Source organism: Larus michahellis, chromosome 2, assembly GCF_964199755.1.
Source record: "Larus michahellis chromosome 2, bLarMic1.1, whole genome shotgun sequence".
NCBI lineage: Eukaryota > Metazoa > Chordata > Aves > Charadriiformes > Laridae > Larus > Larus michahellis.
Window position 1 is genome coordinate 77,745,715 of NC_133897.1, and position 61,189 is coordinate 77,806,903.

Consider the following 61,189-nt stretch of genomic DNA (forward strand, 5'->3'; position numbering starts at 1 on the left):
TGGAAGCAAGCAGTGATGATCATGGCACAGGTAAAGAAATAGCTCAGCCAGCAAGGAGCAAGCATCCCGGGTTGCTGGGCGCTGCGCTTTTTGGGGTGAGGCTGCGACAGCTTGTGGACAGCGTGCTCTGGTTTGCAAAAGTAAGCTTTTCTGGCAGCCATGGCTGGCACAGGGCTCTGGTCGTTGCCTGCTGTGGCAGGTGAGGATGCTCAGAAGTGTGTTGATTTTGGCCAGGGGAGCTCTCTGGCCCTGCCTGTGAAAGGTGCTTTAGGAAGCTGTTTGGTGCCGGGGACCCTCTCTGGTGGCAAATGTCCTCATGGAAGGAAAGCCCAATGGGGAAGTCACTGTATTTTATCCCTTTGCCTCCCACAGCACCCTCACCTACTGGTTTTTGGAGGAGCTGCTCACCAGGTCAGCGGTGCTTGTGCTATATTCAAAGCCATGTCTGCAGGTGCCCGTGAGCGGCCCCAGATGCCGTGTTTCTTTCTTTTGCCTTTAAGACGTGGTTCAGCAAGAGGAAAAAGGGTGGCGCAAAGCGGGTAACTAATGTCATGTGTTCTGGAGGAGAGGTGACTGTCCCCACGAATCCCTTCCCCCTAGCAGTCCTGGTGGTGCTGCAGCAGGCATGGCTGGCACGGGGGCACGAAATAAACTCACGATTCACTGGGAGGAAATCTCAGGAACGTCGAGTGTTTAAAACTAGCCTCATTAAAGCCTTATATTTTGTTGCTGCAGGTGCATGTTCGGATTACAGCAGGCCTAGTGGTGCGAGCGTAAGGCTGAAGAGGGAGATGCTGCAGCAGTGGACAGCTTTATGTCTGAGGGGGAAGTTAGATTTTTCATGGACAGTTCAGTGAGCTTGCAGCGGGAACAAGTGAGCGTTCCCACTGCAGCAGCAGCCAGTCAGAAACCACTAGACCTCATGTGGGTTAGTCACATCAAGTCACAAGATGTGACATTGACTGGTGACTCTAGCACACATATTGCTTATTTTCATATGCAGAAAGCAGAAATAAAAGCAATTAATTCCCCATTTCCCTTTTTCTTGGGATAATAAACAAATCAAAACTGTTTTGACTGGACAAAATACTTTGGCAGCATCCAAGTTTTGTTGAGGCATTTACATTTGTTCAAATCAATTTTTCCCTTTAAAAATTATATTTAGTCAGTTTTCAAAACAGAAAATAATGTATTTGAGGATGTCAAAATAATTGTTTTGGCTGTCCGCGTTTTTCTCCTTTTAACTTAAACTGTTCTACGATCTTGTTGCAAATTGGTAGGTCGCTTCCCCCTTCCACAAAACTTCATTTTTCAGTGAAGCTTTATATTATATAACATATTATAGTTATATACATACAAATATATATATATATTTATATAGAGAGAGGCTATGTTAGTCCCAAAGCGTGCCCAGATCCAGGTATGAACAAGCAGCATTGTCATTCCCCTGCCTTAGTCGCTCTTTCCTGAATAGGAATTCAGGTTCCTATACGTGCCTCCATGTGTAATTTGTCTTCACCAAAATCATCCACTCTGAAACTCCCAGGAACAACTGTCTTGCTTCTTAATTTTAAAAATTTGACACATTGCCTACAAGTGACCCGATTTCCAGTGTCCCAGGCCTTTTTTCTTCTCCATGAGGCATAGTAAATAAAGCTATTTCTAATGAACTTTGTGGGCTTGCACTGATACCGAATTTGGAACTATCTGCAAAATCTGTTTCAAAGGAAGTCCCTCAAAAGCAGAGTGACACCAGCTATTGTTCCTATGAAATTCATGTGAAACTACCTAGTTCTTACATGGGCTGAAGGTGCAGCCCGTATTTAAGACTATGGGTTGATGTTGGATCTGGACATTTTCAGTGGTGTTATGTGTTACAGCCTGGGGTTTTGTCTAAGAGCACTTTGAAGGAAGAGACATAACTATGGGGAAAAAAAGAAGCAAAGAATTATTTTGCATTTGAAGCCTGCCATCCAAAAGGAGCTGAATTTTGCCTTGAATGCGTACATTATTGGAGGAAACCTGCTTGGATTAAAGGAATAAAATGTCTTACGAAAACTGAAGAATATGTAGATGTTTCTTGTATACCACAGGGTGAAAGAGGAGGATGTAAGTTGAATAGTCCCTGTGTTTTCAGCCATGACCCTGACAGCTGAGAAAATAAATGGCTGATTTAGTGAAGCTGAGGTTGACTGCAGTGGGAGAATAATTGTAATTACCAGCGGAATACAGAGCTTCCACACAAGGCCAATTACAGATGTTCCATAACACCACGACTATTTTTAATTAGCTATGTGTGTGGGAGAGGAAAAAATCTTCTATTTAGGTACATACACAGCAAAAATTCAAGAAGCAATGGCCTTTAAGTCAGACGAGTGAGTTTTGCCTCTTTCTATCAGACAGTCGTAGGTGGCTATAATGTATATCCTCTGGTCTGAGTTTTTATTTAGTAAATGCATTATTGTTCTTTTTTTTTTTTTGTTAGCTATTGGTAGATTCAGTTTCATTCCAACAACTCCTTTAGACACCCTCTATATTCCTAGAGAGCCCATTTTTGCCTCCTACGGATGATGTGCGGCATCTGGTTGAACCTGGAGGTTGGACAACCAGCTCAGATATCTCAGCCCTAAGATTCTTCTCTCTAATGGCAATGCCCATGTGAGAACCCAAGAAAATCTGTGGGAAATGGCTCAGATGTATTTTTGGTTTTTGCTTGTTTCATTGGTTCATGCTGCTTCTGCAGTCTGTTCCCAGGGACATTCAGAGGACGATTTTACTGCCCTGTGTGCCCATGCTGCAATGCTGTCAGCAGACACAGTCTGGGCCATGAGTTAAAATAACAGAGGAACGTGGGTGCCCCAAGATCTTTGCCTGAAATAGTGGCCATTTAATGGTCTAGATGAAGATCCATCTACAACTTTTCATCTTTCTTGACCAGCATGAGTTCTATGAGCAAGAATTCGTATATGCATCCATTTTGAGCAGGTACATGAATGTAAAGAAACAGTTAAGTGTGTTTGAGGTCTTGTTATGGGACGATTCCCAGGAAGTGAGAAGATGAATGCAATAAAATAATACTCTATGAAATACTTTCAAAGTATTTCATAGACATCAGCTTGTTCTCAAAACACTTCCGTGAATTAGAGAAACTTCATCCACAGTTTACAAAAGAGGGATCTGAAAGGCAATGAGCTGGAAATTTCAGTGAAGCTCCTGACTCCCACATACTTTCCTTGGCTCAGTACAACTTCCGGGCACCAAAATATTCAGTGCTTCCTATAAAAACTACACTGTAGGCCTTCTGAACCTACAAAACTCGTGTCCCCAGTGCAGCCTTGATTATTATAATAATACTGACCTTTTATCAGGTGCTTGGCAGCTGCGTAAGTAGTTTTCTTCACAAGATGGTGGTGGTAGACTGATGCTCTCTGCAAAGAAGGAATCTGGCATCTTTGTCATTCTGAAGCTTTCCCAGAACCTTTTTGCCAGCTGCAGAAATAACCTCCACATGGGCAGAGGCATCCTAGGTTATCTCTGTCCCTTCTTGCCCAGCAGCAGGTTGCTCACAATTCCCACCGTGGATCTGACATTCCCCTGCATGCACTGGTCCACACAGTCACTGGTCCCCTTCAGCCTCTAGCCAGAAGACCACCGTTTAGAGAAAAAGCATTTGATTCAAGTTACTGACACGTTTGGAGTTGGATCTAAGTTGCGGGGCAGTCTTATCTGACCCCGAGAAATGCGTGGGGTCTGCAAATGAAGCAAACTGCGGGTGAAGGGTTTATGTGGGAAAGTCCACACCCAGATTAACTTTTCCAGGATTTGTTCAGGACCAGAGCAGAGGTGACTGATTATTTTGGTCTGGCCCATGTGCCACATGGAAAACAGCGGTTGTGGGGCTGCAAAAATACATGGAACCTTCTAAGCATTCATGAAAAGTTCCTTTCCCAGGGAAATAAATTATATTCTGGCAGTCTCTGATTTTATGGGTATTGTTTGGCTTTTGCTGTCTATTTCCTGATAAAATTATTCCTTTCTAAGGCATATGGTACCTCTTCCTCGTGTCGCTGCCATTACCAGGGTCTGCATCATTGCCTCAAATGGCCTTTAATCGCGATTTTGGACATGTGCTTAAAGTAACAGGATGCCGTGAAAAGGACCTGGGCCTTTATACAAAAGCCTAGCTGTATCATCCACAGTAGAAAAGTCATGAAATTGTGACTCTCCTGAAAGCAGTGCCCCTGAAAATCAGGGCCAAATACCTCCACAGAGGTAGCAAGTTTTCTGCAGTCTCAGCTTTTCAGAGAGATGCTTTCTCAAAACAGTTTTGAGATTCTTTTCCTACAAATCACATACTTTGGCCATATGTTGATGTTCCTTGGAGTATTTCTTTTTTCCTACAACCATTTTCTTAATAGACTTGTTCTTTCTTTATGCCGCAGAGCTCTCCTGATGTTACTTCATGTTCTGTTCCAGACTTCACGTTCTGTTGAACAATCTGATCACCTGAGTGATTGTTATTTCTCATGTGCCCCTTTTTTCCTTTGATCCAGACACATAAAGGAATGCTCTTGAAGGGGTCTTTGGAGACAACAGGGGTATTTCAAATATTTAAATGATATATAAAGATAAATCAAATTTCCTTTCCAAATAGTTGTAGCTCCAAAGTAGCTAGTTTGTATTATTACTAGTTAGCTCGCTATTTGAAAAGACCACTCTGCCTTTGTGTTTTGAAACAAATTGGATCTGGTAGATCACCAGATAATTAGCAACAGTGTATCTGCACCCTCTAGCATGTTTATCACTTAATCAGTGCTTTGCTCCCTCTGCTATGGAAGAGTAAAGAGGTGCATCCCTTAGAAAATAAATAAAATGTAGATTGCTAAGTTTAATAGTGCTGTCAATGAATGGGGGGCCCAGGCTCGGATTTTACAGGTTATTGGGTGTCCTTCCACTTTTTGCATGGCCTATGTGGTGTGGATGCCTGGAGTTCACCTCAGGCTGTGACTCAACAGAAATCCCCTTGCATATCACTGAGACTTTGCTCCACAGGCCTAAGTTACTCTTGAAAATGACATTTAGGGCCCTTAATGCCATGGAAATATTACCTAATTACCTTTAAAAATTGAAGCTGTCATGCTTTCCTCTGCTTTTGTGCCCAGCCCTCCCTCCTGTAATTGGATCCACTAGAAGTTAATAAAGTTCTCTGTGTAAATTATGAAACTACCTCAAAGTTTGTATTAGGCTCACAAATAGCAGCAGGAGTAGGTAACACTTATTGATGGCTCCTCCTTTCTGCCAGAGGGGAAGATGTGTTTACTACAGGCTGGGAAGGCAGCTGAACCCCTCCAGGAGGTAATGTCACTCAGCACTGCTCACCAAACTTGGCTCTCCCACCTCTCCTGAGCCATTCCTGTGGTTACCTACGCAAGCTTCCTCACCGTGTGCTTGCTTTGATGCTAAGAGATGGTGATAATTGCAGCATTGTGAAATACTCGGAAGATTGGCTTGGCTGAAGGACATAAATCCAGGAGGGGAACTGCTGGGAGGATGAATGATTTCACAGACCAAAGGCTTCCCATGTTGACATGATAGCAATAAAACTTCTTAACTTGGAGCACTGCAACCTCAAGTGAAAGGAAACCCTGGCAGTCTTTAGCGAGTGATGCATTCAGACCTCGTTGTTTTCCCTTTGCTTTGCGGTCGGTGCAGAGGATGGGGCCTGGCACTAACCCTCTTCCACATGAATCAAAACAAGAGCTTGCGTGGCGGCTCTTGTTTTGCACATGGAGGGGTGCAGAAGCCGCTCTGGGTTATTATTTCATCAAGCTGGCAGATGCCAATAAGATCACACGATACAATTATTACAGCCTCCAGGTAAGAAGCAGACACTTTGACTCCCTGCTGTTGACTGCATAGCAAAAATACTCACTGGAGATGGTCTTTTCTGATTTCTTTTGTTCTTCTTTTTTTCCCCCTAAGAATTATGGTGTGAGTGCTGCATCCTGATGAACCTTCTAGACTAATTACTTGACAATGAGTTACTGCTGTCAATTGAAAACAGCAGGCAGAGAAAAATATTTAAGAACAGAAGATATTTTTCTTAACTTGACTGCTGTTTCCCAAAGACGAGTAGCATGGACATGATGTTTTCTGCTCACCTGCAAGCCTCAAGTGAGGTTTGGGATTCTTTGAAACTTATATGAAGTCCAGATGAGAGACACAGGAAGCACCAAAAAAATCACAGAGGAGGTTTGTAGTGATCAGGTTAAAAAGAAATTTTGCATTACATGGGTTTTCCAGCAGCTGTTAGCAGTGGTTTAGTTGAGTTCTGGGCAATGTGTAGAGAAATTAAAACAAAGTACATGTCAGAATTCTTTCTGCAGTGTCTTCCAAAGCCCTTATAAGCTGAAGAAATTCATCCTAGCTAATCCAGGGGTCTGTGCTGCCAGTTTTCATTATAGTTGTCCCTTATGACTCTTTGAATTACAGGATTGCTGCTGCTACTCTAGCATCATATTTATCAACATTGTAAGATGCTCCGTAGACAGTGCTCTAAATAATATAATGGTAGCCAGCAAACTCCTTTCCTTATAGATTAGTGTTTTTGAACAAACAAACAAATTAACTAAAGAAGTAAAAAATCAGCACATTAAAGGTTTGGTCAAGGCAACGGTCCCAAACATAGCCCTTACTCTCCCTTGCTGCAGTGCAAACAAGCAATTCACAGGTCTTCTGAGAAGACGCAGGCTGCAGTTAATCCTGTGTTTTGTGAAAGAGACAACAATTCATATCACAGTAGCGGCCGTGGGAACTCTTTCTAGTTCTGTGCCATTGCTCGTGTGCCTGGGTTATGAAGCTGTGGGTGGCAGAATGACAGATTTCTTTTAGATTTCATTTCTGCCTAGAAAAATTTTGGATGCTATTTGTTGCTTGGTATCCTTAAGTATTAATCAAAGTATTAATACAGACCACTATTTTCCTCCCTTGTGGAAATATTGTTCGGTCTGTGTTGGAAAAGCAATGTTCAGAGTCTTGCAAGCTATTCAGGAGCAAGGAATAGTTGTTGATTTTCCTGTGAAAAAAGCGTGGGATTTGGGGCTTGAATCTGGAGCGGAAGGCAAAGTGTCCTCAGAAGTTAAAGATGCTAAAAGGGGAGAAACAATAAAAATTGGGGGCTGTGACACCTCACTTTTCCCCCGTGCAGATCATACACTATGGAGAGGACAGTTCAAAAAACAGCGTGGCTGTACAGTGCCGTGACTACGAAACGCATCACTGCCAGCCTCTACCTTGTGGGGTTCATTTTGGGCTGTGTCATTACTGAAAATACAGTGGCCCTTTGCCAGCGGAAGCGCCTGCCTCCCCTGGCCCACACTGGCTCTGCAAAACAGAAAAACTCATGAGGCCGGAGGGCAGGAGTCAAGGGTGAGAATATTTCCATGAAAGAAGAAAGAGCTTTGAAACCATGCAGAACATGAGAGAAAGCAGAGAAGAACGCAAGGAAGGAACAAATAATAAAATTAAGGTCTCTCCAGAGTTTAATTCTCAGGTATCTGTTTCTCAGTTTTGTTTCACCAAAAATCTGAATGTTGCATAAACTTCTTTACGCAAGTTCATACTACCTGAATGTTAACTGTATTGATCTGAATGCGCTTATAAATGAATCATGAGGATGTCGACAGGCTGGTATCTGGTTCTCATGGAGGAGTCCACAAGACAGGAACCACCTCAGCAAGCCCAAAGCAAAGGATTTGAGAAGGGTATAATCTTGACTGCCCGATCAGAGGCTCATGACAGAGGGCATATGCCAAAGGCTGCTGGTTGCAAGACTGTCCACTATATGTTTCTTTTGGCTTTCTCTGCAGAACTTGCTGGAGAAGCATGTTGCAGCCCTTGACCCAAGGGGTGATAAACAGTGAAATTATACAAGAAGGCTGGCTGCAAGCCAGACGAGGAGGGGAAGGGAAAGAAGCCTGCAGTGGTGTAAAACCTGCAAAGAGGAAAAGCTAGTACAACAAAGACAAATGCTGGTGCAGTCACTGGTGCTGTTTCAGAGGCTCCAAACTAGGATCTCAAGAGAAACATGGAAGTTTCTCTTTCCTTTTCTACCTCAATGCAGGAAAGCTCCAGGGGAGCTATGCAGGAAATGGAGGTTTATTAAAGAGATTACATTGCTTGGGGAGGGCCATTTTAGACCATGGAGGACCAAAGTGGAATTGAGCCCAGAGACAGCGGGAAGGCTTCTTGTGGACTTCGCAGGTTGTCTTGAAAGGCAACCCTTTTGAGTTCTGCCCCTCCACTCCACTCTGATGAGACCCCACCTGGAGTATTGTGTCCAGCTTTGGAGTCCTCAGCACAGGAAGGACATGGACCTGTTGGAACGGGTCCAGAGGAGGGCCACGAAGATGATCAGAGGGCTGGAGCACCTCTGCTATGAAGACAGGCTGAGAGAGTTGGGGTTGTTCAGCCTGGAGAAGAGAAGGCTCCAGGGAGAAGAGAAGGCTCCAGGGAGACCTTATTGTGGCCTTTCAGTATGTAAAGGGGGCCTACAGAAAAGATGAGGAGGGACACTTTATGAGGGAGCGTAGTGATAGGAGAAGGGTAACGTTTTAAGCAGAAAGAGGGGAGATTTTGATTAGGTATCAGGAAGAAATTCTTTACTGTGAGGGTGATGAGACACTGGAACAGGTTGCTCAAGGAAGTTGTGGATGCCCCATCCCTGGAAGTGTTCAAGGCCAGGCTGGATGGGGCTTTGAGCAGCCTGGTCTAGTGGGAGGTGTCCCTGCCCATGGCAGGGGGGTTGGAACTAGATGGTCTTTAAGGTCCCTTCCAACCTAAAGCATTCTATGATTTTATGATTCTATATGAAGGTAGAACATAGTGGGTGACTTTCTCAAAAGAGAGCTCAGAAGAGAAATGGGTTACCTGCTGTGGCTGAAGAGGCACAGCACCAAAGAGGGTTTCAGAAGGGCAGTGGGACTATACCGGTGGATGCTGCTTCCTTTTCCACAAGATTCCTTTAGTCTGCAGTCACAGAAACAGAGCTGCATATTATAGATGCATGGAGTTGAGGCTTAAAATGGGCGTGGTTGTTTTTGTAGCACCATTGGGTTCTGTTTTGAGAACTTCCACATCATCTAAATGTAAATTTGTTATGGGTTTGGGAGAGATTAATGTCAGTGCCATATTCTGTAGCATTTAGTCATTCTAATTAGATGTTCTGCTTTCGTCTTCTGTCCTGGACTGTGGTGCAGCATAATGAATTTGACATAAGAGATGTTTGGAAATCAATCTTTAACAGACACCTGAGATTTCTAGATAATACATTGCAGCAGGAACAAACTCTATGAGGGACTGCCAACATGACCAAGACATCCACTGAAGTTACCAAGCCAAAGTTAACCCTGGTGCGAATACTGTTCCAGCAGATGCAGGGGAAGTTACACAAAGGCTGTGATTTACCCTGGCATATGCAAAGTATGTGCATATTTTGCACATTATACTTTATTCAGTAAACTTGAAAATGTCTCAAGGGAGGGAAAGAGAGGAAATTCCATGCTTTCCTTTGCAGGTCAAGGAAATTACCATAGCTTGCCTTAAAGAAACCTGCAGCAAAGGCTTGGCTGCACTGAAATCAGTGGCAAAACTCACATGATTTCATGAGCTGGCGCTTAGCATCTGGTGTTTTTCTTCTTGGCAGTTGACCTCTCTGACTTTTTCTGTCATGCCTCGAATCTTGCTCATGACTGCACTTATGTTCCCTCCAAACTGGGAAGTGCTGTTCATGGGCTGATACATTTATTGCAACCACCTCCTCCCTATTTTATATGGAATCTCTTATTGTTCTTGCCTCCTGCTATTTTGTTTTCCCCTGGAGAGAAATTCAAGTTGCACATTATACTTCTCCCCTGTTGCATATATGCATGTATTTTCCAGATGTCAATTCCCAGATGCAGATGGTGGTTCTAGGTAGGATCTGAAACTCTAAGAAATTGGCCCACCTCCTCTTGGAGTTGGAGCCTGACCTGAGAGGAGCCTTGACACAGCCCTGGACACAGCTGTTGCCACCTCGGAAGAGTTTTCTGAAAGTTTATGTGAAAACTGATCTAGAAACATATTCAGATTTAATCCTTGGTTTCCAGCTCTACAGTTCTGTGGCCTTTGTGAGATTAGATGGACTGCAGGAGCTTACCCTAAAAGCCTGTTAATCTAAACCTTATCTGAAATAAACGCATTATTTCAAAAAGGCTTGTCGTTTTATATCTGATCACTGGTGCTGGCTCTTCTTTTGCACACAACTGTCTCATCTTGTTATGCATGCGTACACACATCTAAGAGGTCACCTACTAAGAACCGGCATAACTTGGTTTTGCATGTGAACTACAAGGTTACACGCTTTGTTGCTCCCATAGGCTGTATTTCATGGCAGTTGGGAGGATTTTTGCATTGCAGTACTTTTTGTGACTACAAACTTTCCGTGTGTCTTACCATCCTCCTTTTCAGAGTGCGTGTCCCGCAGGTGCCTGGCAGGAGCTGTACAGCAGCCTCCTCTCTGCTCTCACTGTGGGGGAGCGTGTGTGTCTCTCACTGCTCCTTTCCTCCCTTCCCTGCTCCATCCTGCCAGGGGTTTCTGATGTGTCCCAAACTACCCAGTTCTCCCCTATGCCGTTTGGCCTTTCTGGGTGTCACCTTTTAAAGCATGCCAGGAGACAAGCAGAGCTAAGGTGAAGGAGGGAGCAGAGGCAGTTTGGAGTATTAATGCCTGACTTTGTGTGATCTGCACAGCTGCAGATGTGGCCCAGGCTGCCAACGAGGTACTAGCCATTCTTTATCTCCCCGTCTTGTTGGGGGGGGACCTTAAAGCCATTCCAATTCAGATCAATAGGTTTCTGCCCATAGATGTTTTCAACTTGTCTTACAGTGTTAGGACTGATGGCATTCAGCAGTGATGGAAGTTACAGCGTGCCCAAGAACATCAGCTTGAACATGAGAAGACCATTTCTGTGGGCCCTTCTGCATCAGTAGCTCTTCGTCCATCTCCATTACTTAAGGTATCCAGGGCCTTCATGGAGACCCTTTCGGTTTTAAAGCAGCAATAAGAACTTAATGCACAAGGACAATAGATCTCAAGAGGACATGCTGAGTGTATTAGAATAAATGCTGTGCTGTTAGTAAAGTTTTCAAAGAAGGCATTTCTATGGTCTTCCTCTTGTATCTTATATTTGTGTTTGCAATAAAAGTGTAGGTGAATGTTCACATACCAAAAATGCCCCTTCATCGGCTTGTGTTAACCTTCCACGTCTTGTGTTCTAGGACTCTCCTTTTTCCTACATTGTAAGATCTGATACCCCCTTGCATTACTAAGTTCTCCAAGTCCAGCTTTGCAGTTGATGGGGTTTGCAGTTCTGCGCTTTGCAGAACTCCCCAAAAGCAGTAGGCCAATATCCAGCAGTACAAGGAGATCTTTCTTCCTTGTTCTGACTCACAAATATATACACCAGCAAGCCCAGTGCACATTTTGTCCAGAATTTCCTATTAAAAAATAGCTTATACTGCAAATGGTCTTTACGTGATGGTATAGTGGTAGTGTCCTCTACCATTAGACTTAGACTTTCAGAAGAACTGACCTGAAAATAAGCTCTTTTTGGATCAAGTGTCCAGAGCTGAAAGCTAAGTCTGCCACTGTTGCAAGCCCCAGAGCACCAACTGTCTTTGGTGGCAGCAAGTTCGAGCTGAAATTGTAAAAGGTTGTTATTAAAAACTCCAAACTTTCCACATTATTTTATTTTTATGCTGTTTTAAATTGTATGGTATGTGATGGATGGCTAGGAATTATCTGAGTTGTGAGTATGAGTTTGTCAAAAAGCATCAATTTATCTTTTGCTAGGCAAGAAGGAAGTGACATAGCAGCCATCAAAAAAACACCCGAACCTGTCCTTGTGGAGTGTCCTTAAAAGAACCCTTTTCAAGTGATAAAAATCTGGTTTGTGTACGTGCAAAGGATTCCCTTTTCCTCTCCTCTTCACAGAGGCATCCATTATGTTTCAGTGTGCCCAGGCTGGTTCCGTGCTGGTGTACCCAAATACCTCTGTTGTCCTCAGTAAACAAGATTCAGCTTGAGAATAGTTTTATTGATGTGCATGGACCAAGTCCATCCAACATGGGATGTTAATGCAATTCCAGGGATACATGGCATTGCTCTGGATTTGCATCTCTGAAGTAAAGGCTGAGCCTGACTTTGAAGGTGTTCCAGGCTCCTTTCTGATGTCGGTAACTATCACGCTCGGCGAGGGTGGAGTTACCTCCTTGCTGCTGAAGGCAGAAATCACTCACTAGTCTTGGCTGAACACATACCAACCCTTGAAATTTCAACCCTTCAGATAATATTATGAAGAAAGAAGTAATGAGAAAAGTTGAATCTCTCATTCTTTATGGACCTGCTTACAGAGCAGGGTTGGGCCGTGCCTGGGAATGCCTTGTCTGACTCCCCTGAACAGGAGCAACTTCCGATAAGGTGTTCTGCCAAACGAGCTCTTAAAATGCTCGTGCTGTTATGGAGTGCCGACAGAAAATAGACCTCATTTTCTGCAAACATGAATAAAATCATGAAGGGAAATGAATAGGGTAGTAAAATGCTCTTAAATGTCCTAGATTTCTAATGGAGAAGATAAAAGAGTCAATGTATATATGTGTGTAGGGACACCATAATTTCCTCTTTTCTTTTATTTTTTTTTTAATTCCTGGTGGCGAGAGGAGTAGCTGGCATTGCTTTCTATTACTTTTTATGTTTTTTTCCTGGAAAACATTTTGGATATGTAATTGAGGAGAAAAAACAACCAAACAAACACAAAAACTTGTTTTTCTGCTCCTTTTTGTAATGCATCTCAAAATGAAAACATAGGCAAATGAAAGTGGGAAGAGTTTCAATGAAAACTCATTTTTAAACATTTTTCTTTGGGTCTACAAAGGGAGGGGAGGGCTACTTCTATGTGAGAAAAATACTGCTTTTATCCTCCTTACAGTTTTTGAAGGGGAAGGTCTTTGTAGCATTGACCACACAGGAGGGAGTTACTGCCCAGAGCTGAGAACAACTGAGAAAATAATTTTGTCCTGATATATAGAAGTAGTGTCTAGACAGAGAGCATTTGAAGTGCTCGAGGGGAAACTCAGAGTAGGAACCAGTTATGACAAACTGAGCTTTTGAAGTGACAAATAGAAGCAAACATGTATAAACTTAAGATCTGATAAAGTAAATGTGAGATTTGCTGCTGACTAAAATGAAACTAGAATACAGGACCGGCCCAATTTGAAATTGAGTGTGGTTTGTTTCTGCTGCCCTCCTCTTCAAAGCAGAAGCCAGAGCAATTGCTTGTGGGGCCATGCTACGCAACCAGAAAGGTGAAACCACCATTTATTTATTTAGTTATTTTTTACAAACCCAAGACTTTCTTCTTTTACTTGGTCCAGCCTGCAGTCTGGATTGGTCTCACAAGGATTTTGATCAGGACGACCTAGAGGTTAATGAACTGCTGTATGTGTGCAAGAAAGGACCATAATGTACTAAGCTGGGCTCTGTTCTGCAGGCACTTGAAGGGAACTGTATTCGTGGGTTCCTGAATATGCCGTTTTCTGGGGCATTTTGCCTTGGCAAAGCTAAATACATGCTTCATGGTGTTGTGGGTTTTAAAGACACTACGAGAAATGTTGCCTGCCTCTGGAGGAATTTAATTGAAGAGTGATTTCTGACTACCCATACTTCTGAAATGTTATAAGCGGAATTCTGTTACTGGGATGAGAATTTTGATTATGAAAGAGAATTATCAAAGGCAAAGTCATTTGCACCCCCACAAAATGTCCTGAAGTTTAGAAGATCACATTTGAATTCTTGATCTGTATCAAGGCATTCAGGATTGGTCTCTGCTAACCCAGTGAGGAGCCTATGGCACTGACACAAACTAAGGAAAGTTACTGAAATACTGAAATTTCTTTAACTAGAGAAAATAATTTCACAGATAATGCTGATTAGAAGTGACTCGTTAAAAGTTCCAGGAGAAAATTCTATTGCTTGAGAGAATTGGAGGCGGATCTCCTCGATCCTAGCTTGCTGTTTTATACTGAATTAACCTTTTAGAGTGTCTGTCCGTGTTATACTACTTAGCGAGTGGGAACACTTGTCACTGATAAAATACATTACTACATATGCTTTCCATGTATCTTCTATCATATTTAATCAGATGTGGTATGATTTCTTGAATGAAGGGTTTTACAAGTACATAGCATGATTATAGTTGGTATATGTGTAATTGTTAACTATTATTTATCTATTTCAATTTTCTTCTGTCTGAATCAATAACATAATGACGCTTTTATGAAATCACAAGCAATTACTGTGGAAGTGAGTCAGATCATAGAATACCAGGTTGGAAGGGACCTCAAGGATAATCTGGTCCAACCTGCCATCTTCCACTCCAGCATTTATGGCTGACTAAGCAAAGAAGGACAAATAAACTGACTAGACTCAGTACTTGGGGTGAAGAAAAGCTCCCCTATTCCCGTGATCTAAAAATACTGTTGTATTTGTAGGGGGCACACCACAGTGGAGGGCTTTGGGGCTCCAGAGCACCTTCAGCCTTGCTGTTCTCTCATTTTTTCTTGTTTCCTTAACTGCAAAATGCTGATGATCGTCTCGTGTTTTAGCCCTCCGTTTTGCCTTCTGAACTATTTAGACCCCAGTTAGGAAAGTGTTTCTTCAGGCGTGATTTAAAAAGCACATAAACCAAAATCCAGTGATGTCAGAAAGATGAGGAAAGAGCACGCCTAATCAGGGATTTTGTTTATGTTTAAGTAGGCACACCAAAATAGAACTTTATTTTCTTTCTTTCTTTAGACCCTGATGTTTTTATTATTTTTTTTCCTAGAATATCTAAACCTACAGTAAGACAAATAATAAATTCTCATGATCTTAATGAAAATGACAACATGGAGCATGCAGTAGGTACTGTTCTTCCCTATCTTCTTTTTGACCACATTTTTGTGCTGTTATGTGGTATACGGACTATTGAATTTTGAACTACAGTATATTATTGAAGTTCTCGAGTTCTGACCCTTTGTCAGGTATCAGCTTTAAGACTGATGTATTCTACATAGCAGAAGATCTTGCAGCCAAGTTTTTTGGTCCCTTTACTTCTGAGGGGACTGGAGCAGCAAAGGGAGAGGTCAGCATAGCATGGGTCTGGAAGGAGTAATTTGAATAATTTGATCTCTCTTTTTTGGGAAGAACAGATGTCAAGGAAAGGTCTTACTTCATTTATTAGTCCAGATGTCCCCAGAAGAGTTAACATAGTCCAAAACCAGGACTTCTTGCCACTTATATGACTACATTGTTACTAACAGTCAATGACCGTAAGATATGTGTGTCATTTAAAGCATAGTGATAGTTTAAGAGAACCTGTTTCCTTCTATACTGTCCCATTTTGGCTTTCAGGGGAATGACCCCACCATGTATCACAGGATAGGGAATGACCATAAACATGGCAGAAAAGAAGATGATAATATTACAGGCTTTAGCATTTCCGGTATGTTTAATTCTCTTTGAGTACAGCAAGGACATTTGAGGTTTAATCCCTGAAAACAGATTAAAATGAAGGTAAATTATGGGGCATGAGAACTACCCAAGCAGAACAACTTTGAGAATAAATCTAAGATTGAAATGTAATATCTTGCTGAGATTGACTCAAGGCACAATCAAACATAACAACATCCTATTGCCTGTTGCAAAAAGAGTATGTAAATTATATGCCAAGTGCAATGTACTATATTAACACGTGCTCTCAGGTTGTAGCTATAGTCCTGTACTAGATGTGATGAGAGATAAGGAATGACCTGAGAGACTTCTAAAAAACCCTTTCCAAAACTATATCATTTCTGGGCAGGTCTTGGTAACAATCCATGTCTCTCGGGTTGTAGCTATAGTCCTGTACCAGAAGTGATGAGAGATAAGAAGGAATGACCCGAGAGACTTCTAAAAAACCCTTTCCAAAACTATATCATTTCTGGGCAGGTCTTGGTAACAATCCACGGCGGGTGATCTGATCCAACCAGAATTACAGGGTTACGAGTATGACGCAAAACATAATTTGCAAGCAAGGTATGAACAATTAACAAAATGCATGTGATAAGACTAGAGAGCAGTAGCATTAAAATGTGCTTCCTTTTAAACCAAGTGGTAAATACTTACCATGTCTGACCTGTATCACTGATCTTTATAGTGTACCAGTGGGCATGCCTATACAGCATGACACATGATGCTCCATAGGCATGACAGTATGTTGTAATTAGGCACCGTTCATGAAAGTTTTCACTTCAAGTGTAGTGAAGGTGAAATTGCTCCTAAATGCAGTTGAGAGCTGCTATTACATCATGCTTCAGGATGGTATGCGAGGGGTTGCCAGGAAATTTTTCTTCAAGGTTTTCTTCAAGGTTGTCTTCTGCTTCCCACCATGACAAGGGAAACTGTTGCTTTCTCTTTTGACTTCCTTTGTCTTCCTTTGTGTGCAATATGTTTTCATTTTGCAGACAAGCAAAACTGAGCAATGGGATTTCCCTTTTTAAATGTTATTCTTTATTTTTCTTTCTATCACTGATTGTTAGTAGGAACCCCAAAAATTCACACTGGAAACGTTACAAAAAAGGGAAGAATTAAACCGTCTGAGTGCTAATAGTTCCTTTTAACTTTTACTAGGACGTATATACAATGTAAAAATAATACTTTTAATCTTTGTTTTACACAATCATTGGTGATCATTGGCGTTCTTCTCCATTATAAACACTAGATCTGTTTCTGGAACATCTTTCCCTCTCTAGAGGGCTACGTTGGAGACACACAGCACCCTCCTGAAAAAAATGCAGTACATACACACAATAAAATTCCTCATTAGCCCCATTTATAGCTTTGGTTACAGTGAACGATATCATATTTGCTCTGAAGGAAAAAGTTTAATTATACCTTGTGTTTTGCAAGGAAAAGCTTTGTAAAATTCTTTTAATTACAGGCTGCTAAATATTACCTAGAACTGAAATGTGTTCTTCTTGAACATACAAAAATTTATTTTCTGTTTGTTGAAAATTCACAGAATCACAGATTCCTTTATTATTGACTTAAATAAAGACTTGAATGCTCCTTTTTGTGTGGGAGAAACAGAGGAAAGGAAGAATTTTGCACCCAGAGTTTTTCCCTTTGAAATGTGGGAGTTGTGTGTCCTTGCGTGTCAACATTAAAACGAGACCTACACCAGCACAGGACCAGGTTCAAGCCCTTGGAGTGAAATCTTTTGGTAGAGCCTTTGTCAACTTCAGCAAAGCTGGAATTTTATCCTGAGGCTCTACCATCCCCTTCATGGTCATGATCATTACAGCTTTAAGGCTTGAGGAAGCATGTGCTTTTTATTCCCCCTTATTTTGAATGATGGAGTATAATTACAGTCCCTATGCTCCAGATTCAATTTTTTCTATTTTGCAAAAGTGCTAAGACTTCAAAGCAGAGAATTTTCATAGGCCGGGCTTGCTACCACAGAACTGCCAAAGAAAATGCCACTTTTTGAAAGGCTGGTTTCTGAAAAGGCATTATATGATTTTAATATTTTATTCTGCATGTTGTTGTTAAAGCTCTAATCCTCCTACAAATTCCCCAAAGCACTTTTCTTGGGGTGGAGGGGGTTCATTCTGGAAAGCTTTTTAAAATACAGATGTATATGAAGGAGTATTTAAACTTGCATTACCCAAGCAGGAATGGGAGTTAATTTGAAAACAGAGTGTAGCATTTCAAAGCATGGAATGAAGTAGGTTTTCAGCACAGAGCTTGCTCTTCACCCTATAAGTTGCCATATAGACGGTCTTTCCAGATCAAAAACCTATAATACACCCAGGATCTAGTTAAAAACTCTTCTTCGTGTGGAACCTGATCCTGCACATCTTTTTCAAGTTGGTCATTGCCAATCTAGGTCACTATGAAGAATTAAACCAAGCCCATGGTTTTCAATGTTAAAAGAGCTAATGCACCAGTATGAGCTGCAAGTGGTTTCTGACTCATTAATTTCTGTGAGAAGGTGGTACCCTGTCTGGCCCTTTGATGGGACACGCAATATGCACTCTGGACATTTCATGCATATCCCCGTACAGCTGAGAGGACTTTAGAAGTCCTTGTGCAGATGGTGGAGAGCAGCCTTCCCTGCTCAGGTCCCATGGGCCCCGTTGGCCAACTTACGTGGCGTGTAGGTTCAGGAGCCGAGAGTGTTACGCAGCTTCCTACCTGTGCCAGCAAAGAGCGATATGCACTAAATGCTTTCTTTTGATGCCTTTTCATTCTTCTTAAGCAATACCTAGCTTGATTGGGTTTTGTCTGGTGCAGTCGTTTATGCTGAGATTCAGCGGGGCGTGCATTTCTCAGTCCCCATGGTGTAGATCAAGAGGAATTTCTTTCCTGGGGAGTTGTTCAGACTCGGGCCAGCATAAACAGGATAAGAATCTCCCTGGATGACACTAGCGGATTTAGTCTGGTTTTATGTTTGTAGAGCAGGGGAGCAGGGATTGTCTTGGAAGAAACAGGCAAAAGTCCTATTTCAAAAGCTTCAACAGCAGTTAAGCTTTAATAATACACTCCCTACTTTACTTTGCTGTGAATTCCTGCCAGAAGAAAGGAAAGGATTTCTTTCTTCTGAATCCCAAACTCATTTATCTCTGAAGTGACTGGTCAGGACAAAGTATAAGTGTCAGATAATGATATCTGGAGTAGATTTTAGTATAATGGCTCAATAGTACATGTTGTTGAGGAAAAGGGGAGGTGTTTGGTTTTGATTTTATACATTGCATCTGAAAAATCTTGCTTCCTGAAACTTTGCAGTTCTACTGTGCCAAGGGGTGGATTTTTTTTACTTGAGTGTGTAGATATCTTGCAACTTTTATTGCTTTGTAATTTTTTATAGAATCATTTAGGTTAGAAGGGACCTCAGGAGGTCTGAAGTCCAACCTCCTGCCCAAAACCCTCCAACCTAGCGATGAGATCAGACGAGGTTGCTCAGGGCTTTATCCAGTCAGGTCCTGAAATCCTCAAAGGACAGAGGTTGCACAACCTCTCTCGGCAACCTGAGACACTGCCTGACTGTCCCGGTGGGGAGTTTTAGCCCTTCTATCCCTGTTTCAATTTGTGGCCATTGCCTCTCTGCTGCACACTTCCTTCCTTTTCTCTTCTCAAAGGTGATGGACATCTGCTGTCAGGTCCCCAAAGCCATCCCTTCTTGATGCTGAACAAGCCTTGGTCCCTCACGATCTCCTTACAGACCTGTGTGCCAGCCCTTGGCCCTCCCCTGGACTTGTTGTACGTGACTGTCCTCATTCTTGGCCTGAGGCCGGAACTGGACGTCACATTCTAGGTGCAGTCTCATGAATGCCAAATAAAAGAAAATAATCGCTGCCCTTGACCTGCTGCCCGTGATGCTGACGGTACAGCCTAGGATGCTGCTGGCCTTCCTGGCTGCCAGGCAGGCTGTGGCTGGTGCCCAGGTCACTGCTCACCACCCCCCCAAGTCCTCCCCAGCAGCGCTGCTCCCTGGCCAGGCAGCCCCTAGTTGGCACTGAAGCCAGGGGTTGTTCCTCAGAGTATTCCTCCCTGGCACACAAGGAAGCCCTTGAGCTTTCTGAAGACCATTTCTTTAAGGAGTTAATTGCTCGGTGATCCTTTCTGAGCACAAGAAACTTGTGGGCTAATAACTGTGACGAATTCCTTCCAGCAGTCTTTCCTCTCCTCGGGAACCGCAAGGTGGTGATGGAGCTTCTGTTAAACACGTGTGCCCCGGCAATGATCTCCATGGGAGACTGAGATGCACAACAGGGGTTTCTACTGCACACCGTGTTTCTTGAATCCTATTAGGGAAAGCAAAGCAAAGTGTTACTTCTATTTCTAAAATGATCATTAGTTGTTAAAGTCACCATTACTTTCCAGAAATACCATGGTGCTATTAATAAGGCAAAAAGTACGGCAAAAAAATGCACTTCTAATTACTTACATAGACATGAAGTCTTAATTCTGTAACTGGCATCTACACTTTATTTTGAAGGAGCGGGAGGGCTGCCTGGAAAGGAATGAAGAAGAACGTAAGTCTGAATTCTGACCTCGGTTATGCCAGCTAGTATGCAGGGCAGCTTGGATCCAAATCTATTTTAGGAAGGACTTTAAGATTTAGCTTGTTAAATCTGTACAAAATGAATTACTGTAACAAAGGAAGAAAGCAAGCCTTGTAGTGATAGGACAATAAGGGTTTTATTCCTGTTTTTTCACAGAATTTCCTTAGTGATCTTGACATTTTTAGGCTGTGTGACTTGGTCAAGATTGAGTGTTTGTGGCTAGGCATCAGACATTCATATGCGGAGATGCTTCTAGTAACCAGTCTGATTTTGAGACAGTTTGATCATCAAACCTCCCGGTTCTCAACAGGACAGAGGATGCTGTGCTCTGCTTGGCCTCTTAATTTATCTGACCGGTTCTCCCCGAGTAAGCCGCTGATGCTTATACAACCACATTTATGCTTTGTACTTTCTCACAGAAAGAAGGACTGATTCACTGTGCGGTTCTGCCTTAAAGCCAAACAAACAGGGTTTGGGCCTCCGGTCCTGTTCACTGTTTTCAGAATTGGTTTTTCAAGTTTCCGAATCAGTGGGAAGAGCTGATGTCTTGGATGATCCCAGTGCCGAGTGGGAGACTCAACTGAGTGTCTGCAATGCAAGAGAAAAAACAAGAGATAACACTTCACCTTCTTCTCAAAGAAGCCAGCCTCAAATCTACTGCTTGTTTTTTACATCCCCTGCTATCACAGGAAATCCGAGCAGGATTTGAAGAGGAAGAGCTTTATAAGGGAGATCTTATCACGTGTATTGAAGCAACCTGGAAATCATTACGTGTTTTTAATAGTTTTATGCTGACAATGGTGGGAAGAAGCAAGCTGGAGACAATGGCAACTTTATACAAGGACAGAGCTTGTTACGTACTCTGATATTTATTTCCTTCAGTCATGTGTTGGGGTGTCTTGTCTGGTAATGGCAACCAGATGAAGGGGTAGCTAATCAGGCTCTGTCTCCCATGCTGGACAACTTTGTCATTGCTCCAGGAGGCAAAGAGGAGATACTTTTTCTGGGAAAATTAGGCCAACTCATTTGAGTACCAAATATGGCTTTGGAAAACTACTATGGGATATATAGCTTTTAGGCTTACATTGAAAGAAGCTGCTTATCAGTTTTGAAGGTTGGGATATAGCATTGAGAAGGATATGGAGAATAATGACTCTAGGGCCACTGTTTCACCATCTCAGGTGCTATGGCATCACCAATTCTTGGAACTGAAATCAAGATGAAAAATGATGGCATTGGGAAAAATGAACTCTTCTGTTTTAAACCACACTGTGCCATGGTTTTGGGTTGTACTGTGGTAAATTTCTTTGTAGATATTTTTATTCCATCCATCTGGTTTTCTTTTTAAAGAGAGATAATTCTTGCTAGCAATCGTCAGAGAAGCTAAAAGATAAATTAGTTGGCAATTTTCAGCACTTAGAATTACTAATACTTTTCTGCTGTAAATGTTATGTGCTGCAATTATATACTGGCACTTCTCAGTAGAAGATAGCAATGCAAACATGTATTTTAACAAGCCTCTGCTGCAGCACCATTGATTGTAGCCAGCTATTGTTCTCCTGAGTCCTGCCTCAGACAGGGAGTGAGAAGTTTCCTGGGATTTAGGTCCAGACCTTTTTGACTGAAAGCCAGGGAACAATTAGGAGGCAGTTGAATCTCTACACACACACACACACGCGCGCGCACACACACACACACACTTCTTTAAAATTAAAACTGTGGAGAAGAGGAAGTCAAAAGAGTTTCCCTTGTTTTACTCAGCTGCTGCACAAGGGGCTGGCTATATATAAATTAGTTGTGTTCTTTACTTTGGAGACAGAGTTTTTTTGTGGTGTGCGGTGAAGTCAAGCCACTCTAAAGAGAGAAGTTGCTCAGCTTCTTGCTCGAAAGAAGGTGTCATTTGTGAGTCAAGGCAAGGCAGGAACAAAAGCTTGCTGCTGCCCCACCTGCCAGAAGGACGGGCTTGCGTCCGTCCATCACCTATAGGAAACCATGCGACTGGCAGCTCCCCCCAAGCAGATGGCTCATATTTATGCTGGTTTGCCTTTGTGTTTCTTATTTCCTTTCAGGATTGGAGGATACAAGGCCCTAGCATTGATTTTTCTGTGCAGCTTAAAAGACAAGAAAGCTGCTGCGCTTTTGAAGCTTTAGACTGTCAGTTTTCTTATTCCCTGTAGGTCTTCCATCTCTTTTTCATCTATGCAGATGCCTCTGTCTTCTCTAGATCCTTCCTGGTGACTCCTTTTAGGAAGGAAAAGAAAACTGAAATTCTGGTCCCATTGAAGCATCTTGCTATAAAGCTCCAATTCTATGCTTAATTCTGCATGGGTTTAATTGGCATCTGTGTTTAATTGTGCTCACACATAGTTGTACATGGGAGCAATCAGAGCTCCCTAGTGATTTGCACCGATGAAGCTGTGCTTGTGTAATTACGTCACTCCAAATGTTTAGAGGCAGAAAAAAATTCCAGTTCTTATGGGGAATATCTTTAGGGCTGAGGGAGAAGGCGTCCCCCATTGCCTTTAGTCCTCACAAAGACTGTTCCCACTCTATTCCCATCCAGTCCTGCAAGCTGAATTACTAGAAATTTCTTGCAGCAATAACAAATCTTGCTTTGCGTTTGGGATCCTGTGAGCAAACAGTATCCTTATAATATTAACAGTGCTTTTAATTCTATATCATTTTGTTCAGAAGGTTCACTGAACAAGCAGCATTATGGGGTTTTGATCACAAATGCCATGAGAAAGCAATTGAAATGCAAATAAAACAGATCCTCACAAAACCATTACCCTTTTTTTTTTTTTTTTGAAACAGAGCATGCACTGGGAATATACACCATGAAAAGGGTTTCTAAAAATAAATACAATTGAAAGAAAATTGCACATAATAGTGGAATGTACATCTCTTGTTTGGACAAGAAATACCTAGCTCACTGCATGTATCCCTCATTTAATCTTAACTTTTTCAGTAGGCCTAAGTGCAGTAGTTACCATGAGAAAATATAAGAACATAGGATATTCACTAAAGATTGGAGGAGAAAAAATATGAGTACTAGTTCAGCAGCTACAAGTAACTATTCTAGGCAGTTTTTGTCACCTCAGTTTGAATGGGAAATGAGACAACTGAGAAAGCTAAGCAGTGGGAGAGGAAAAACAAGCCTCAGTGTTTTGCAGGCAACAACTGAAGAGAAGCAGCTTGATCAACAAATTAGCCAGTAGATACAATTTTTACCATACTTAGATTAAGTTTGTGTTATCCTGTCTCTTTGCCTTATGTAATTAAATCATTTAATGTTAGTGATGACGCCGTTAGGGTCTGGCATAAGAGTCTGGGACCAAGACGGTGTTCCTGCAGCAATGAACCCCTGTTCGTGCAGAGGTTCCCATCTACAGAGGTTGTTAAAATCTCTTGGACAGTTAGTCTCTGAACTGAAGTTAAGTAAGGTTTTCAGCCCTTATGGGTAAATTCCCTACTAGAGTTTTCAGAACCCTTTTTCTTTTAGCTCTAGATATTTACGATTTCTTGTTATTTTTTGTTTTTTCTTAAAGAACATGCATTTTCCATAAGAAGTCTGTATTGCATCATTCTTTGCTTACTCATTGTATTGTATCTTTAATTTTTTAAGTCAAATTCTTTTTAACTATTGCCATTAAAACCTAGTCCTTCTAGGGGAGAGCTCCTTGAACTCTCTTAATTTCCAGTTGTTTTCTGGTCAATGATTGTGTGCACAACTGCCAACTTCTAATACAATTAATTTCTATTTGTATTAGTTTCACTGAAGCAACAGAAGAGACAGTCTTCAACTAAGGGCCCTTATAGTGATGACTAGGGGATAAAACTGTGCTGGGGAGGCCTAAAGAAAACATGCACTGCATTTACAGTGTTCTTGCAGTAGGATATTGCAGCAATTTCTGCTGCATAGCCTCCACTTGCAGCAGAATTAAGGATTTGTGCTTTTGACGTTGACCATAAAGATCCTCCCTCTCCCACAAGATGAGTTGGGTCGGTGCACCATGTTGCAGTGTTTGTTGGCTCTGGACGTGTGCTGAAACCAGATTTGTAGATTTTGTAGATTTGTAGATTTTTTAGCTGGTCTAATTCAGGCCTTACCTCACTTGAAACTTAAGTTGGTGTCCAGTGGGATTAGCAGTGGAATACCATGGGCTTTATGCCTGGATTGTATGGAAACAAGAACCAGACAACTCCCACTGGCTTCACATCCCATCTTCTCCCAAATAAAACAAACAAAGCATCGTTAATGCTGAAACCCGATGGATTTTTGTGCTTGGAGCGTCTATGCAATCAAGCCCAAAGATTTTTAACATGGGTAGACATTGTTTTTCTAGAAGTCTGTACTAAAACCACTGTATGTGTTTTGCTTCGTTCTTCATGTTCCTCTGAGGCTTCACAGTGTATTCAGTTGAGAGTCAACCCGTGGTTGAAGTAACTGACTTTATTTGTTTAAGGGAAAAACTATCACTGTCCTATGCAAACATGAAAAAATTTGTGGGTTCTTTGTTAACCTCCTTAGAGTTATAAGAGCTGTTCATCAGATCTTGTCCTTTATTTATAAGAAGAAGGTGCTATGTTACCTTTCACGACCTTTTTCAGTGTGTGTTAAGTGTACATGAACCAAACCGTATGTATGTTTAAGCTACTCTGGTCTTTATAATATGACAAATAAAAAAAAGGACTTTAGGGAAAATACTTATCATATGTCTGACTGGAAGGGAAAAAATACATAAGGCCAACACAGTAATTGACTTAGAACACTATAAAGGGAAATATCTTTTCTCTATGAGAAAAGAGCCTCGATTCATACATCAGCTGCGCCAAGTAGAACTGATGAATATAGCACAATAGGCCTAACAGATTCGCTACAAGCCCCATCCTGAATAAGGAGAAAAAGAAACAAAAAGGAAGGGGGCAGGGAAATTGTTTCCTTCTTGCTCTTGGGAAGAGTTAGAAAAATAGAGTGCTGAGCAATATAGGGGAAAAAAAAGGAAAAATAGTCACATATTATTCACGCTTCACTCGTGTTTGGTACATTCACACGGGCATATTAGGCATGAAAAGAACTCTGAAATGTAAATAGAGACATCCATTGTGTGGTTTTACTTTATTTTTAAGGAGGAAGGGAACAGAACGAATGGACTCCCCAATCCGCTGTTTCTCAGAAGGAATCCCTTCTGAAGCCATTCTGATGAAAGCATAATTAACCTTGTTTTCGTTAATGGGTCTTTCCTTTGTGGCTCAGATAACAAAAAAAAATGGAGGAGAGCATGGGCCACCCTGGTGATCAAGGAGACATCATAAAAATTGAGGATGAGGCTGTTGTGCACAAATTGAACTACCAAAGGTATGATGGGCTTGAATTTAATTCCCGTAATTATACTAATGATGCAGAATATAACCAGCCTGAAATAACTCAGGTAATTACTTACCATATTGCTCTAGTTTCTGCAATGGCAGTCATTGTTTACATCTCTAATTATGCCGTGTAGACACATCAAATCACTCACGCTTGTTTTGACTTGAAGTATTTGAAGCAGCAAACACTGATGAGCTGTATCTTACGGATGCTGCTGTGTGAATGAATGCAATTCAGTAATACTCGTTCGTCAGGCTCAGGGTCTAATCCTGCATGTCTTCCATACTCAGCATTCCTGTTGCTGTGACTTCCTCGCGTATTTCTTTCATTAAGAACTTCTCCTTGCCTTGAGCAGATGTTGAAGGGCTCCATACTCACATAGCTAAGCACTTAGCGTGCCCTTAATTTTAAGAGCACGAGTAGTCTACTGCAGGTCAGCTGGGCTGCCTGGATGTTTTAAGGGAGCGTTACCACTGGTTAGGATACAGACAGGGTTTTCAGCATCTAAAACAAGGCCAATTGCTTATCCTGGGGTAGTGTAGTGAGGGCAAAGGAAGAATTTGTTCCAATTACTAACAACAGGAGCAAAAAAATCCCCAAACTGAAGTTATTATCCTCCACCTACCATTTTTAAACTGAGTGATTTTTCTTCACAATAATGAGAAAAAAAAAGGAAAAACATTGGAGCAGCTTCATCCTTAAAAAAAAAAAAAAAGCTAAGATTTCTTAGCGTCTGCAAATGGCTCTGTTGTGCATTTTATGGCTCTAGTGGACATATGCAATGTGATATTTTTTTTTCCCCTGCAAAACAGTATGTTCTCTAAGGGTTGTATACAAGTCCACGTGCCAAGTGCTACAAATATTTCAATCTTTAGGACAACCTCTTTCCGCAGTCCTAGGCAAGCTGCTTTCTCTGCTCTGTGGCTCTGTCTCCCCTTCTGCAGACTCAGAATAATAATGCTCATCTTTTTGAACTTTAAGGCTTGCTATTTCGATGTGCAACACAAATTTGCAGTGTTAGGCCATACAAAGGATCATTACAAACCATACTGAAGGCCAGTACTGTGGACCTTTTATTGCCCAACTTGCTGGTTGCAGTAGGCTAAGAGTCTGAAAACGCAGATAGATTTTGTCTTGCATATTTTTATGCCAATGGTTTTTTTTAGTAACCTGCAGGTATATTGAATTTATTTTGCTCTGCTGGAAACAGTGAAGATATACTTTCCATGCTATCTCCAGGAAAAAGGCATATAAAGGGTAAATTGTTCCACTAGAAATATTCTCCTATTAGATGAAGCTAGTTTACCCTTTGGCAGGAATATACCTAGCTTTCAACTGCAGTTACAGCTCCTTGAGCATTTATAATACACTTTTTAATGGAAAGAATTTCAGGCTCTTCTATTAAATCAAATTCAGTGTCAACTCTCAGGGAGTGGAAGGGGTCTTTCAAGCATTTTTTTCCCAGAAAACATGTTACAGATTCTAAAAATAGGTTGTGCATACATTAATGGCTATATTATGAGGTAGCCAAAGCTGAAAGAATGTTGAGCACTTTTTTAACTCCCATTGGCTCCAGGAGGGCTCAATACTTCACAGAATCAGCCCGGGGGAGAGAGGAGGAGAACAAAGTGAGAAGACAGTCCCAGCGGTGCTCTGGCTGTGCATGCAATCCTTTTGCAGTCAAACCACCCCACGGGAGCATGAAAGGATGTTTCAGTCAATAGCTCGTTTCATCAAGGGCTCGCTCTCACCAGAGGTGTTCAGGAGGAGTGATCTTGTCATTTGAACTAAAGACTGAAACAGGAGGAGCTGCTTTGCCTTTAGATTGCACATTTTAAAAAAAAACCAAACCACTTAACAGAAGGGTGCACTTCGTGGGAGAACAGAAAAAGAGTGCCCGCTCCATGTTGTTTGTAGGTATTACAGAGGTGTGGGCTGCTTTTTAAAGCGCATTATTTTCTTTTCATTGTTCACGTTAGTGGATAAAGGTTCAATCCCTCTTACTTTCCAATTTATTTTTGGTACTGTTGAGAAATAGGTGAGCATTTTATTTATTCCAACACCGCATTGGCGACAGAGCAGAATGAGCTAACTGAGCGTCTTTGCAAAGGCTCTGGTCTACCGTGTTCACAAATCTGATAGCTGAGGCTGGCAATGTGACTCTATTCTTCACTGTACAGTCCAGGCCGTCCATGTTTTCGTGGCAGAAATGATTTTAAAAATTCACCAGGCAAGAGGTCTTTGGTGACTCTAGGCTTGGGAGCTGTGACTGCTTTTTGAACGTGTTAAGCAGCTTGATGAAATCTCTGGGTCTCGAATAGTTAGAAGGAGCAATTACTAGTGGAGCCAGGCACCTTGGATGCAATTTTCACTTATTTACAAGAATGTACCAGCTTCCGTGACCAAAGGAAGACTTGAACAACCAGAGAGCCTCTTATCCCAAGGCAGGCATCGTCCCCCTCCTGCCCCTCTCAGACTCTCTCCAGGATGATGCACCAAAGCTATTCATACTCCTTCCTCAGATCAGCGTTTTCCAACGCTTGAGTTCTGGTGGCAGTATCAGCTAAGGGAAATACCTCCCCTCTCAACCCCTGCTCTGTACCACAATACTGTGGGTTTTGTCCAGATCACCTGGCAGAGGTAGTCACTGCAGTGGAGAAAACATAACTCTAAAAAGCGCTGCCAAAGCCAGGCTGCCTTCAGACCACAGCCTGCCTCTGTCCTTGAGCTTCGACTTGGCTCTTCCACCAGAATCATCGCCTTTAGGTGTTCCTGCCCCAGAGGGACTCTGCAACACCTCTCACTTCTGTTTCAAGTGGAGATGCATGTTGTCTGGTTAGTGGCTGCTGCTATTTCAGTAAGCTATTTCTTTAAAGAGGTTAATGATCTAAACTGAAGTAGTGAAACCGGCTGGCTCCACTGGTCATGCTCACAAAAAGATGCCATCTATTTTTTCTCTAAGATGAAAAATACATTCTTCATCCCTTATTTGCAGTAGTGGATACACATTATTACCTACTATAATGCCTATTGCCAAAAATGAGGACTTTAACTACAAATATAGTACAAAAGCCTCTTCCTACCCTGCAAAGTATATGGTTCATAGATGTGGACAGGAAGAGGGTGAATCATCGTGCCTCTCTGCTAAGAGGGTTGAAGGCATAATGGCGAAAGGGAGCCTTAAAATGACATTCAAATAATAACAGGGAGAGATCTTAGACATTTAGATGAAGTTCCTTCCAAATGCAGATGCAGTCCAGGAGACGATAATGGTTGGGTATTATAACTGGTGAGGGCAAAAGAAGGTGCTGCAGTGGACTGGACGGTGTAGGACATGTGGAGAAAATGTAGATAATAATAACTTTCAGAAGTCTTCATAGCCTGCTTGTGTATGATAGAAGGCAAGTATCCCTATCATTTCCACTACATTGATGAAGAAACCTGAAACAACAGGGCTGACAGGTGTCGTGGTACAGCAGAAGGTTAGAACCACAGGCTCATTCAACTTCACTTGTGTTTCTAGCCATGGTTCACATCGCCAGTGTAAGAGGCAAGAGTTACCTGCCCTTGGGCTTCTGAAGGCCCATGATTTGTCCCTGGCCTCTTCTCAAATTCAGGCAATTTTGCTGCATCTCTTTGATTGTGCTTGCATCAGTTGAAGACTTGAGAGTGAATTTTGGGCCAGAGTAACCTTCACAGGGCCTGAGTCCTTTCAGCAAGCTGATTAACAGTATGTGGTAGGTACTCTGCATGTATTTTAAATGAATGATATTGTTTATCAGGTTGTGGAAGTAAAATGCAAGACTGGAAAATTATTAGGTAGAAATCAAACCAATAAGTGGCCAAGAAAATACATGCATTCCCGTAATATTGTATGACGCCAATGACACAGTAAGATCACAAAAATGCAAGGGGATAAAACATACTCAGGTGGCATCTTTATTCTCTAAGATGCGATTGCCTCTAATTACTTTTCTCTCAAAACTTAAATATGGAAAATAGTAACCCTACATGTCACACAAGAAGGAATAAAATGTGTTTTGATAAAAGCCTTCCTTTAGAGAAAGGCAAATACACGTTTCCCATTTTCTGCTGAAGAGCAGCTGCCGCGCAGTGCCTCTGCCCATGCTGCACACACATGAAAAACTTGTCAAATGCAAATGCCCACCCTCTATGTACTTTTAAAAGTGCACGACAGATACAATTTGTAGAGCAACAATAAAAGGTGCTGACAATAAAAGCTACTTTCATCTGGAAGATGTCTGTGTCCTTTGGGACTATCTGTCCTTCCTGCACATCCACTTTACATTCCTCGCTGCAGAAAATCTTGTGAGGCCTGCCGTCCTCCTCGGCACACCTCTAGTCTAATGCAAGCGTTTATTTTCTGTGTGTGAGCATTTTCCTGCAAAACTTCTCTGGAGCCACAGTCACAGACGATTATTACTAACCTAACTTTCATGAACAGCAGTCGTGCCCAGATTTAATACCCTGCTGTGACAGGGATGCTTGGGAGCATACCTGGGAGCTGAGAGGACATATATATGCATGTCCTGCCGCCTGAGCTGAGAACAAGATTAAATTGTGGTGGGCTACCGACTCGCCCACAGGCAATGGGTGGCCGCACCAAAAGTGCTCAGTGTCAGGATTTAAAGCTGTGCCACAGTTTTACTTTTCGCTCCAAAAAGGGGATGTTGTACTTCTGTATTTACTGGATTAAGATTCCTGTTTCTGGAACAGGATCGTGCTCATGGGGGAATAGCGAACTGATCCTGCATGTGTAGTGTTAGGCATAGGGATACTTCTACCTTTCATCCTCCTGAAATTCAGGATGTCGCATCAGTACGTCAGCTTCAAGCCCTTTAGATGTAGAACTTTCAGCATAGGCTCATTTTCCATCAGCAGGCAGTGACAGGCACATAGGGTTTTGCGTGATTTGAATATTTTAATTAAGTTGGAAACGTGGCACCAGTCAGACTGAAAGAGAAAAATGAAACCAAACTTTTAATGCTCGAGCCTACAGGATGGTGCACACCACCCTTAGCCCAGCATAAGCTGAGGATCCCCAACCAAGACCTTGCAGAATCCAGCTGAAGCCAGAGTCTGACAAAGTGTTGAGAACCTCGGAGGTCGATTTAGTGACATGCAGTTTGTGGGCAGTTTTTGCCACCAACAGCAAAAATCATTCTATTGCAAAGGCAGAAAATACCAGTCAGAATGAGCAGAAGTCAAGTGCTTTCCTTGCTTAAATAGAAGCAATGCAAGGCTCACATCTTTAAAAAAAGGGGGGTTACTCTTGCAGTTCTCTTCCTAGAAGTTTCGCTTCCTTAGGATATGTGGCTATTTCGGGTTACCACAGCAACCGTCAGAAGAGAAGGCATTTTATTTTCTTGTTTTGTTTTTAGACAGAAGAACCGGGAAGACCACCGTGTACTGGAACAAGAGGAGGAATTACAAAAGCCTGGCCCAAACAAAAGGAGCTGTGTGGAGATCTTCCTACAGTACAAAGGTTCACAACAATTCCTTTCCTATGAAGCCACACTGAATACTCTGAACAGCTAATACGGGGTGCTCGGGAGATGTCTAGCCCGACAGTGATGTGAAAACCCTTTTTGTGGTGATCCAAGGTGAAGTGGGGGGGCCTCTGCCACATGCTTTGCTCCAGGCAGGGGCACACAGCTCTCCTTGGAAAGTGTGTGCCTCCAGGTTGTTTGCTTTGCCTGGTTTTGTGTCGCAGCTACGGGCCCAGCACTGTTCTCAATGAACTTGGTTTGGTACAAATCGGTGCTGAGTGTCTCAGGATCCGCTCCGACATCTCAAGTACCACCCGTTCTGTTTTGAAAAATGCAGATTTCGCTAAAGGAACGTCCGCAGGTGCTGTAGAGCGAGGCTGCAGTAAGCAGGCACGTGCCTTTCTGTTTGGAGAGATGGGGCTCAGTTGTTTGCGTTCTTTACATGTGACTGTGCTTCAAAGTGAACTAAAACCAGTTTTGCTGTGTAGAAGTTAAATCAAGAAAATATGCATTATATACATAATGTATCTGAGTAGGGAGATTGGGACATCATTGCATTTGTTGGATTGGAGTTGATTTACCACAGAGACGTGTGGCACCGGAATGATTTAGGCAGTTACTAGCAACATGTTCTCTATTGAAAAGAGTGTGATTTAGTTATTTAATTATGCACTTTACAGAAAACTATTAAGTATCTTTTCACCTCTTGTTTCCCCCTGCCCAGCCATGCTTATTTGTGCTGTCAGAAGCTGATGCAGCTGCGATGTTCTCCAAGCATCACTTTTTGGCTGACACTCGTAACAGTCGTCTCATCTCTGGGGTCTGCTGATTTTCCCGAGCAGTTAAACAGCACCCGAAGTGTTACCGGGTGAATTCCTGGCCTCCTGAGCCACAGATGGTGAAAAGCAGCTTAAATTTGATAATAGGTTGTGTGAGTGCAATGACCTCTGACCTCCCCAAATTATACAAACAGGAAGGGTCTGTCCTGCCCTCAGGGCCACGGCATAACCCTGCCAAGTTGCCGACTGCCTCCCTCTGCCCCACCAAGCCCCTCTGCAGGAGAAAGCCCCATGCTGGATGCCACTGCCTTCAAGCAGAGGCCCATCCCAGGTGATGCGTCCCATGTCACCGCGCTGTCATTCGCATCACTTTCAGTATATGTATCTTTAACCCTGCGGCTTCTAGGCATTTTCAGGCATCCAGGTATATCTCCCACACACTTCCTTGCTTTACAGCATGTCTTTGGTTTTGCCAGGTGACTGCTTCTGACTGCTGCAGCCCCCGACAGCTCTTCCGGTGCCTGGCTCTCTGTGTTAAGATGGTGCTTGGGGTCCCCGTGGGAAAGAGGGGCAGTATTTGCAAGCACAGGCCTCCCCATCATCCCCCCCTCTATGTGATGCTGCTGGAGGCTCCTTCAGGGATGGTGTCCCACCAGACTATTAAGAAAAGGCCAAAGAAGCCCCAGGCACCAGCAGCGTACTTCCTTTCTCCTGCTTTTCCTCTCTCTAATGGACCAGGGGGTCTCCGTTTAGGCTCCCCAGGGCACAGAGGGAGGCTTTTTCAGCGGTGCCCGGGGCTGCCAGCCTCGCATGCCACAGCTGGAGGCGGCGTAAAGAATTCCCTCCCTTCTTCCCCCAGCTCGCCGGGTTGGAATTTTGTATTTAAAAAAAAAAAAAAAAAAAAAAAAAAAAAGAAAAAAACCTTCTGGGGTCACTGGGAAGGGAAAAAATTTCTTCGTCATGTCTGTGGCGTCTGCGAAATCGTCCCGAGAAGGAAGAGGAGGATCCCGCCGCGGGGACCGCGGGTGTCTGGCGGAGGGGGGCGGGCGTTGGCTGGGGGGCCGGGGCCGGGGGGGGCGGGCCGCAGCGGCCGCGGGCAGCTCCGCTCCCCCCCGCCCTGGACGGGAGGGGCTCTGCCGGGGAAGAAGGGGCCGAGCCACCCCGTTCCCCGCCCCGGGAGGGTGTGAGAGCCGCCCTGGTCGGTGCCGGGGTCTCGGCGGAGCGGGGACAGAGGGTGCCCGGGCCGTCCCCTCGCTGCGGACCGCCGTCTATGAGGCGCCGTCGGGCCCTCTCTCCAGCGCCGGGAGGAGGCTCAGCCCCGGCGGGCAGGGCAGGGCCGGGACGAGGGGGTGGCCGTGCGGCGGGTGGCACCCCCCTTCTCTCTTCCTCCTCCTCCTCCTCTTCCTCCTCCTCCTCCTCTTAACTTGGCCGCGGCGGCGCGGGGCGGTGCGCTTCGCCCTCCGCCGGCGCGGGGGATGCGCGGGCGGCGGCGGGATGGCCTCGGCCGTGTTTGAGGGCACCTCGCTGGTGAACATGTACGTGCGGGGCTGCTGGGTGAACGGGATCCGGCGGCTCATCATCAGCCGGCGGGGCGACGAGGAGGAGTTCTACGAGATCCGCACCGAGTGGTCGGACCGCAACATCCTCTACCTGCACCGCAGCTACTCCGACCTCGGCCGCCTCTTCAAGCGCCTCCTCGACTCCTTCCCCGAGGACCGGCCCGAGCTGTCCCGCTCCCCTTTGCTCCAAGGTTTGAGCTGCCTCCGCGGACCCGCTTGGCTGACGAGCGGGCGGGCGGGCTTTCAGCCGCTGCCGCTTCCCCCGGGGCGGCGGTGGCGGGTCGGGCGGTGTCCCCCGGGCGGAGGGAAGCGGGGTGAGGAGCCGGAGCCTCTACGGGACCGGACGGGGCGGGTGGGCTGGAAGGCTGCGGGGGCGTTTTACGGTCGGAAACTCCTCCCGGGCTGTTAATTTCTGTTACATTTTTTTGGCAAGTGTACGGTAGGGGTGCCCCGCGGGCTCCGGGCTCCCGCAGAAGGGAGGCCCCGGCCCCGCCGCTGGCCCGGCTGCCCGGGAACCGGCCGGGAACCGACTCCGGGCTGGGCTTGAGGAGCAGAGGGGTCCCTCTTGGCGCTGCCCCTCTCCGCTGCCTCCGGCCTCCCCGAGGCTTCCCGAGAGGGGGGTTGTTGGCAGGAGAAGGGCTGTAGCTGAAAAATCTCCGCATGTTGGTATGTTGTTTGCCCCAAGGAGAGGAGGGGAAAAAAAAAAAAAAGAGGCTGCGGCGCTTGCCAGTGGACGGAGTGACTCTGGGAGCTGGCATAATTCCTCGCATAACTTCTGCAGAACAGGGGAATTGCACCAGCGGTTAGAGCCATGTTTTCTCTTTTGCTTTCTGGAGTGGATTAACCCAACTCGGGGGATGCTGCCCATGCAGAAGCAGAATGTACCTGTTAAGCCGTCTTGTGGTTGGGTTTTAATTTTTTTTACCGTTAGGGTTATTTTTTAGATGTAGTGATGTGTTTTGCTCTGAAATATTTCAAGCGTGTAGGGTGGTGCGGAGCATCCGCTCATACGAAAATGGATGTGCGCATAGCACTGCCAGTGTCCCCAGACGTCTGAGTAACCACATAAATGACTTGATTGAACAGGAAGGGGGAGGAAAAAAAGGGCGTTTTGTGTGTTTTCCTCTGGGGGAGGTTGGAGAAGTTCTCCACTGCTCTCACGCCACCTCTCACCTTACTAGTGTGACCCCCGTCTGCGGGGGGGGGTGGGGAGGGGAGAGGGGGCATTTGAGATTCTGGGGGCTGGTTCTCCACCCTGCATAGTGGTGTAAATCCATGGGATTTATTTCTGGGCCCTACCTGTGTGACAGCGGGCTCTGCTCCCTGCAAGGGGGGACAGCACCAGAGGGTCTCTGCCGGCCTGACTCGCCGAGGATGTTTCCTGAAGGGTGTTTAAAAAAGAAGGTCTTTTTCTATTGTCCTGCCAGACCCCTAACCTCTGGTAGGGGAGGTTGGGGGTCGCGCCTCATTTAAAAATGCTTATGCCTTTCCCTCTCCTTAGCTTCTTTCGGTGGCGGGAGCGGCAGCCCGCTCCCCGGCGGGTGTCCCCCGGCGCCGGGCTTTTCCCCTCCCCGCTGCGGGGAGGTGGCAGCTCGGCTCCGTCGGCGCCGGGGGACACCCGCCGCCACTCGCGGGCCCCGAGTGCCCTCTGCAGACGGCGGGGATGGGCGCAGGGCTGCCGGGGTGGCGGCAGCCCCCCCATCCCCTTGCTGCCCGCTGCGGGGAGCGGGCTGGGGGATGCTTGCGGGCGCTGGGTGCCGGGGGGGGGGGCTGTCTCCCCCCACTTGGGTGCAGGCTGGGAATGGGGGAGTCTTCTGGCTGTTCCTGCAGATCCCTGCACCCCCCCACCTCTCAGCCCTGCTGTGTGCCCAGCACAGCATGCTTATACCATGTCTCACGCAATTAGGTTGCTGACCAGGCATCTAAAATATTGAGAAAATTTATTCTCCATTGCAGGTGCCCTAACTAAAGTACTTGGAGTGTAATTTTTAGTAGTGCTGAGCGGCAGTAAATTCTATATAACATGTCCTTTATGTGGCACCTGGGCTCCAGGTTTTGAGGATACTGGGTAGGTCTGAAGTGAGCCTGCCTGTGGCCTGCAGGGCACAGTACCTGCCAGGGTCACTGTGACTAAAATACGACTTCCCAGAGCGCCAGTAGTCCTTTTATTTGTTGGCTTCATGGGGCTCTGAAGAGTAGCTTGGCAGCCGGTCTGGGGCGTGTGCTGTGTCTGGCTGGAGATGGACTGTGTCCTTGCTGGCCCTGGCCTCCTGCCCTTCCCAGTGTGCTCCCTCCCATCGCTTAGGCATAGGAGCTCCTGCGCATCCTTAAAGCCATTCTCATTCCTCAGCACCTCTCTCAAGTAAGCGTGGTTCCTCTCCTGCCTCAAGACCCATCACAGCTTTGTGCAGTTGGGTCCAGATGGGATTATAGACCCTTGCACTGGCTTTACTTGACAGTCCCAGGTAACATACACCATCAATGCATGAACAGCTGGGAAAGTGTAAGCATCTTCAGCTTGCAACGCTCAATTCCTGCCTGAGACCTGGAGCCAGCAACCTTCACTTACCCTTATTTCAGGCACAGGTGTACCAGCTTCAGTAGAATCAGGAATAAGCAAAGCATCAGTCCAGGATTTGAACAAATCGAAACCCAATATAAGCAGATCATGATCTGTTTAGCTTGGTGAAGGGGTGAGGGTTAACTGTGCAACAGAGATGGAATAAAAATCACAGCACGCTTCACAATTTCAGTAATACTCTTTAAAATTACGCTGCTCCTGCTCTAAAGAAAATTACTTTGCAGAGTGTGCTTCTCTGCATAGGGAACACGTCATCATACCAGCATTTTAAAGTGACTGGCCACAGCCTTGTGCAACTTTACTAAGTTGAAACATAAAATTCTTATTTAACTAAGTGACACTGATGCAAAGCTTTGGATGTAAGAGATTGCATGGTGCATGTCTGGTCTTTAGAAAACTATTGGCTATTGGGGTAAGCACGGTTTCTTAATGTCCGGTTTAAAAGCAGATGTCCTGCTGCCTACAGTAAAGCTCAATATATTTAACCCAACAAAAACACCTGACATAAGAAGACTCTTTTGTGTATTAGCACTCAGTCATATACAGTTGTGTGTATTTTTATATACCCACAAGTGTATTTGCCTATGTGTGTGAGTTTGTATATGTGTGTGTGTTTATCTCAGGCTGTCTGAAAGAAGGTGAATATTAGCTGTGCCTTTTATCTGGAGGAAGTGGTAAAATGTTGCAAGCCAAATTTGCATTGCATTGAAGGACTCCAGAGTTCCTACAGATTTGCCTAAGTAGCATTAACAGGACTAGCATTATCCTACAACTCAGTCAAGCTGCAGTACATTACATTTAAGGGATATGGTTGAGGAGTGAAAGCTTGAGCTATTTGATGTTATTAACTTTTTTAAAGAAGATTTTTTTTTAAATGTCAGCAGTATTAGAAAGAGTTAGTTGTTACCGTTATTGCTGGTTTCAGCAAACAGCTCATACTGAGCAGAAATGTGCTTCTTTTCTTGCTCAGCAACAGCAAACAGCCCTCTCCTTTCTTTTTTCCACTCCCCTTCCCCTTGGACTGCCTTCCACAACTCTCTCCCTCTTCATCTTTCTCAGATCTGCACAGTGCTTTGAGATGACAGAAGAGAGGATGGGAGGTACAAGTTTCCTGCACTGGCTGTTCATCTTACCCTTTCTTTGATATGAAAGGAGGGGAGGTCTCCAGGGGGGAGTACGGCATCCACACAATCTGATCTTGTCTTTGATAACTAATAACAACACGTGGCAAAGCGCACTCTCTGCATCTGGAGTGTACCATGATGCTAAGGGCCAAGGACGTTCAACAACACTAGGCATCTTACTAGTAAGCTGGTAAACAAGGCTGGATATGTGCATACCTGCAGGGTGACTAAATGTGATTCACTGTGATGTTACCAGTAACTTGCGAGTATTTTATTTGTGTCTGAAATGTACCCATCCCTCGCTCCAGGCAAATGCACAGAAGAGGATCACAGAAAAACACAGGCTAGTTCACTCTTAGCAGAGCTAGAATACAGCCTAATGTTACTAATCTGTCTGTTTCTATATGCAAAATAATCAGCTTTTGTATTTAAATCAGTTTTGATGAGAAAGGCAGCGCTATGGACTTAACAGCCAACTTAAAATTGATGATTTACAAATAGTTGCAACAGATCCAACAGACGCTATAAGTGAAGTATAAACCTGGAAAAGTACTCTTTTTTCCCCCTTCTATTTCTTCTAAATATTACTTCTAAGGGGTTCTCTTCTAAGATTTATCTTAGAACTTGATCCAGGTTCAGTGCAGTCAGCAGACACCTGCCTCTGCCCTCAGCCTGGGCAGGATCAGCCCCTTAAGTGTAGGACTGGAAAGCCCGAAGAGCACCTTAGCAGCTTTTCAAGGCTGGGATTTGTTTTGCCCTCGGAGTGGCAGGGTGGTTTCTGGCAGTCCTCTTCTGCTGCTGTTTTGTTGTCTTTGTCATCAGAACGGAGGCTCAGATGCTCTTCCAGTGTCGCTGTTCGTATGGCACCTACGTGTAGCGCCTGGTCCTGCTCTGAGACTCCGAGCCGTCAAGTCAGAAACTCTCTTCAGTCTTAGAGATTATTTTGTTTACTAGACGGGTTCTCTTTTCCCAAAGTGCTCATTTGCCTCCCCCTTTCTTCTTTCCGTCCTTCCTCTGACTCATTCTGCTCTGTCGTGGCCTTTTCCCCCCTTGCTCTCCTTTCTGTTATTTTCTCTCTGCTTCTCCAAGTCGCTTTCCCTGAGCTGCATTCTGTTCCCTTTCTTTGCCTCCAGGTTTCCCTCACCAGCTTGCTGCCATCCATGGTTACCTGTGGCTCTCCAGAACTTTTCTGTTCCCTTCTGCCTTGCCGGCGCTCAACCTCTGTCCATCCATAGCAGCTCTTTCATAAAGGTGGAGATTTCCTATAGAAACTTTGCATCTGTAGCTTCCCTCATAGCGTAGAGGCGGTCACTTCACCTGCAGCAGACCCTGAGCAGTCCATCCCAGATAACTAACGCTGAGCTGTAGCTCTGAGGCTTGTGCCTGCCCTCCGGTGTGGTTGCCTCATGCGGGAAGCAGATGATCGGCTGTTTTCTGTGTCCCAGTGGCTGCGCACCAGGAAGCGCATGGGACGCTCCCCCAGGGCTGCCGTTGGAAGGACTTGCACAAAGCAGAAGGCAGTTCCTGAAGAGCCAGCCCAGGAACATTATGTTTGCTTGCAAATGTCGCATTCATAACTTACGGTTTTCTTATATGCTGCATTATAGTGGTGTTGTTGTTTACAAGACCATCTGGGAGTGTGATTTATGAGAAGAGGGAGTGCTAGAGAAGCAGCATAGTGGTTTCCACAGACAGCAGCTGTTTCGGTGCTGTGACAATACAGATAAATACACTGCATCTATTGTGCTCTTTTCATTGTTGACATTGTCAACAGTTCATTAGTGGAGCTTGCTCAGAGCTTCTGTCTGGCAGACAAAGGATGTGGCTCTTAGTTATCAGGCTCTAGCAGCGCTGTGTAACCAAAATTAAGTTTGGGGCTCCTGGGTTTGTTTTTTATTAGCTGAATTTCATGGTTCATCGGTACTGATGGAGATAAATGAAGCTCGCCGTGTTGTTATAAAGCTAGGCACAAGTTGCCTTTTTGTGGTGGACCGAGGCAATGTGTCTGACAGGCTTTTGGTGGAATGGAATGGAAATGAGGTGGTTTTTTTCGTGACAGTTCTCACCTGATAAGAAACCAGCCGCTAAACATGGTTGTAGGAGCTTGCATTTTTCATCAGGCTCTGACTGCTTTGTTTGCTTTTATCTTGTGCTTCTTTGACATCTTTTTCTCTCCTGTGGCTCATCAGGCATCGAGACAGGGAGCTCTGCAGGGCAGGCCTGTCTGCTGACTTGTGTCACCAGGAGGTGCTATCTCCCCTCCGGAGATCCCAGGAGATCCCATAACTAATAATACATGTATGGAAAACCTAGTCTAGGATCTAGACTTCTCAGCTTTTAACTTGCCCTCTTGTGTTGTACAGGCATTCAGGTGCGCCAGAGTCCTCAGGTGGTCATGGTCACACCTCCTGCTCTGGGGGATTTCAGTTGGACAGTTGTTTGGATAGGACTTTGCTCTGACCGTATTTTCACATCTGCTGTGCATGAACTGCAAAAGAAGAAATGGCCTGTGTTAGAGCTGGGTGTGCACAGTGCAGGCAGGGTTTTGGAAGCTCTTTCTCCTTCTGCGTCTAACAGGTTTCCCTCAGTACCTTCAATATGCTTATTGCTACCTAGTGGGACTTCTAAAAATATGGAGTGACTTAGATGCACTTTGTGTACTCATATCTCTTAATAATACTTTGGAGACTGTAGTGGCTCTTGTCATACAAGACGGATGAATTTCCCCATGAGGGGAAGGGGCAAGTGTGTCTGCCCCAAGAGAGGGGTGTTGTAGAATTAGGCAAGAGGCATCAAAGAGGAGTTGCCAGAGCTGCCAGACTAAGTCAGACCAGTGCCGTAGTTAGCTCTGGGATTCTGTCCCTAGTGATGAGAACCAGATGCTCCAGAAGTCAGCATAAATAACCAGCAGAGAACGGAAAAGTGACAGTCCTGGTCTCTAGTAATTGCAGATCTGATGTCTCTGATTGCCTGTAATTATCTGCCCTTCTCTGGATCTTATCAAGTCTTTGGACCTAAGGGATTCCTTCAGTGTTATTTCTGCAGAGTTACTGAAGAAAAGTTGTGTGAAACAAGCTTTCCCATCTGCTGTTTTTTTTGAATTTCCTGCCTTTACACTCCACTGAGTATTCCTTTGTCCTTCTAACAACCTTTTCTCTTCTTCTCTGTCAGAGAGGAGGCAACAGTAAGTGGGAGCAGTCTAAGATGGCTAATGCTGTAGTTCCCAGGACGTGGGATTCAGGGAATGTGTGTCTGTGGGGAGGAGGGATGCTACCAGGGCAGCTGCTGGGAGGAGAGGCGACATGGCCATGAAGCAGGGAAAGATGCCAGCTGAAGTGGTATTGAGAAGAGCCTACTTCAGCAGAGGGAGGAAATGGGAAGCAGTGCAAAGGAGCAAAATAGCAGAAATCATTGGGCTGAGCTGCCACCTTTCAGCCCCAATCCACATCCCAGCTGGGTAGCTTCAGTTCCTGCATGATACTGTGGAATATCTGTCTGTGGGGATATTCAGAAGTCGACTGAACATGGTTCCCAGCAGCCTGATCTTACTTTGGACTTGGCCCTTCTTTGGATGAACCAGATTGATCTCTTCCATTGGACATTTGTATACCTCCTCTTGTGTCTGGGACCTTCCTCCTATTGCTCCATCTACATCCTGAATTGTGTGTATGTACGCATGGGTTAGAACATATCTGAGGGAAAGGGGGAATGAGGGCACAGGATAAAAAAGAGTGAGCAGTGCAGTGTTAATGAATACTGTTACTAGGGGAAAGGAGCATATCTCCTGTTGAAACCACACAGTCTGGTGAGAGGAGAGAGCAGAGTAGCAGTCTTCTGTTCAAGACAGCTTATGTGTCTTCCCTAAAGGTTTTAACCTTTAGGTTAGAGCATCTCTAACTGCTGCTCATGGGCTCGTGCAAAGAGAGAAGTATGGGCTCAAGACCTGAATCTATAGGCTTTAAATCTTTCTTGCAGTGTGGGTTAGCAGAACACAGTAAGATTTCTCCCTGGATTTATTTGCTGCTTCTTTTTTCACTTTGATAACTACTCTCCAGTCTTCCCATGGGGGATGGAGAGAAGGTAGGGTGAGGAGGGCCCAATGAAATATCTTAATCTTTGTGTACATACTAAAATACACAACATTTAGGAGTATCACCATTCCATCTTGCACACATCTTCAGAAAGTACACTTTGGCTTCTGCTCTTGCTTGGCCTCCTATACATATTGAACTGATTTTGAGAAAGTAGGAGATCTCTTGGACATTCTTCATTCCTCTCCTGAACACAAGCCTGAAGTGGAGTCTTTCAGATTGGAGAAACAGGGTTTGCCCACAGTTTGAGATTGTGTTTATGTAGCGACTTGTACATAGCAACACATCTCCAGAAAAACAGACTTCTCTGTGTCATCATTGAGAGATGGCATATGAGACATACTTGACATAGGCATGAACTTACTCTCCCTTGGAAGGCACTAGAGGATTGTTGAGTCAACGTGCTCATCACCAGGGCTCCATAGTTATTGCATTACAAGCCATGGAGCACATGCTGCGATTCCTGGTCCGCCTCATTTGGTGTAAGCATGCAGCGCGTTATCTGCGGTTGTCAGAATATCATCGGTTGCAGATCTGGTGGCTCACGTGGCAGTAATAGGACGGGCCTACCAGGGAACAGGAATTGACATCAGGAATTGGCTCCCAGTTCATCCTCCTCCTCTGGTGAGCTCGTTTCCTCCTCGTTTGCAGCTCTGGGCCCCTCTCCCACGCCGCGAGCCAGCGTGCCAGGTACACAGCTGCTCGTCTGCTCTCTCGGTCTCCTGCAGCTGCTCCAGCACCAGGGTCCCAGAGCAGGAAGGATGCTGTAGGCCACCGGTGCTGTTTGTGCCGTGTTTTTCCAGGGACGTGTTGCTATGGTGCGTAAAGCTGCTATGTACGCCTGGTCTCAAACTGCGGGCAAATCCTTTTCTACCCAGTCTTAAGGACTCTTGCCTGGGGCTCTTGGTCTGGAAAAGGGCAGAGAAGATGCAAAAGGGATTGCTTCCCCCTTCCTTAAAATGAGGTCGCTGATGACGGGGCTTGTGCGCACAGCGGAGCCCTGCTAAAAGCAAATATCCCAGGTACACGCGAGTGCCACCCTGGGTTAAGCAGCGTGCCTGCATTGTCCCTCCTGTCACCCAGTGCGTGGGCTCCCTTGTGCGCAGGGTGAAGAAATCTTAGAGGTTTGTGGTATTTGGCAGCAGGGTTTGTGGTGAAAAAGGAGCTGCTGGGTCTCCAGTTTACCTCAAGTCCTATAAACAAAGGTGTTTGTAGCATTTAAGTCACTTGAAAAGATAGTTGGTTGTCCAAGCACAGTATAGGTAACAAGACAGAGAGCAAAGTTTTCCTGGGAGGAGTTTGCGCATGTTTTCCATTAGCAGTCAGACAGTGGCCAGGCCAGAGGAAAAGGCATGAGAACAGCCTTTCACCATGACCTCACGAAGAGATTTCCCAGCTCTGAGCGCAGCTCTGTTGCATGACTGAACAAGTGGAAGAAAGCGCAACTGGTTCCAGGCTACTGGTTGCTTTATTGGTGTCTTATTTTCATTTTATAGCAAACTGTCTGAATAAGGATTCTTGGGGTCTAAAAGCCCCAGATAGAAAGATATTTACGGTCCACGGGCAGAGAGACAACAGCTTCAGGACGTGTTGTAGCTGCCGTACGGATGCTGCATACGTAGCCAGTGAGTCCCGTGCACTCCAGGTGCACCCAGCTTGTGGTGCGTTGGTGTCAGGGTTAATGAATGGTGGAGGTGCTGGCTCTGTCTGCAGCTGGCATCTGCGTGCGTCTATTTGTTCAGGAGTTTCCAGCGTCTGGAGATCCTACACCAGTCTTGGCTTTCCCCCCCCCCCTTTTTTTTCTTTTTCTGTGCCTTGTCAAAACTTAGGAAAAGGAAAAAGAAGACAAGCAGGGGAGACACCCCCACAAATAGAGATGGAAAGCTTGGGTGAAGTTCTGTGACCCTTCTTTACACAAGAGAGCCTGGGTGAGAAAGGAGCTTGGATGGGGCATCCTAGCCTGTGGTCTCTTGCTTCTCCTGCTGGGGTTTCCTGAGGTGAAGCCTTTGACAAGAGTGGTTCGAGGTATTCCCTGCTGCTCACCTAATTGTGCTGGCACAGCAGAGGCAGCCCTGTGTGGCGTTGTGGGAGAGGAAATGAGTTGCAGGGGAGGGCAAGAGCACCTTAAACCAGTGTTGCCACCGGAGACTTCACGTCATCAAACCACAGGGTTCCTCACGCAGGTAGGTGCTGTGTTTGATGACAGCAGCCGGTTAACGAGTGCTGAAAGGGAGCGGAAGGAGGGACTGGGACATCCGCTCCTCCCGGCTGCCTGGGCAGGCAGCGCCTTGCTCCAGGCTCTGAGCCATCCCTTGGGTTGTGGCATCATAGGCTACGACTAGCTGAAAACCACGAGGGCATCTGTTAACTCTTAAAAACAGAGACGTGTAAAATTAAGCTAAATGAGGGCCTTACAAACTCTGTGGCTATTGCAGGAGAAATTACAGGGTTCACTATATATATATAGCCAGTCAAGTGGTTTCTGTGTATTTAGACTGTAGACGTATGAAAAGGAAGGCTTTGGCTCAGCCAAACTGAATTCCCTGTGTGGGGAATTCATGTAAGGTCAGCAGCTTTACACCCCAAAGCTGTGCATCTGTAATCATTAAGCACATATATAGGAAGTTGTCCAGGCAGATGTATCACTTACTCTCCTTCCTACGCTGTCTGCCTTTTGGTTTTGATATTACTAAAAGCTTCAGTAAGAAACGGTTTTTATCGTGTCAGATGTGACAAGTCGTCTGTGCCAGTTTCCAAGTCAGAGTGTGGGCTTGCATGGCTGGTGACTTTCCAAGAGCTGGAAGGAGGAATAGAGCAGGGCTGGGAATTCCTGGTGAATGCAAGAAGCTGTAAAACCTCCCACTGGGTGATCTGTGACAGTGCGACAGACTGACGGCCTCGTCCGACTTCTCTTCCTGAAGCATAAAAAGGCTGTGTGGAGCTGCAGATGCTTTCCCTGATTACTAATGAGAGAAAATCCTAACTGCTTGGCTGGTTTTCCTCATAGGATGAAAGCTCAGTGTTGTTGCTGAGGTGTTTTTTTTTTTTCTTTTTTTCTTCCCTTTTTTTTCCCCCCTCTGGTCTGAATATCTCCACTTGTTTGAAAGTATCCCTCTTCCTGGTAAAATGCTGGTTTCAACAGTAAATACTTATTCAGGAAAAGGTCTGAGGTTGACGGTGGAGTTGAGAGAGAGCAGTGGAATGCCGGATCCCAAGTGGATCAGTGGTGAGGTGTTTGCCTGCGAGGTGGGAGCCGCAGTCGGGCAGTCTCTGCTTTGACTGTGTCCATATTTCCCCAGACTTGGAGCAAGACCAGCAGGAGACGCGGAGGCCCCCCACGGTAGCCAGCACTGGGATGGCTACCTCTGGTTTCTCTGATGTGGGCTACGTCAGGGCGACAGCGTGTTTCTAATGTCATAGGTGGGTGTCTGGGCCATGGGGCCGTTGGCAGCTTCTTTCTAGGGAGGACGAAAACACTTTTTTTTTGAAAGGTTTGAACTTCATTCAGAGGTGGGATGGGGATATATTTGCGGGAGGGCGAAGCGGATTCACCCAGGCCTGCTCACACACCCAGTAGGTGGGAAGATGAAGGGTGCTGGTCTGCAGGTCAGGTCTGTAACACCAAGCACAACCCAGCTATTACGCAGCCCGTGGACCCATGCAGACGAGTTAATTTGCATTTACAGCCTTTCAGAGAATTTCCATGCAAAGCTGCCTGACTGTAGTGTCCACCAGTCAAAGTGGGCTACACAGCTGCCCGCCTTACGTGCCTGCTGGTACCCTCTGCTCCGCTGTCAGAGGAGGGAGCGAGCTGCGCCGGGGTGAGGTGGCGGCGATGCTGACAAAACCAGGCAAAATGAGGGACTGTCGAGCAGTAGAAAGGCTTATGCAACCAAGCTACTTCTGTGGGACATCCGTCAAGTAAACCTGGTTGCTCCGGAGACAATCTCTGTTTTATTGAGGGCTGTAATTGGAGGAGAGCTGACAGCTGCAAAGTCACGCTTTTGTCTGGAAAGTTTCTATGGGATCATATCTCGTGGGTAACAAACAAGGACTGATGCAGACTGAAGGGTTTTGTGGATGTTGTCCCCACACTACGCGTGTTGGATGATTGTGTGTTTGTCTTTTGAATAGGGAGATGGAGATGCACTTAGTTTAACACAATTTTTATATATTGAAGTTGTTTCTCACAGACTGCTTTGCAGATTTTTTGTTTTGATGGGTTTGATTTATTGGGCCTTTTTCTGCTCCAGCTTTTTGTTATTTTTTTTGTTTGGTTGGTTGGGGTTTTTTTTACTAGTCAACTTTGTTAAATTTAATAATCTCTTAGATATTTCATTTTCCTGTGTGTATCTTCCCCCTTGGAAAAAATGCACAAATGGAGATGAAACAATGATTGGGGTAGAAAAAGCAGGTTACGAAGATCAGAAATAAAAGGGCTGCTAGAGGGCTGTGAGATTTTGGGGTTTACTTCTCCTCATGTTCCCTGTGCATGCATATAACCTGTGCTATATTTCCCTGAGTCTGCAAGAGGAGGGAGAAGTTACAGATGCCCTGCGGATTATACATACAAAATATGGTATTACAGTTGAAGATCCCCACACTGAGCAATTCAAAATTAGAAGCAATGTAATGCATCATTGTGGACACCAGACAGCAAAATTTCCATTTTAATCCCTTCTGCAGCACTGTGATAATTCAGTGATTATTAAAAAAAAAAAAAAAATCCAAAAAGTTGTTTTGCACTTGAAGAACACGATACTGAGAAATCTTCCTTGGGCCGCTCACTGGGGCTTACATTCAAGAAATACAAGACTGCCCTCAAAGCCTTTTGTTCAGCTTGTGTTTAGTTTTTCCTCTTATCTGTGAGTTGTGTTTTTTGGTTTTCTTGGTTTTTCTTTTGCTTTTTATTGTCAGAAAAAAAAGGATGAATCATGGTTCTTGGAAGCAGAAAACAGGCTGATTATCACTGCTGGTAATGCTGTGTAGTGAAACAGTGGGTGAGGGAGTAGGTGGTTCTGCTTCTGCTTGTCTTGCAACTCCTAAATATGCTCATAAACAGCTGAATTTGTGTCAGGCTTGCAACTCTGCTTGTAACTACACCCACCTCAGTTTGGGGTACACGCTTTATCATTGGTCTGGGTTAAAAGACATTTCTGGGAGGCATGATATTTGAGATTGTTCCACGTCTTCTTGAGCAGCTGCTTCTGGCTGGTGAAGTGTGTGTGGAAAGTGTGCTTTTGTCTATGCTCATGATCTGTTTACTTTCTTTCTAGGGCTCATCACAATAAAAGAAGCCCATGATATAGAAGCCAGACTTAATGAAGTGGAAAAGCTTCTGAAGACTATTATAAACATGCCCTGGAAGGTGAGTAAGCCAAGTTCCACATTTAGCCCAGCTTGACTCCTCCTGGATGGTGACACGCACTCTCATGCAGATTAGAAAGTGATGGGCTTTGCCAAACTCTAAAAGAAGCACCTGTTTATTGAGTATCTTGGGGAAGTGCTAAGTGCCAGAACCGTGTAATGATGACTGCAGGCTGTTGCTCATAATACGTCTTTCTGTGATACTATGAAGGGGTGGAAAGGGAGAAGAGGGACATGCCAAACCTCTGGTAAAAAAGGATGTCTGTTTCTTTTCCTCTTTTTAAGTATTCAAGATCTGAAGTCGTCCTCACGTTCTTTGAGAGATCTCCTTTGGACCAAGTTCTAAAAAATGACAATGTCCATAAGATTCAGCCAAACTTTCAAAGTCCAGTTAAAATATCAGGTAAGAGTTGTTAGCTTCCTACATTTGACACAAGAATTACAAAATGAAAATGAATTTATTTGCTGTTCCCCTTATTCTTTCCCCACCAGCAATTCAAAACATAATTCTCCATAGTCTGCTTTATAACATAGAGCATATAATTAGCCTTGACATACGATGCATTCAGGCCGAAGAACTGCATTCAGGCCGAAGAGTGGCAGGTGAAATTTAAGGCTGATAAATGCAAAGAAGTGTATGTGAGGAAAATGCAGTCTTCGCTATCATCACATATGATAGTTCTGTTACCACTAAGGAAGATTTTGAGGCTATTGATACAGTTCTGTGAAAATGTAAGCTCAGTGCCAAGCAGTGAGCAAAGCCAGCAGTGAGAATATTAGATATTATTAGGAAAGGAGGGGAGAACAGAAGAAAGGAGCAGCACCCCATCTTAAATACAGTGTGCGCAACTCCGGGTTCCCTGTCTCAGAGAAGATATAAGAGAATTTAAAAGCATGCAAATAAAGGACAAGGATTCAAATTGTTGAACAGCTTCTCTAAGAAAAAGGTTAAATAAAGAAGGACACTTCAACTTTGAGACGAGGACAGAGTGGGGATATGTTGGAGGTCTACAAAGCTGTGAATAGAAGGAGGTCAATTACCCCGTACTTCTCATGAAACAAGAGCTATAGGTTATCCAATAACGTTGACAGACAACAGGCTTTAAACAAACAAAAGAAAGGTTATAATATTGTTTTGTTTCCATACGGAGCACAGTTAAGAAGTGGAACTCATTGTCACAGGATATGGCGGAACTGAAAGCATAAATGGCTTCAAAAAGGAATTAGACAAGCGAGTGGAGGAAAAGTGCATTGAGACCTGTCACAGGTGGAGACATAGGAAGTTTCTAAACCACAGATTGCTAGTGGGTAAAACAGAGAGCAGTATTACTCTATCCTTGCCTATTCTTTCAGCTTTTCACCTCTGCATCTGCTACTGACTGTTGTTGAAAAGTCTGTGGACTTTTGGCATGCCTGGTTTTGTATTTCTATACTGAAATGTTTTGCGTGAGGCTACTGGCAATGACTGGTTTTGTGTTGCCAGAAGAGTTTGTTTCAGAGCATGAAATAAAAGTGAAATACTACATAGTCCTCCAAGGTGTATAAAGTATTTAGTGTGAAACTGGTGTCATTTTTTTGAGGTACTAACAATATATCAGTTAGTGGCCAGTCAGCGTTTCAACATGCTAAAGGTGTAAATGGTGTGTCTTAAGGATCAATCTTACACACAGGGTAGATTTTTCGTAATTGATCCTGAGCTCTGGTTCGAAGCGAACTAGTTAAATAAATATTCTTTGTATTGGTAAATAGTTTACGAGCCCACCAATAACTCTTTAGAAGTGTACCGTGTGATACAGGGCCTCAGTGAGAACTGTGGTCTTACCAGGCCATCTGTGCTGGTGCCTTCTTGTATTGCCCCTCACGCCCAGGCTGCAGCACAGGGATTGTAAAGAAGAGCCCCCGGGGCCGTACTGCAAAGAGGGGTGATGCAGATTTGGCTTCCTGGGAGCGAGGGATGGGAGCCAACATGTGTGTCTCATGCCCCATCTGTGGCTAGGGAGGTTTGGATGATGCCTTGAGTTGATATGGAAACCTCAGGTAAAATTCCTCATGTGTATGTTCCTGACATGAGTCATTTTCTGGAGGCTGAACGTGGTTACTTGTTTTGCTCCTGAACACCAGGATGTGTTCTCAGCACTGACCCTTGAGAGCATATTCACTGTTTTTGTCTGAAATATGGTGCTGCTCCATGAGACCAGAGCTGCAAAGTGGGTCCTAGCACCTGTCCATTATGAAATGAAGGATCCCCAAATTGTAAAAACGTTCCAAAGGGTGGCTGCTGTCAGCGATACCTTATTCTTTTTCAAACAGGCAAATATCAAGAATAAAGGTCTTTGGAATTGCACTGGTTCGAAAGTGCAGCATTGCTCTGGCTTGGGGCTTTTTGCTCTTTGGAAGGGTTTTGTACAATTTTTGTGAGGCTGTGTAGCCCGTTGGGGCACACGCACTCTGTGTGTGCATGACTGAGTGTGTCACATGGCGGGTACAACAAAGAGATGGTCAAGATGAACCTAAATTTGGAGTGAGGGTGCCTGGCTGATGGGCAGAGGCAAAGGGAACCCTCCTGCCAGCCTCTATGTAGAGGAGCTGTGGAAACCACCTTAGATGAATAATAACATGTTTTGGTTTAATTCTGTATTAATTTTGGTAGCGATGAGTCATACCTAATTAAATGGAGGAAGATTTTCCTAACTATGCAGCTCTCCAAAAGCGTCTTGTGGTAATTAGTTTTATCATTTAAGTGATTGCTGCAAAGAATTTAAGAGCATAGGCAGAAATTTGATGATAATTGACATTTGAGTCATCTGAATGCTGCTCACTGGACATGGTTTCAGTGTCTGCCAGCGTTGTCAGTAGATGGCAGCAAATGTTAACATCTAAAGCAGTTCACACAGCAATGAAATGCTCTTAACTCCTGCATCCTGTCAAGGACGCTAGGAAAACACCGTGGTATTCATGTTAGTCATAGTGCAGCTTTCTACATGGCTTGCAGATTTAGAAAAGCAGGCAAAAATATTTTGTATGCTCTGAAAAAACAAACTGTCCCCCATATGGTCCTGTTCAGAGCGGTGGGTGATGGTGAAGAGAGAAAGGGCCACCCTCTTAGATGAAAGCTGAATTTGAATTTGTGGTGTAAATCTTATTCCGCAGTATGATGTTGGTTTAAGATGAGTCATGACTGGTGTGTTTCTACCGGGGTTCAGTTTTTTACCACCCCCAAATATATACTGCTAAAGTGAGTTGCAATAAAATGTGGACTATAAGTCAAAGATTAATTTCTCAAGAAAAATAGGGAAGTGAGTTCTGGCTTTGCCTTAATGAAGGAACATGTAAATGTACACTTTAAAAAAAATTATCTCTCTTCTTTCTCCTCTCCTGCTCATTACTTGAACTGTATAGTTGAAATTGGTCTGTTTGAGGCGAGGTCTTAGGGCTTCCGTGTACATATGTTTTGTGCCTACAGTATTTTCTGCCATGGACTAATTTCCTTTTGTTTGTGCTGATAATGCAAAGCTGTAACACAGAGTCCTCTTACCTTGAGGCAAATCATGAGTTGTCCCACTTAAGTCACTGCTGATTTACGCCACAATATTTTCATTTTGTGGTGGCCCTAGCTTCATCTAAGATTGTGTGACTGGAAAAAATCCTTGCGACTTGCCTAGTTTGCCTTTCCATGTAATAAGGACATGGATTAACTTCTCATTCATATCAAATACTCTTCTTTAATTATAAACTCTCCCTATGGTAGTAAGGCAGTGGAATTAGGTGTAAATTTTAGCTATTCTGGATTAGAGGCTTCTTACACAGTAAGAAACAAATAAGCAGAGTTGAAGGCAATGTAGAAGATGATATTGTTTTATATGAATTAAAGATGGTGGTTGAATTATCTCAGAAGGTAACTTTTTATTTCCTTTTTCCCATCCTTTTGGTTTTTGCTTAACTGGCTTAAGCCTGGGACTATCTATGAAAATCACAATTATGTTTTGGTAGTGGTAGGTTGCAATGGATGATGGATGGGCTGCAATTCTGCTAAGGGTGACAAAAATTTTGCCACTGGCAATAACGGGACTAAAACTGGGCCTTGCTTCAAATGTGCCGTATCATGAATTGATAATGTGAATAAAATTGCTTAAGCGCAGGCAGTCTGCAGATGTAAGAAGCTATGAAACCAACTCTTCATTCCTGCTTTCATGTACAGATTTTCAATGTCACGCACACATCCCGGTTCATGACCGTGTTAATTCCATATGATATGCAGTTGTTTTCCATCTGGTTTTTTTTAGATTTTTCATCTTCTTTTTCTTTCTTCTCCCAACAGAAATCATGCGATCAAATGGATTTTGTTTAGCCAACACTGAAACAATAGTCATTGACCACAGTATACCCAATGGAAAAGAGAAGCACCTGGACGTAGATTCAGCAGAACACTTGTAAGTGTGATTTGTGCAGGAGTAATGCTATCAGCCTCAGATAAACTGTAGCCTTTTTGTTTCCACCAGCAAAAAGTTACCCTCTGTCTAGGAGCAAGACTGGTACAGTTGTCATTTGGACTGTGTTAAATATTACTGGGCCTGATTGCTAAGGCTTCGTAGTTCTTTCCATTAAAATAATTCTCGGTGAGAATTATTGACCCCAAGGAGCTCAGTCCTCTGTGTATGAAAAAAGCTGTGGTTGTCGTAGGGGTCCTGCCAGCTGAGAATAGAGGAGATTTTTCTTTCTCTCCTGACTGTGATGAGAGCCGATTTGATTCCAAATTTGGAAACTCAAGCATCCTTATAGATGGAATATCCTGCTATGACGGGAATGCTTTGTTTGGAAAACACCGTCCTCGGAGGCAGCTGGGGCATGTTGCGACTTGGTGAAGCACGTTTCTTTCTTTAGGGGAGAGGGAAGTTAGACTAGTCTTATTTGTAAATTCTGCCTCCTAATGCATGTAGGTATTCTGGGGTCAGAGGCCTGTAACCAGGGGGGCTTTCATGTAGGTCTTAAGTCAGTGACTGTATTGACAGATGGGTTTTGATGGAAATCTGCTCCTACAGATTTCTGTCATGGTGGGTGATTGATATTTCAGTGATCTTCAGGTAGTGAAGCATTTAAATATTTTTAATGAGAAACATTGCCCTCCTTTTTCATTAGAGCAGTTGAAATGATGGAAACACAGCACTAAAAGCCTTATGGAAACTTTATCTTTGAATGCAGTGCTCTATCTTGCCACATGCGAAATGTGGTCATCGCCAGTCTGTGGAAAGGCTTAGAGCTCGACAAGATTTTGTCAGGGGCTGGAGTGGATCTCTGGCGCTAGTGTAATTTTTTGAAGCCTGTCTATTAACTTACTTACTGTTTTGAACCTTGACCTTGCTAACAGTATTTAGGCCTGTAAGCTTGTATTGAGTCTGAAGAGACACACTGGAGGCAATTCTGTAAGGCCAATGTCTGGCAATTAAAGTTGTCATAGTGCAGAGTGGGTCACTTTTTAGTACTGAGAGTGATAAATAATAAGAGCAAATTACCAAAGAAAGCCTTGTTCTACCTTGTTTTGATTACCTTAAACAATTTTGATTTTTATTTTTTTCATTTTTTAAAATCTAGCTTTGATTTAAAAATGTGCTGCAGCCTAGGCAAAACTTACTGTTCTGGGATCAGAAAGTGTCATCATATAATTTTCATCCCACTGAAGTCAGAATATTAAGGCCAGAAAATATTGCTATGATAAAAATTATATGGTAGGCACATTTTCCCAAAAACAGTGGTGAAAGAAATAAATCACAATAATAGCCTGGCTTTGTGCATTTGTATTTTAACATTCATGAAGGAAGTTAAATCAGGAATCAAGAAGTTACTAGATTTCAAATGTCTATTTTACATGGTGCCCTAAATTTGCCGATCCTGTAGCTGTATTTTACAGCCGAGATGTAATGGCACTTGTGTAACGCAGCTGTTTTGTAAAAATTAAACTTTTTTTTAAAAGCAGAAGTTTTCTGTAGTGCTGTTTTAAATGTAGGTTAGTAGTCCAGAAAGGAAGCTTTAAAGTCTTTCAAAATCCTATGCAGTTCCTTTTTGGTATCTGTAAAATTGGATTTACGGGACTGATGTTTTCTGTTCTTAAATCAGAGCTAATTCCTTGTGGACTTGTATATCCTCAGATTGGAACTTTTTCCTTTCAACAACATTAAACTCTGTATGGCTTTTGGGTTTTGGCCGCCGATGTATTTGAATCAGACATTTTGCAAAGCAAACCTGTATTTTTTGGAGAGAAGCGCTTGGAGCTTCAGCAAGTAGCAATCGTTCCCGGAGGTCCCGCTGCGCTGGTTAGCTGTTGTACCTGCAGCGCTACCCACCCAGTGAGCCATCAGCTGAGAAGTCTTATACTTGCTGCAAATGAAACTGGAGCATTTTTGCAAGTTGGAGTTGCTTACTCTGTTGTTCTGAAGCAGTTGCTTTCTACTCCCTTCATTTTCTCTTTAATTTTAATTGGCAGTACACCATACTGTTGCAAAATGTTGTGAACTCAGTGTGCTCAGCATCCATGTGCCATAAATACTCCTTTTATGTGCGTTTCTTTGAGTATTCTACAGTCCTTTTGAAAGGAAAGCTGGTAAATCAATGCATTATAACTTAGGCTTTGATTTTATTAGAGGTGCCTTCTCCTGCCAAGACTGTTTGCACTTCTGTCTTTTAGGCCAGCAGCAGAGGCTGTGGCATTGGGCATGCTGCCTTTTTGGCAAATTCGCTCCAGTACATACATTTTCAGGATGGTACTGCTGTTGTCACAAGTGTCTTGTGGTCTATGGGAGAGACTTTCATGGGTGGCGATGCACAAGCAGCACAGAGGTGGTGAAGTTAAATACAGAATATTTGCAGGAAAACTAAATCCTACTCTTGACAGGAAAAGAAAATGCTTCCCTTGTGCTTTTTAGTCTTAGGTGGGAGGAGATCTCTTCAGGTATTGCACGTACCTAAGGTGATGAGAGGAGCTGGATTGTTGTCTCACACCATGTTTACACTAGGGGTTGCTCCTGTGAGTTAATGAGCTTCTATGTAACTTGTTTCCCTTTTCTTCCTGGCGAATGTGAGCAGTAACTGTAATGCATTACCAGGAGTTAAAATGATAAAGACAGTTGTATTACAGCACAAGGAGTAGGTCCTTGTGTCTGTCAAGGTAGTTTTGGAAAAAATAGCAAGAGCAGCAGTTTGGGAATTTAGGAGTCTGCACGTCCATAGTAGTTTGTGGAGTTAGCGTAAACTTTATTTGGGGAAAAAGACATGTTGGTAAGAGCACAAAAGCATTTGGACTGTTGGGTGCCCTATACAGCTGCTAGCCGTAATAAACAGGCCTGGCTTATTGGGTTTGGGTTTCTGTGAGTGCCCCAGAGCACTGCTGTGCTTTGCGGACTTCTGTGCCTGCGCTTCCTTTCTGGTGGCAAGGAAAGCTCTCAGCAATAACCACGGCACACGGTGCCACGGCTTTGTACCTCACATGCTGCTTGTAATACCCTGTCAGTAAGGCTGAAGAACCACAAAATCTGTGGGGCCTTCCAGTCGTAATAATCTAGTTTTATACAACTGACAAGAGGAGGAGCGCAGAGTCTGAATAGCCTTCTTGACTCCTCTTCTGCTTTCTTAGTTCTGTCTGCCCCGCTGGTATTTCATAATCTGTTTTTTCTGGATCACTAGCAGTCCGTAAGACAGAACAATGTGATCTGTGAAGTGTTTGCAAGATACCAAGTCAACTCCCTTCTGTGCGTGTTCCCACACATGCAGGCAAGCAAACAGCCTGGAGGGAGTAAAGGAATGAGGGTAATAAACATTCAAAGTTCAGTCTCATTTCAATTTGGTTGCAAGTAAAGACCATAGCAACAGCACTGCAGGAGAAAATCCATGAGTTCCTGGTCCTTGTGGTCCTCATAGTTAAAAAAAGAGGCGAGAAGGACCAGGTAAGAGTGTGGAGAAGACAGAGCTGTGTTCATACATTGCAGGATGCACAGACCATGCTATCCAATAACCCGTGATGCTTCTAAAGAAAGTTTTGGGGAGAGATGGGAGTGGGAGATCTATCTGTTTATCCACCATTCTCCTTCGGGTCCTCTGAAATACCTGATTCTTAGGGCTCTCTAGGCTGAAGTTAGAGGGATGTCTGCAGTTGCCTCACTTAACTAAAGGAGTCTAACCAGTTCATGTGTAGGTGAGATGTGGTTTTAAACCAAATTAATTTAAAGCTTCATCTCTTTATCTGCTATTCAGAGGGCTGAAGTATACCAGCCTAAAAAGGTGTTAGAGACATGTTCTATAGTCAGAGCTAGGTCAGGATTTCTTTTTCTATCTGTCTTGTGCAATTTTTAAGTTTCTATTTAAATTTTTTTTCACTCTATCAGAATGAATGCAAGTTCTTTCAACATACTAAAGAGAGTGTGAGAAAAGGAAACTTGACAGTTCTTCAAGTCCCTTGCTTGAACAGAGATGAGACTTAATCCTTGGCCTGCAGTGACTGCCTTTAACTGCTAGGCTATCTGGGAAGAAGTAAAGTGTTTTCTTACTGCAGAAATTCAAGCCTCCTTGGAACGGGAACGTATGTGACTGAGGAAAGTGTAGGTTTTAATAAGTTCATGCCTTGTGGTTGAGAATAGGTGTGAGACAGTGGGCAGTCCCTGCAAAAGTTCAGATTATAACACAGGACTTCAGAAGTGGGAAGGAAAATACGAAAACAAATGAAGCTAAATTTGTGAATCTCTTTATATTCGGTTGTTCTCTGTGTGTCAAAACCTAAATCTCGTGCCGTGGGGAAGACAGTGAGGCTCTGGAGGAAGGACACAGCAGTCATTGTTTCCTATTTGTCTTAGACATTTGGCCCCATACAAAAGCCAAACCCAGAGAAGGTACCAGTGAAGTGAAAGGGTGAGAGTCCGAGTTCAGATGGGAAACAAAGGCAGTTTCCTTTCCATTATTGTGTGGGAACTGAGGCATTTTGCGTTGGTGCCACATGCTGTGAGAATAGAAGGGAAGGATGTGGACCTCAGCTGCATGATTCAGTCTTCCAGAGCTCACTTGCTGCTTCCTTCCTTCCTCACTAGTAGCTCTGAAAATCAGGGAGGACAAGATGCTTTGCTTGCATGCACCATGGTTCTCGTTGGACTATGGCTTATTCATATACACATGGGTGTGAGGAGGAAGAGGTGTGGATGGGATCGGCTCTGAGTACTTTCTGTGAAGATTTTCCCAGGCCATGGTGAAAGATCTTCTAGACTCATAAAAATCTCACTGTAGAGGTATCTGACAGCCTGACAATTCTTGGCTGTGTCCCAGGAAATCATTGATTTGTTAGTAGGAGGGGAGCCCTGGGGCATGAAAACCAATGAATAATGTTTTTGATCCGGTTCATCTTAAATGCAGTGTGGTAACCAGGTGTCATGAGATATGAATTTCAGGTATTATAATGACAAGTGCTCTGAAGAGTCAGTGTCATATTAGAGAGGAGTCATAGAAGTCCCTTTTACTGAAGACTGCCATCTAAAGAGTCGAGAACTTGCTCTCCTAGTATGCTGCACAGTTCTAGCATAGTTTTAAAAAGGAATAGCCATCCTGTTTTACCGAAAGCAAACTCTTCAGTCCATTCATTTCCATAGGTTATAAAGAAGTGGTTTTTCTGTTTATTTAAGGACATGGAAAGCAATGGTTTACATTTACTTCTGAACTCTCTCTAGGAAGTGTTGAATTTTGGTTTATGAATGTGACAGTAGATGCCATTGCTGCTGTCTCCAGTAGGTTACACTGGCATAATGATATGTAGGCCGATGTCAGAGAAACTGTAGCTTCATTATTCACAGTTGATCAGCATGTACCTTCCTTGACAACTTCTAGTATGAATCCAAATTTCAGGCTGCCGAGAGAGAGAGTGAGATACTGAAGCTTTGGAAAAAGTGTTGGGACTCTACATCTTTGTTGTGCAAACTGAGCTTCACAAAGCTGAAGCTGAAAAACCAGCAGTAGAAATACTACTGCAACACGGCACTGGTATGAAGCAAGTCCACGTGCTACATTTACTCAGAAATTTAACTTGCAGTACCAGCAGAAGAATTCTTGCCTGCAGCCCTTTTTTCCAAGTAGACCTCTCACAAATGCCTTTTCTCAAAATTTCCAGGGGCCAGTCTTAAGATATCCTAGGCTTCTCTCTCTCCCTTGGTACTTTTCTTCCAATTCCTTTAGCTTTGATTTTCTAAAAGAACATTAATGACTTAATGCCTTTTGATGTTTGTTTTTTTTAAATTTTTTTTATTTTTTATTTCTCCTTAGGTTTGAAAGTGTTAGTGACTTTACCTCAGAGCTAGAAGACAGTGATGATCCAACGGCTTATGTCACCAATTTGACATACTACCACCTGGTCCCATTTGAGACTGATATTCTGGACTGAGGCCGCTCATTGATGCAGTCAGCCAGCATCCAGCCGACCTCTTCGTCCATAGGCTCTGCTATCTCCGGCGTTGCATCTCTGTGAATAAGGCTGTGCGGGCAAGACCAACAGTGGAGAAGTTGCAGCAAGTACGCCACAAAGCTGGTTTTGTAGTCTGGCCTTCCGTTCTGTGTTACGGAGACATCTTGTAAGGAGGTAACTGCTTCACTGCTGACAGCAAACTCGTTTTCTGTGAAAGCAAGGCAGCAGAGGCTTCCTGGGGCTCGAGGAAATCTCTGCTGTGTCTGTGGGATGCAGACATCAGAAACTTGTGCTGTGGTATGCTGTCACCCATGCTCCTTCACTTGCAGTGCAAGTTGAGGCTTCCTCTTTTAGGATGCCACCAGAAGCTTCCCCAGATGGCGTGACCACTCTTTTTATGCTACATAAGCGAAAAAGCGAGCAAACCAGATGAATTTTGTCAGTTCCCAGTGCGGTTGCTTAACGGAGGTCTTGCGGGTCACATTTTGCTCAGCTACCGGATGACTGGTGCCTTACACGAGATGTCAGAAATACCATTGAGTGCCTCCAGGAAACAACACATGACCTGACCGCTTTACTTCTTTTAAACATGTTTTTTTTAATATAATCACTGAAGAGGTGACTACTCTTTTCTGGAATAGTAAAGCAGACAGCAGCTGGCATTGCAATGGACTGTGCATGATGTTTGGGTACCCGTGTGATTTCAGAGATCTGGAAAGCTGATGGGAAAGCTGAGCTGCCCCCTGCTAAGAACGACCAAGGCTACAACAGGCCCTTGGATACAAATTTTTTCATGTGGACCAGAAAGTGTGAATGGTGCTTACAGTTGTTTACATCAGAGAGATAATTCCCTATGCATCTTTCTCCCCAGAGGATGGGGAGGAAGGCAATGAGATTTACATCTTGTTTGGACTGAAAAAGAATGATAAGCTACAGTGTGTCTACAATGGTAGGAAAAACACTCTCTCCCCTGCCAGCCTGGCTCAAGGAGCCTGTCTAGCTTTCCGAGGTATGCCAGCAGGGATGGGTGCAGGCCTGGTTGCCATGTAATTCCGTGGATTTCAGTGGAGGCAAGACAGTGGGAGCAAGAGCGGGATCAGACCCTGCAGTCTCTTGACTACTGAGTAGTGCAACATTAAAATCTCCTCGGGGTCTCTCTCTTGCGGAGCGCTCTGAAATCCTGGCTCTCGCCGTGAGCGCTCAATGCTTACCATCGTGACCTGTCATTGAGCTTTTTGTGATCTGTTTGCAAACATGAATTTGAAGGGATCGAAATGGGAAGGAATGCATTTTGGAATTGTTTCTTGGTAAAAGGGTTTCCTTGGTCCTGAAGAAGTTGATACGACTCCCTTCTGCAGACTTTTCATTTTTATCTATAGAATAACAGTCAAACAGAATTTGCTAATGTAAATAATAAATTATTGAGAATCCTAATTCTTTTACACAGTATGTTTTTAAATATATTTTAATGAAATAAAATATAACTCACCTTCAGTACACGTTCTGCAGCTTAAAGCAGCCGCTTCCTTTTTTTTTTTTCTTTTAGGACACTCTCCCAACCATGCCAAATCTCTCTTTCTCTAGTAGTTTTGGAAACATGCTGACTTTTGGCAATTCTTTCTGTGCTCCGCCCATTGCCCATACTGTAGATATGGTGCATACCCATGTGAAACCTCTCTGCCTGACTGTTGATCTTGTGTCTAGGTTTATGTGGTTTGATACCACACAGTTCAGTGGAGGAATTCTGCATTTTCAAGACCATAAGTGAAATCAAATCTGAAAGCTATTCTTTTTGAAGATAAACCAAATTCTTATATGTGACATTTCTGGAATGGAAAGGCTATCTCTGCAGCCTTCTGAATTAGAATTGGGAAGGTTTTTTGTTTATTTGCTTTACCCTCATTAGTTTTAACTCTTCTGTCACTTAACCATGATAGAGTAGAAATGGCATCTAGTAAACACATACACTGGATTGGGAATTGGAATATTTCATTTCAGTTCCCGGCTCTGCTGTCAGCCTATCATGTTGCTTTGGGTAATTCTACTTCATCTCTCTATCCTTGCTTTTTCCTTGAGTAATATTTTGAAAAGCACCAAATATCATTGACTTTTGATGCAATACCATGCCCTGGTTCATTTGAATTTTCCTAGGAATTTTTAAGCACATGATAACTACTTACCTTTTTTTAAAGCACTTTAAAATATATGGATTAAAAAATAAATAGAGCAGTACTGTTAATTTTTTAAATGTATAACCACATTCCCCGTATGAAAACCAGCTAAGCTGCATGCACAGTGAAGTCTTCAGGGAATGGGAAGTCTAATGCAAAGGAACTAATCTACAAACAGAAGTTACACCCATTTAGCTTGGATTTTTCAAAAGCCATTTGATGAAGTGTTTTCCAGAGACGATGTCATGTGATTTATTTCTCTTAGCTGAAATATGTTTATTTGATAAATCAAAGGAATGCAAATGGCCACCTGTATTACTTTGTCCGTAGAGTCAATTAAAAAACGCTTCTTTGGTTAAATCACTGCAGCTTTCTCATGTGGATCAGGTCTCTACAACTGGGAGAGGCTCAGAGTATGAATTATGCATATGGACGATTCATATGTACAGATACCTTACTGTTGATCAAAAAAAAATTATCTTAGTTTGAACACGTGGTTGAAAAGGAACACAGGGAATTTTTTTTTCTTTTCAACTATCTCTAATTATAGACTAGTAACATCCTTCAAGAAGATAGTCTAAATTCATTGTCCAGATATCATTACGTTAAGTGTTGTCTTTTGATGGAGCAGAATGCTCAACTTTTCCAACTGTGCTTCAGTTTCCATTGTGTTCGGTAGCATGTCGTGGCAATATTATAGAGAGCGTCACTTACAACAGCACATGGGTTAATACAGTAGTTCTGAACACTTTAGGTGTGAAAGGGATGTTGGATCCAGAGGATAGGCCTGTAGTGTAGCAGTATAAACATAGGTAGTTATGAAAAATCTGCAGTCAGAAGGGAATGTTTTGCCATCAAGGCAGAATCAGGCCTTTTTGTAAAGCTCATGGTTAAAAACGTGGTTGGTTAAACCACTGCTAAAGAGTAAAGGTATTCCTCATTGAATATGATGTGATAAAGGGCTAACGGGTATAAGGTAAAAAAGTATGCACAACTACAAATGTATGTGAGTTGTGAATAGTGTACTAAGATGTAGCCTTATTACTCATTAAAGATAAAATAGCCCTAAGCTTATCTGTTAGGGATGAGAGGTTGGACCTGGCCTTCTTGGAGAATTTTGGGGGGAGCAGAGAGCCTGTATGTGCAATTCTCACTCTGCTGGGAAAAGGAGGGCGACAGCTGAATTGTTCATTCTTGTCATTCCCTGTTATTGTCATTCTTCTATTCTGGGCCGGTGGTTTTCCAGCTTACGTTTTATAATACTCTGAATTACTCTGTGGGGTTGGACTGGCGTATGGTTCACCCTCAGAGCCAGAGGGCACAAGGCCACTGTGGAGCAGGCATGGTACCTTCTGCTGTGTCCCACCAACAATTCTTGCAGAGCTTGGGACACTTTTGTTGGCTTCCCCGGTAATGTCCTCATCATTACACATGAGTGAGAGGAGACCTGGGCCTGGGGTACCTGCCACAGATGAACCATGAAGTGCTCAGAAGCAAACAAAAGATGGCGAAGTGGAACCCCGAGTACTCAGTCTGTGGGTCAAATGTGTGTCTTCTTTTGGGTTGACTCTCTTCCAAAACAGCCTTGCAAATGGCTGTTGGGCTGGAGGTTTGCATGCATTTTTTCCTTCAAAACAGCCCTTTTGGGGAATTTTTATGCCAGAGGATTTGTGTCACAACAGAGCCCCTCATAGAAGAAAATTTATTTTTCAACAAAGCAAATACCTAAACCCATATCTTAACTACTTCCTCTTATTTCACCTTGGTGACTGCAAAAAAAATGTTCCTTTCTTCTTGCAGCTACTTCTTGGGGGGATAAAAAAAAAAAAAGGAAAAAGGTCTGGAGAAATGGATTTGTCCTGAAATCTCTCTGCTTTGGGGATTTGCTTTCATTTTTGTCTGTGGTTGGTTGCATGTCTGCCTGCGTGGGGAGGTTCTGCCCATTTATATGGTTGTATATAAACAAAGTCAAGGTGCTGCAAGGGCCAGTGGTGGCAGGGGCTCCCTGTAGGGCCGTCAGGGCAGGGGT

At 43.9% G+C, this 61,189-nt stretch overlaps 1 protein-coding gene across 1 annotated transcript; it reads left to right on the plus strand.

The window, feature by feature from the left end:
• The first annotated feature begins 32,906 nt into the window (after positions 1-32,906).
• PXDC1 (PX domain containing 1) lies at positions 32,907-58,507 on the plus strand. The gene is made up of 5 exons (XM_074576046.1): positions 32,907-33,591; positions 46,473-46,564; positions 46,849-46,966; positions 50,882-50,993; positions 56,851-58,507. The coding sequence occupies exons 1-5, from the start codon at positions 33,336-33,338 to the stop codon at positions 56,966-56,968; spliced, it is 696 nt and encodes a 231-aa protein (XP_074432147.1). The 5' UTR covers positions 32,907-33,335; the 3' UTR covers positions 56,969-58,507.
• The last annotated feature ends 2,682 nt before the right edge of the window (positions 58,508-61,189 follow it).

Bases quoted from the DNA above. Each gene is read 5' to 3' on its own strand.
- PXDC1 (XM_074576046.1), top strand. From the start codon at position 33,336: ATGGCCTCGGCCGTGTTTGAGGGCACCTCGCTGGTGAACATGTACGTG. The intron at 33,592-46,472 runs GTTTGAGCTGCC...CTTTCTTTCTAG, and splicing joins CCGCTCCCCTTTGCTCCAAG to GGCTCATCACAATAAAAGAA. The intron at 46,967-50,881 runs GTAAGAGTTGTT...TTCTCCCAACAG, and splicing joins AAGTCCAGTTAAAATATCAG to AAATCATGCGATCAAATGGA.